General features: G+C 39.4%; 1 protein-coding gene and 1 long non-coding RNA gene across 2 annotated transcripts; one reads left to right on the plus strand and one right to left on the minus strand.

Annotated features, from left to right (window-relative positions):
- Nucleotides 1–8,764: 8,764 nt before the first annotated feature.
- SLC25A36 (solute carrier family 25 member 36) lies at nucleotides 8,765–45,174 on the minus strand. The gene is made up of 7 exons (XM_055569527.1): nucleotides 44,929–45,174; nucleotides 31,949–32,113; nucleotides 26,848–26,925; nucleotides 24,241–24,341; nucleotides 16,572–16,638; nucleotides 13,878–14,167; nucleotides 8,765–12,661 (listed from the first exon to the last, which is right to left on the minus strand). Exons 1-7 carry the CDS (start codon nucleotides 44,967–44,969, stop codon nucleotides 12,468–12,470), a joined length of 936 nt encoding a protein of 311 aa, XP_055425502.1. The 5' UTR covers nucleotides 44,970–45,174; the 3' UTR covers nucleotides 8,765–12,467.
- Nucleotides 45,175–45,226: 52 nt separating this feature from the next.
- Nucleotides 45,227–46,498, plus strand: LOC129644114 (uncharacterized). The gene is made up of 2 exons (XR_008710747.1): nucleotides 45,227–45,497; nucleotides 45,594–46,498. It is a non-coding gene; the product is annotated as an uncharacterized LOC129644114 (long non-coding RNA).
- Nucleotides 46,499–72,089: the final 25,591 nt, after the last annotated feature.

The raw sequence follows: 72,089 nt of genomic DNA on the forward strand, positions 1-72,089 counted from the left end.
AAAGCTGAAACTCCAGTACTTTGGCCCCCTCATACAAAGAGTTGACTCATTGGAAAAGACTCTGATGCTGGGAGGGATTGGGGGCAGGAGGAGAAGGGGATGACATTGGATGAGATGGCTGGGTGGCATCACTGACTCGATGGGTGTGAGTCTGAGTGAACTCCGGGAGTTGGTGACGGACACGGAGCCCTGGCATGCTGCGATTCATGGGGTCGCAAAGAGTCAGACACGACTGAGCGACTGAACTGAACTGACATAGGAAGGGGCCTATAGATCTTGAGAAATGTAAGCCGGACCAAGGAACTATCTGAAAATTAAATGACCCCACACTGCCCACACCACCAGAGAAAGTCCTAGATATATTTTTACTATTTTTACGATCATTCTTTTTTTTTGTTTTAATTAAAAAAATTTTTTTAAAGTCCTCTATTACTCCTTTAATTTTCATTTTTATAACCTATTACTTTGCAAAAAAAGACCCTATTTTTTAAAGCAAACTTCATATATATATATTTAATATAATTTTTGTGACTTTGGTTTTTCTTTCCTTTTTTTTCCCTTTTCTTCCCCCCCCCCTTTTTTTTCCTTTTCTTTAATATTGTATTTTTGAAAATCCAACCTCTACTCTAGATTTTTAATCTTTGCTTTTTGGTATTTGTTATCAATTTTGTACCTTTAAGAACCCGATCTTCAGTACCCATTTTTACTTGGGAGCGAGATTACTGGCTTGACTGCTCTCTCCCCCTTTGGACTCTCCTTTTTCTCCACCAGGTCGCCTCTGTCTCCTCCCTCCCACTTCTCTTCTCTACCCAACTCTGTGAATCTCTGTGTGTTCCAGACGGTGGAGAACACTTAGAGAACTGATTACTGGCTGGATCTGTCTCTCTCCTTTTGATTCCCCCCTTTTATCCTCCTGGCCACTTCTGTCTCCTTCCTCCCTCTCCTCTGTATAACTCTGCGAACATCTCTGAGCGGTCCAGACTGTGGAGTGCACATAAGGAAGTGATTACTGGCTAGCTTGCTCTCTCCTCTTTTGATTCCACCTCATCTCATTCGAGTCACCTCTAACTCCCACCTCCCTCTTCACCATGTAACTCTGTGAACCTCTCTGTGTGTCCCTCACTGTGGAGAAACTTTTCATCTTTAACCTAGATGTTTTATCAACAGTGTTGTATAGAAGGAGAAGTCTTGAGACTACTGTAAAAATAAGACTGAAAACCAGAAGCAAGAGGCTTAAGTCCAAATCCTGAGAACACCAGAGAACTCCTGACTCCAGGGAACATTAATCGACAGGAGCTCATCAAACGCCTCCATACCGACACTGAAACCAAGCACCACCCAAGGGCCAACAAGTTCCAGAGCAAGACATACCATGCAAATTCTCCAGCAACACAGGAACACAGCCCTAAGTTTCAATATACAGGCTGCCCAAAGTTACTCCAAACCCATTGACATCTCACAACTCATTACTGGACACTTCATTGCACTCCAGAGAGAAGAAATCCAGCTCCACCCACCAGAACACCGAAACAAGCTTCCCTAACCAGGAAACCTTGACAAGCCACCTGTCCAACCCCACCCACAGTGGGGAAATTCCACAATAAAGAGAACTCCACAAACTGCCAGAATACAGAAAGGCCACTCCAAACTCAGCAATATAAACAAGATGAAGAGACAGAGGAATACCCAGCAGATAAAGGAACAGGATAAATGCCCACCAAAACAAACAAAAGAGGAAGAGATAGGGAATCTACCTGAAAAGAATTCCAAATGATAGTGAAAATGATCCAAAATCTTGGAAACAAAATGGAATCACAGATAAATAGCCTGGAGACAAGGATTGAGATGATGCAAAAAAGGTTTAACAAGGACCTAGAAGAAATTAAAAAGAGTCAATATATAATGAATAATGCAATAAATGAGATCAAAAACCCTCTGGAGGCAACAAATAGTAGAATAACAGAGGCAGAAGATAGGATTAGTGAAGTAGAAGACAGAATGGTAGAAATAAATGAATCAGAGAGGAAAAAAGAAAAATGAATTGAAAGAAATGAGGACAATCTCAGAGACCTCCAGGACAGTGTTAAACGCGCCAACATTCGAATCATAGGAGTCCAAGAAGACAAAAAGAAAGACCATGAGAAAATACTTGAGGAGATAATAGTTGAAAACTTCCCTAAAATGGTGAAGGAAGTAATCACCCAAGTCCAAGAAACCCAGAGAGTCCCAAACAGGATAAACCCACGGCAAAACACCCCAAGACACATATTAATCAAATTAACAAAGATCAAACACAAAGAACAAATATTAAAAGCAGCAAGGGAAAAACAACAACTAACACACAAGGGGATTCCCATAAGGATAACAGCTGATCTTTCAATAGACTCTTCAGGCCAGGAGGGAATGGCAAGACATACTTAAAGTGATGAAAGAAAATAACCTACAGCCCAGATTACTGCACCCAGCAAGGATCTCATTCAAATATGAAGGAGAAATCAAAAGCTTTACAGACAAGCAAAAGCTTAGAGAATTCAGCACCACCAAACCAGCTCTCCAACAAATGCTAAAGATCTTCTCTAGACAGGAAACACAAAAAGGGTGTATAAACTCAAACCCAAAACAATAAAGTAAATGGCAACGGGATCATACTTATCAATAATTATCTTAAAAATAAATGGGTTGAATGCCCCAACCAAAAGACAAAGACTGGCTGAATGGATACAAAAACAAGACCCCTATATATATTGTCTACAAGAGACCCATCTCAAAACAGGGGACACATACAGACTGAAAGTGAAGGGCTGGAAAAAGATATTCCACACAAATAGAGACCAAAAGAAAGCAGGAGTAGCAATACTCATATCAGATAAAATAGATTTTAAAACAAAGGCTGTGAAAAGAGACAAAGAAGGACACTACATAATTCTCAAAGGATCAATCCAAGAAGAAGATATAACAATTATAAATATATATGCACCCAACATAGGAGCACCGCAATATGTAAGACAAATGATAACAAGTATGAAAGGGGAAATTAACAATAACAGTAATAGTGGGAGACTTTAATACCCCACTCACACCTATGGATAGATCAACTAAATGGAAAATTAACAAGGAAACACAAACTTTAAATGATACAATGGACCAGTTAGACCTAATTGATATCTATAGGACATTTCACCCCAAAACAATGAATTTCACCTTTTTCTCAAGCGCACACGGAACCTTCTCCAGGATAGATCACATCCTGGGCCATAAATCTAGCCTTGGTAAATTTAAAAAAACGGAAATAATTCTAAGCATCTTTTCTGACCACAATGCAGTAAAATTAGATCTCAATTACAGGAGAAAAACTATTAAAAATTCCAACATATGGAGGCTGAACAACACGCTGCTGAATAACCAACAAATCACAGAAAAAATAAAAAAAGAAATCAAAATATGCATAGAAATGAATGAAAATGAAAACAAAACAACCCCAAACCTGTGGGACACTGTAAAAGCAGTGCTAAGGGGAAAGTTCATAGCAATACAGGCATACCTCAAGAAACAAGAAAAAAGTCAAATAAATAACCTAACTCTACACCTAAAGCCACTATAAAAGGAAGAAATGAACCCCAGGGTTAGTAGAGGGAAAGGAATCTTAAAAATTAGGGCAGAAATAAATGCAAAAGAAACAAGAGACCATAGTAAAAATCAACAAAGCCAAAAGCTGGTTCTTTGAAAGGATAAATAAAATTGACAAACCATTAGCCAGACTCATCAAGAAACAAAGGGAGAAAAATCAAATCAATAAAATTAGAAATGAAAATGGAGAGATCACAACAGACAACACAGAAATACAAAGGATCATAAGAGACTTCAGTTCAGTTCAGTTCAGTTCAGTCGCTCAGTCGTGTCCGACTCTTTGCGACCCCATGAATCACAGCACACCAGGCCTCCCTGTCCATCACAAACTCCTGGAGTTCACCCAGACTCACGTCCATCGAGTCAGTGATGCCATCCAGCCATCTCATCCTCTGTTGTCCTCTTCTCCTCCTGCCCCCAATCCCTTCCAGCATCAGAGTCTTTTCCAATGAGTCAACTCTTCGCATGAGGTGGCCAAAGTACTGGAGTTTCAGCTTTAGCATCATTCCTTCCAAAGAAATCCCAAGGCTGATCTCCTTCAGAATGGACTGGTTGGATCTCCTTGCAGTCCAAGGAACTCCCAAGAGTCTTCTCCAACACCACAGTTCAAAGGCATCAATTCTTCGGCGCTCAGCCTTCTTCACAGTCCAACTCTCACATCCATACATGACCACTGGGAAAACCATAGTCTTGACTAGACGAACCTTTGTTGGCAAAGTAATGTCTCTGCTTTTGAATATGCTATCTAGGTTGGTCATAACTTTCCTTCCAAGGAGTAAGCGTCTTTTAATTTCATGGTTGCAGTCACCATCTGTAGTGATTTTGGAGCCCCCCAAAATAAAGTCTGACACTGTTTCCACTGTTTCCCCATCTATTTCCCATGAAGTGATGGGGCCAGATGCCATGATCTTCGTTTTCTGAATGTTGAGCTTTAAGCCAACTTTTTTACTCTCCACTTTCACTTTCATTAAGAGGCTTTTGAGTTCCTCTTCACTTTCTGCCATAAGGGTGGTGTCATCTGCATATCTGAGGTGATTAATATTTCTCCCAGCAATCTTGATTCCAGCTTGTGTTTCTTCCAGTCAGCGTTTCTCATGATGTACTCTGCATATAAGTTAAATAAGCAGGGTGACAATATACAGGCTTCACGTACTCCTTTTCCTATTTGGAACCAGTCTGTTGTTCCATGTCCAGTTCTGTTGCTTCCTGACCTGCATACAAATTTCTCAAGAGGCAGATCAGGTGGTCTGGTAGTCCCATCTCTTGAAGAATTTTCCACAGTTGATTGTGATCCACACAGTCAAAGGCTTTGGCATAGTCAATAAAGCAGAAATAGATGTTTTTCTGGAACTCTCTGGCTTTTTCCATGATCCAGCAGATGTTGGCAATTTGATCCCTGGTTCCTCTGCCTTTTCTAAAACCAGCTTGAACATCAGGAAGTTCATGGTTCACATATTGCTGAAGCCTAGCTTGGAGAATTTTGAGCATTACTTTACTAGCATGTGAGATGAGTGCAATTGTGCAGTAGTTTGAGCATTCTTTGGCATTGCCTTTCTTTGGGATTGGAGACTATCAGCAATTACATGCCAATAAAATGGACAACGTGGAAGAAATGGACAAATTCTTAGAAAAGTACAACTTTCCAAAACTGAACCAAGAAGCAATAAAAAATCTTAACAGACCCATCACAAGCACGGAAATTGAAACTGTAATAAAAAATCTTCCAGCAAACAAAAGCCCAGGTCCAGACGGCTTCACAGCTGAATTCTACCAAAAATTTAGAGAAGAGCTAACACCTATCCTGCCCAAACTCTTCCAGAAAATTGTAGAGGAAGGTAAACTTCCAAACTCATTCTATGAGGCCACCATCACCCTAATACCAAAACCTGACAAAGATGCCACAAAAAAAGAAAACTACAGGCCAGTATCACTGATAAACATAGATGCAAAAATCCTTAACCAAATTCTAGCAATCAGAATCCAACAACACATTAAAAAGATCTTTCACCATGACCAAGTGGGCTTTATCCCAGGGATGCAAGGATTCTTCAATATCCGCAAATCAATCAATGTAATACACCACATTAACAAATTGAAAAATAAAAGCCATATGATCATATCAATAGATGCAAAGAAAGCCTTTGACAAAATTCAGCATCCATTTATGATAAAAACTCTCCAGAAAGCAGGAATAGAAGGAACATACCTCAACATAATAAAAGATATATATGACAAACCCACAGCAAACATTATCTTCAATGGTGAAAAATTGAAAGCATTTCCCCTAAAGTCAGGATCAAGACAAGGGTGCCCACTTTCACCACTACTATTCAATATAGTTTTGGAAGTTTTGGCCACAGCAATCAGAGCAGAAAAAGAAATAAAAGGAATCCAAATTGGAAAAGAAGTAAAACTCTCATTGTTTGCAGATGCCATGATCCTCAACATAGAAAACCCTCAAGACTCCACCAGAAAATTACTAATCAATGAATACAGTAAAGTTGCAGGATATAAAATTAATACACAGAAATCCCTTGCATTCCTATACACTAATAATGAGAAAACAGAAAGAGAAATTAAGGAAAAATTCCATTCACCATTGCAATGAAAAGAATAAAATACTTGGGAATATATCTACCTAAAGAAACTAAAGACCTATATATAGAAAACTATAAAACACTGGTGAAAGAAATCAAAGAGGACACTAATAGATGGAGAAATATACCATGTTCATGGATTGGAAGAAACAATATAGTGAAAATGAGTATACTACCCAAAGCAATCTATAGATTCAATGCAATCCCTATCAAGCTACCAACGGTCTTTTTCACAGAGCTAGAACAAATAATTTCACAATTTATATGGAAATACAAAAAACCTCAAATAGCCAAAGCAATCTTGAGAAAGAATGGAACTGGAGGAATCAACCTGCCTGACTTCAGGCTCTACTACAAAGCCACAGTCATCAAGACAGTATGGTACTGCCACAAAGACAGAAATATCGATCAATGAAACAAAATAGAAAGCCCCGAGATAAACCCACGCACCTATGGACACCTTATCTTTGACAAAAGAGGTAAGAATATACAATGGATTAAAGACAATCTCTTTAACAAGTGGTGCTGGGAAAACTGGTCAACCACTTGTAAAAGAATGAAACTAGAACACTTTCTAACACATACACAAAAATATACCTAAAATGGATTAAAGATCTAAATTTAAGACCAGAAACTATAAAACTCCTAGAGGAGAACATAGGCAAAACACTCTCTGACATACATCACAGCAGGATCCTCTATGACCCACCTCCCAGAATATTAGAAATAAAAGCAAAAATAAACACATGGGACTTAAACTTAAAAGCTTCTGCACAACAAAAGAAACTATAAGCAAGGTGACAAGACAGCCTTCAGAATGGGAGAAAATAATAGCAAATGAAGCAACTGACAACTAATCCTAAAAATATACAAGCAACTCCTGCAGCTCAATTCCAGAAAAATAAACCCAACCAAAAAATAGGCCTAAGAACTAAATAGACATTTCTCCAAAGAAGACATACAGATGGCTAACAAACACATGAAAAGATGCCCAACATCACTCATTATAAGAGAAATGCAAATCAAAACCACTATGAGGTACCATTTCACGCCAGTCAGAATGGCTGCGATCCAAAAGTCTACAAGCAATAAATGCTGGAGAGGGTGTGGAGAAAAGGGAACCCTTACACTGTTGGTGGGAATGCAAACTAGTATAGCCACTATGGAGAACAGCATGGAGATTGCTTAAAAACTGGAAATAGAACAGCCTTATGATACAGCAATCCCACTGCTGGGCATACACACTGAAGAAATGAGAACTGAAAGAGACACATGTACCCCAATGTTCATTGCAGTACTGCTTATAATAGCCAGGACATGGAAGCAACCTAGATGTCCATCAGCAAATGAATGGATAAGAAAGCTGTGGTACATATACACAATGGAGTATTACTCGGCCATTAAAAAGAATACATTTGAATCAGTTCTAATGAGGTAGATGAAATCGGAGCCTATTATACCGAGTGAAGTAAGCCAGAAAGAAAAACACCAATACAGTATACTAATGCATATATATGGAATTTAGAAAGATGGCAATAATAACCAAGTAAATGAAACAGCAAAAGAGCCACGGATGTATAGAACAGTCTTTTGGACTTGGTGGGAGAGGGAGAGGGTGGGATGATTTGGGAGAATGGCATTGAAACGTGTATAATATCATATATGAAATGAATCACCAGTCCAGGTTCGATGCATGATACTGATGCTTGGGGCTGGTGCACTGGGACGACCCAGAGGGATGGTACAGGGAGGGAGGAGGGAGGGGGGTTAGGGATGGGGAACGTGTGTATACCTGTGGCGGATTCATGTTGATGTATGGCAAAACCAATACTGTAAAGTAATTAACCTCCAATTAAAATAAATATATATTAAAAAATCATAAATTCAGATTCCTTCCTCTATCACAGCTCCTGGTAACTGGTAGTGAACACACATTCACAACATTTAAACTTGAGACATTTGAGCTAAGTCATACCAACTTCAACCATTATTTTGCCAGTATCTTCACTCTATATACTATTTCAGTTTCCACAAAGAATACTGTAAGGAGGCCAAACAATGCCAGCTTTAGGCAACTTGAGAAAAGGAACATGGCAAATTTTTCCTGGTTTCCTTACCAAAAGAATTAGGTGAAGTTTGATGGTTGCTACAATTTGGGAAAATCTAAAAAAACCAAAACAGACAAAACATAAAGTGGCTAGGCACTACAAACACTTACAAATGTATTTCAATCTACCACATGTGGATTCACTCAGCTATTCTAAGAAGTTTCCAGCTCTTTTCGAGTTTAATTTTTAATATTCTTAGTTTTCTCAAAGGATGAAACTAGAAATTTCTTCCTGAACTAAGAGTGGAATCACTTGACCTTTTAATTGCCAGAGACATCTATCACTAAGTCTAGCAGGTAGGACACTAACAATTGAAAAAAAAAAAGGCAATGCACTTTTGCTCTACACATAATCATAAGAAAGTATGATTATATTCTTACCATACCAAATATTAGGATACATTATATGAAACTAAAAAAATGAGACATTGGATTTTCATAAGTATATTTTAATTTTTTGAATTTTAACAACTCAAATAAAATTCAGCTAGTTAACATAAATACAGAGTAAATGCACATAATTTACAGCCACATAACAGGAATGCAAGAATAGCAAACCTCACATAAATGGTCAAAGAATATCAACTCTTTGAAGTTGTTTAGCTACAACTGACAGGTCATAATTTAAATGTTCACATATGCAGGGGTACACATTCAAAATGTTTATTAACACAAAAACCGAGTAAAAGGAATCTTCAGTTTCTAAAAGGAGCAGCATAAAAAGCAGAGTATAGATTGAGAAATATAAGGGCACAATGGAGAAGAGATTTGTGTAAGCTGAAAGTCTGTACACTGTATTAAATACTTTTAATTAAAATCCCTTTCCAATTTAAATCATTTAGAAATATCTGTATTCTTAGGAATGTTGTAGTCATGATCAATACTAGAGAAAAAGGCTGAACTATTACATCCACCAGCCCCAAAGGGGTCCTGATAGTTCTAACAGTCTGGGCAGAAGAGCATGTAAACAACAAAAGACAGCACAGACAATGCCGGAAGATTAAAGGATAAACTGATTCCTAGCACTTAATTCTTTCAAGGTCAAATCAATATTTTCAGTGATCTAAAACAAATCTAAAAAATGCTGACATATTTATACTCCAGTAAAAGAGTAAACACTCATTATTCTTAATAACCCAAACTCAGCTAGTCCTAATATAACCATGCTATTCCATAATGGGCATTTGGTTTTAGGAGATAGAGACATAGTTAAATAATGTAAATGATATTCTCTCTTGGTGTCAGTTTAAAAAAATCAATTACTTGTGGGTCCCATCTAGTAAGATTGGTTCTGCAAAGTAACACACATAAAGAAAACCAAGCTTTGGTGACAGTTTTTTTCCCTGGATTTAAAAGCACTGTGTGGTACCCCACAATTACAGGTTGGTGATTCTCAGATATGCACTTTGAAATCTAGTAAACTGTTTCTGTGAGCCAGAAGTACCGGAGTTTTACCTGCTGCTCTGTGAATATGCTATTCAGTATGTACCGCTTTAAACTGAAAGGATCAATTCCATTTTCTGAGAAGATTCTCAAATAAAAGTACATATCAATTTGAAGAGTGCTGACTACCTCTATACAGTAATAAAGTTATCTGATAGATGAAAATAAAACACAGAATAAAAAAAAGTTTCAATGCTTTTTCTTTTTAAATGTCTACACCAAAAAAAAAAAAAAAACCCTCCCAAGAAATGTTTCAGACAGACTTTATATACAATTTATATATATACATATTTTGTTAAATTATCTCTGTCATAAACTGCAGCAGATTATACTTTTGGGGGGACAAAACAATTAAACATCATCGCTCCTTTCCAGTTGTTGCACAAAGAAACAAAGTCTGAGACTCTAAGATCCTTTTCTTCCAACACAGAAATGTACTCACTTTTAAAAGCTGAACACAATGCACTAAAAGGTCAAGGTCAATACAAACACAAACAGAACAGAATATGAGTTCATCCTTGAAGGACACTTGTTATGAATTTGCTACAACTAAATAAGATGTTCCTTAGTTGCTGGTTTTCATATCATTCTTAACCATTTGTGGGTATTCAGATCACTAAATTATTGAGTGTCTTGTACATTCGATACATCTAATGTTTACAGATCTTCACAAGGCAAATGGCACTGTATTAGGCAGTATAAGCGGCACCTGAAAATCAACAACACTATAGGCTGACACTTTCACTACAGATTTAAGTTATAAACCCTATTACTGCTTTCTTTTTTTGGCATGTTTCTCACAATAAATGTCAAAGCTGAAATTCACCATAAAAGATATGAATAATCCCAAAGGTAATGAAACTGAATTTGCCTTTGGTCTCCAAATAGACTGGAATACTAATTCCAATCGAAGCACCTCAAAAACATCCAGTTACTGTTGATTACAAGGAAGTTAAGAAGGTGGAGGAATTTAACAGGGCACTGCGTTTCACTGGTGACAGCAGAGAAAGCTTGCAATGACATGCTACGTTTTTTTAATGTTAGGGGCACTGCAGTACACATAAGAATACTTAAAACATTTATTATATTAAAGATCCCCCAAACAATATACCTAAATCCCAGAAAAAAATGTTATGAATACTGTTTCTGCCTAATACATTAACCAATGTTTAAAAAAAATAATCTAACATGGGAATCCTCTCCTACTCACACCCCCCACCCCCCAACCTCCCAAAAGGCCACAAAGTGCGTTCACAAAGAGTCATTCTTAAGATAAAGCCATTGCACACAATGTACAGTTCATGTATACCGAAATGAGTACCACACTGGAGTTTAATGGTATAAGCTTCATACACCAGTATAGCAACAACCATAAGCAAAAGTCTTTAATATTATAGACTTACAGCAAGTATCTTCACAAGGGCCATACATATAATACAGTATTAAAAGGTGCAGTTGATCTCAACAGCAAAATGTAAAAGTTATCTCTTGTTAATACACTTAATCTGAATTAACTTGCATTTTTATTTTATGATTTACCATTCAAGAAATTAGGATGGAATAAATTTCTTATGCAAAGTAGTTTGTTCATTTATAAAACTATAAGTCAATTAGGATCACTATCCACTCAATCAGATAACAGAGGCCCTTCTTCTATGTTTATGCTGCCCTGGATACTTATAATGTTGCCTTAAGAAGAAAAACACCTTTTAAAGGCAAAGCTGAAAACTACCATTTTCTCTACTAAATAACGCAATGTATGAAGATCTTCCAGAAATAATCCAAAGGTTCAAATTCTTAATGTGAAACCAGAGAAAGATCTAGAAGCAGTACATTTTTTTTCACTTTAAGAAAATGATACCTAGGTATGATGGGTGATAATTCAACTTCATAATTAGTAAGTCACTGAAGAGACACTGCATTCATTCATGTATCATTAGGTTAGACAAGATAAGAGAACATGCTCAAGTTGTCAAAATGGCCAAGAATCAACATTTTGCTGGCTTATTTTGTCCTCATCTATTACCATTTGAGTTGATACACTGGGCAATTTTAGTGTTCACATTGGGCTAGACATAACACACCTGTGAGCATTAGAAACCAACACATTTTAAAACTAAAAGCAAGCACAATATTTAGATACTACTTCTTTTGTCAAAAACAGTGACTACTAATACCAAACAATTAACTTTAAAATACAGTGCCAAATCCTCTTAAGTAAATGTAAATACTAGTATTGTTACTTTCCAATTTCATAGGAACTATACAGAAGCCGGATGTTAGAAATTAATGACTGTTAATACTTTCTTTGGATAGTTCTAGTATATAGTTACAGATGGCTTTGTCTAGAAGACTGGAAAAGTGCTCATGGAATAAACACTGTACTCTGGTTGCCATAAATCAACAAAATGCCAATAGTATCCTGTGGCTGTGACAGAGAAAATGGCAATTTTGAGGAAGGAGTGCTTCTAAAGGCTTTTTCTTGGAGGCAGCCACGGTTTTTTCCCCCCACATTACTAAAAAGACTAAGTAATGTGGTTACAATTACTTTAATTCCTACAAGCAAACTTCCACTTAGGCATAGTTCCATGTTCCCACGCTATTTTCCTTCTGTCCACCATGCTGGCTTTGGTGCTCCATGGTCCAATTTCTCTTTTGGTCTTCCCTCTTTACAGCATAGCAGTTTGGCGGTGCTATCCATTGAGCAGGTAGACCACCAACTCATAGGTGGCCATCATAATGGCTGTGTTTGGAATCTGTCTCACCAGATGAGTTGTCAGACCACGGTAAAGAGACCCATAGCCTTCTTCTTGAACAAGCAAAGATAATGTCTGAAAAAAGGATCTATACTTTGTTCCCTCTTCACGCAGTCTTGTTCTTACAACTTCTGTATAGGGGGGAAAAAAAAGTCATTTTATTTAAATGTTAATAATATCTTTATACCCTCCTAATATTGAGCACATTCCATTTATCAGACTGTAAGCGTGAGCTCAGAATAAGCGAGGAGTGATTTTTTTAAATGTAACTTACTGACACTAGTCATTTTAACAACACCAAACTCCTAAGTTAGCTAGCTAAAATCACGCATATTAATTATAAAATTTCATAGGTTCCTGAATGGAACCTATGAAAGAAGACAGAATAAATAAAAGTATCTGCTGCATACTAGATATAGATAAAAGGGAGAAAAGATGTGATTAAAAAAAAAAGGTAGAACAGGAGAGAGAATACAGGTGGTATCAAAGATGAATAGAGGACTTGCCTGGTGGTATACTGAATAGGAATGTGCCTGCCAATGCAGGGGACATGGGTTTGATCCCTGGTCAGGGCAGATTCCACATGCCAAGGAACAACTAAGCCTACATGCTGCAACTACTGAGCCATGTGCACCTAGAGCCTGCACTCCACAACAAGGAAGACAGCGCAATGAAAAGCCCCTGAGCTCACCAAAACGGTGAGTAGCCTCTGCTCGCCACAACTAGGAAAGCTCTCATGCAGCAACAAATATAAACAAATCTTAGGGGGAAAAAAAGCCTTATGCTACTCATACATATTAAACCCCATTATGATGAACTGTATTGTTATACTATAATTCAGTAAAATGGTAAAATGTTCTAATAAATGGGCCACTGGCTGAAGTAGGAAAATATTTCAGAGTTAATGGATTTACTCATACACATTCAGGGTTTCCCTGGTGGCTCAGTGTGAAGAATTCTCCTGCCAATGCAGGAGATGTGGGTTCAATCCCTGGGTTGGGAAGATCACCTAGAGAAGGAAACTGCAACCCACTACAGGCTGGATGGCATCACTGACTCGATGGACATGAGTCTGGGTGAACTCTGGGAATTGGTGATGGACAGGGAGGCCTGGTGTGCTGCGATTCATGGGGTCACAAAGAGTCGGACACGACTGAGTGACTGAACTGAACTGAACTGAACAGTATTCTTGCCTGGGAAACCCCATGGAAAGCAGTGCCTGGCAGGCTACAAAGAGTTGGAAATGACTGAGAGTCATGCGAAGAGCTGGACATGACTGAGAGTCATGGGAAGAGTTGGACATGACTGAGCAACTGAGTAACAACATACACCGTCCCGTCCTCCTACCGTGTGGATATGCTATACTCGTGGCACACGTTTTTGAGGTGGCGGCAGCTAGCATCATTCCCACAAAATCGGACACTTCTTTTACAGACTCTTCTTCATTTTCCATTGTAGAAGCAATCTTATATTCCAGTAGTTTTTGCTTAATACTTTCATATATAACAAAATGGATAACAGTCTCTGATATGCCAGCATATGAAGCAGACATGCCCCTATAAAATCCTCTAAGTCCATCTGTCTGATACACTTTACGGACACACTCGAAAGCACCCATTCGCTTTTCCCCACGGTTCCTGAAAAGCAAAAAGGAAAAAAATCTTATTAACATAAATAAAGTAGTACAGGTTTTTAAATAAAGTAAATACAATATACAGGAAGAGGCCACTCTAGTCAAGAGTAACCCTCTTTAATTCATGAGGAAGTACAAATGAGAATTTAAAAAAATTTAGAGTTCCTACTCTTTTGTCTCAAATCTGTCACATCAGACAGATAACTTATATGGTAGTTTATTTTACTGAATGCAAAACACACATTGAATCTCCAGTTTCATTGAAGTTTGTATTGTAGGAATAAGCAACAAAATCCACCATGACTGCAGCTCAAGAGAAAAACAAAATAAAAACCCCTCACATTATATTAAATGCAGTTCTAAGTTGAGAAGATTTCTTTAGCATTTAATAACACACAAAAAGAATGACTGAGACACCATTGACAACAGAATATTAAGAAGTACAATTAAGGTAATTTCAGTGCACCTGAGGGATTCTTCCAAGCCCACCCAATTTCTCCCCAAAAGTCACTGGGTGAATTTAAGTCAAATTTTCTATGATCCTTTGAAGGTAATGGCTGTCTCTTTAACCTCAGTAAATAGTGAATGAGGACTTCTACAGTTATCAAGTATTTATTGAGCACTGTGCCCAAGACAACTTTCTTAGTGCTGCTTAAGGGTGCAGCATCTACTCTTGGATATAATTTTGAGTTCATAAAAATATTTATTACCTTCACTATGATTCCCTCAATAGAACTTTATCTGTAAGAAATGGGTTTAAACTCTACCCACAGGGAAAGAAATAGAAAAGTTAACTGTTTATAAATTATATACAACCTGCTTATGATGTAACAAAATAAAATCACAACTAAGACACCTACCTGATAACCTACAGATTCCTCCAACTTTATAAACTAGTAACTGTCTTGAATAACTATCCTCAACTAATGGTACTGAATAAATACCTTCTTAGCTGAGTGATCCACGCAACCAACTGTAATTAGTTTCGGCTGTCAGACTCTTTCTTACAAGAAAGTTAAGAGAGCTCTAAGTCCTAAAGGATAACATGCAAACATATCCGCCCTATTCTCGGTCTCAGTGTTGTAAGGCAGCACACCTTCAAATCAACCTTTCACTAACCCTACTCCTAAGCCTAAAAAATTGTGCTGGCTTTACTATTACTTTTCACCTAAATCCACCCTCTAAATACTGAAGCATACATTTCCCTGGTAGTTTATAATAGTACAATACAGACTGGCATCTCATACTTTTTAACCTTTGGGTTATCTTATCTACCACTACCTTTCAGTTCTCTGACTTCGAAATAAACTTTGAGTCTTGCCATAACACTGTACTTAAGGTTTCACTAAAAATTATTCCAGATGAAACAAGGACTAGACATTTCAAGTCTCCAAGTGACATACAATTCCACATGACAAAATGCAGAAAACATAACTTTAGGCAGGCATAATTGTTAAAAGATTTCTTAGATCAGTTTTATTTATAATCTACAAGATATAACACTAGGCTTCCCAAACCCTAAAATATAAGAAACAGTGAAAATCTTTTATATATAGCCTACTCCAGACTGAAGAGTTAAATTAGTTTCAAAACTATTAATGTGATTATTATTATTACAACACACCAGACAGGATCATCTCTCTACTTAAAAAAGTGCTACCCTCTCCCCATCCTTCATTCTGAAGGCCAATGGGAGCTGAGATGGCAGGACTCTAAGCTATACCGCTTCTGGCCTTTCTCTCAGTTCCCAGAACCTGCCACAGGCACTAAACTTAAAGATATGTGAGGTGTGCACTGACTAGTGCCTCTGCTTAAAATGGGTTCAAAAACCATTCATTGACTATTCCACTAAAATTGGTCCCCACTGTTTTCAGAGATATCTCTAGAACCTACCAGTACCTGTTCATTGCAGATACACTGAATGAATGAATCTTGCTGCCATAAAGTGACTGGGGTAACAGATGAAGTTCATGAATACATGAGAGCTAAATTCCATGCTAGAACACTCTGCTGTACTAGGTTCTTGAGTTTGAGCAATGATCCTCAAAGACTCAGTCTAGATTCACTGATCATGTAGTTAGTTAATTTAGGTATTTAGAAGGGTTGATTATAATCAAACATGGGGTGAATGAAAGTATCACTGCTCGAGCTAGATCAACAGAGGTCCTTTTTCTTCTTTTACTGAAAAACACAATGCATAATATACTTTCTTTCCTAGAAATTCTCATACCTGCAAATTATTAACATCACTTTTGCATCTGATGGTACACCTAAGTTTCAAAACCAAATAAAACAAATTCAGCAGCAAATGAGGGCAAAAACATGGTTAGATACCTGACACTGAAATCTCACTGATATAAATTTATAGAAAAAATTTTACTGAAGCCAACTTCAATCAATTAACATACCTTGCATCGAGCTGTAATCGAGTCTTTATAAGCCAAATGGGGTTGGTTGCTGTGATTGCGGTAAAACCTAAACAAACATGTTTAAAATGAACTCTGGTAAAAATGAAGAACACACTATTAACCTCAAGGTTTTTTAAAACTTTATGTTAAGTCTATATTTTAAAAAATGCATATAAATATTTACCTATAAACTGATGTATGCTTTACACTTTTGTTTTACAAATCCATTCACAACCATGAACATTTGTACTTTATTTTCAATTTAGTCTCAAATTCTGACTCATAACTAAAAAATTTTTAAGAACAAAATCTGATTATATATAATTCATCTTCCAATACATTCAGAATACCCTCTGGGCACCCTCTACTCTCTAAATTTAGAAACCCATTTTTGCAGACACATAGAAATTTTGTGTATTCTAGGGCTTTTTAGCATGCAAACTCTACAACAGCTACTTGGGGTCCAACTAACATCACAAATCACTATGTTCAAAATGGAGTCTACATAAACGTCAGCATTTACCAATATTTGATCTTAAGTTGACTATATGACAGAAAGAATTATTGTTTGGCCTTATGAATACTTTATGTAACCATACATTTATTAATACTGTTAAAATAATGGTATCACAGAGATATGGTTTCTGTTAAAGAATTAAAAAGGGCAGATCTATTTTTTCATCCACTTAAAAACATACAAAAACTTAAACGTACAAAAAGTTACAAATCAGAACTTCCCTTTCACTTTGAGACACTGAAGAGAGGAACTGAAGGTAGAAGGTAGCTTTATTATACTTTAAAACTAAATTACTATGTATTAACTATCAGTGTGGAAGGGTGGTTCCCTAAGGTGGTTCATTTCAGGTAGTAAATTAAGATCTCTTGTATGTTTCTAGGCTAGTGCGTATCTTTTACTTGCTATCTTCCTAGAGCTATGGAAAAATAGCAAATGAAATGCAATCTTGATGATGGAAATTTATGAAGATTGCTTCATCTATACAAAACAGGGTTTTCATAATATAATGCTTGTGAAATATTTAAGATTAGCTGCTACACAAATTTTATAGAATTACCTTTCATCAACCTACATTTATTCAATTGGCCTTTAAATTCAGGGAAAACTTACATGCAAAAATGTCTAAGGATCTTAACTGTTAATACTTTCTATCAAATACTAGCAGGTCAAGTACATTATTTCAGAAAGGCTTTGAAATACAATCAGCACACTAATATTAGTAAAATACTTTCAGGAACAAAAATGCTGTGGTACCACATTGTTTACTAATTGGAATTTAGTCTCATAGGTTCTTTCCCCTTCTATAATGTCAGATCATTAGCTAACTCAAATTTTACTCCTTTAAACCACTATATTAATACTGCAGAAATAGCCAGATGTTTCACAAAGAGATGCTCAAATTGAATCTATTATCAACTAAGATAAATGAAGCAAAAGTTTGGTTTAATAACTCCTTTAATAATTTTTTAATGATTATATAGTCTCCATTTCTCTTAAGTGCTTTTAATGCTACATACATACATATAAAACTAGAAAGGGATCAACAATTTTCTAAGAATCAGCCAATACCAAAACAATAAAAATTGAATGTGCTGAACAGGGTGTCAGGAAGATGTTTTAAAAGGTTCTTTTCATGCATATATTCTTGATAAAAGGAAAGAGAAGAAAACTATGAAACCAGATCAGTTTAAATATTTTATTTGGAATAGATTTGTGCATGGACTGGCTTAATTAAGAATAAAGTCTCTTGAATCTCATTTTTCTAAGTGAAAAAGTCAAACTAAAGATATTTAAATTACATTGTATATTTAAGTTACATTCTAAAGCAAACGTGAACCTGACATCAGAATTCTGATCATATCCCTAATTTAATAATTCTTTATTTTAAACCTAAATATCTGTATTAGCTAAATGTCTGTACAGTAATATTAGGAGTTTATCAACAAAAGGCCGCTAAGCAGCACAAGCCAACAAAATACTCTGCATTACTCAAAATAGTTTTTATTAATTACTCTGTGGAAATTTTAAGAAAAAAAATTTGCTTTTTATTAAACTTTGAAAGCCTAAAACTGGGTATCAAACTTAAGCATCAAAGCTTTCTAAAAAAATAAAGTTCTATGTCAAAAAATATAAACTGAGTACCTAAATTTATGAACACTCTTCCAAGTCTCAAATTCCTCAATTAGAGGCTGAAAAAACCCCATATATAAAAACTTAAAAATATTATAATACATATTTGTAATTATTACTAGGGATAAATTTTTAATTACCCATAATTAAGTTTTAATTATGCTTTGTACATGTTAATAAACAATGATAGGAAGCAAACAACAGGTATTTCTCACTTAACCAAAATTCATTTCCAGATACAGACTGACCTATGGAACGTGACACACTAAAATTTAAGTGAAAGAATGACATCATCTTGTCCCTGAAGAGTCTGAGCTTACTACAGCTGGGACTCCCTCTCCCAGTAAAAAGCTAGCTCAATGAACACACTGCCTCACTGTCAGCAAACCATTAAGGTAAAGAAAAGAATAAATTACAGAGACAGTATTAGGCTAACGAAATCTAGAAAACATAATCTATTAGTTAAAAAAAATCAAACAAGCAGGAAGAAACAAATTTATTACTACCTTTGAATTATATATGATAAGGTGAATTGAAGCTGACAAATAGCTTAAGTTAAACACCTTCCTACTTCTTTTAAGATAAACATACACAAAGCTACTGGGAATGGTTCCCCTGAAATTTAGACATTTCCTATTACTTTTATTTTGGCATTTAAATTTTGTGACATTTTGATAATATGCTATTTTATATTAATATTCTGAGTACCCTGTTAAATATTAAAACTGACTTATCTATTTGTAGGTTAAAAAGAATCAATATTGCTCCAGTCAATAAAAGCAAAATGGCAATATACTGGCCATACTATTAGTAATATGGTTAATATTTTATTAGAAAGTTTAAAAAACTTTTTAAATGTAATTTTTAAAGTTTTGTTTCATTTAAGATTCTATTTGATAATGTAAACCAATTAAAAACCCGAACAACAGAAATCCACATAATAAACTTGCTGAAAATGTCTATTTCATTAAGTGAGTGATACCTGTAGTATTGCATTTTCAGTACTTTTTATTAACTTCTGTAGGAACAAAGCCCACCTAACCTTTGAAGAGAAATATATTAAAAACAAAACAAAACAAAAAAACCACAAAAAACTAATTAAAACTAAAATAAGATCTCATATATTCTTATCCCGTATTTAGAAAGTAATGGTAGGTATTAAGATCAATGTTTTTGCAAGAAAGTAGAAAGCCAAGTATCAACAGACAAGAACGGAAAGCACTGTATTAGGCTTTTAAAACATGTTATACTAAACAAAGAGAACTACTATTTTCTAAAAGTTGTCAGATGGTATGATACCATTTACAGCTATGTAAATCTTAAATACTATTAAGGAATTCTTTGGAGGTCAAGGCTATTATGGCCAAGCTAAAGACCCCAGGCTTTTATTAACAATAACTGAAAAGTTACTCCATTCTTCCTTCTAGAAGGAGTATTATCAAGGAATCAGAATTAAAGTTTTATGAAATACTCAGATAATGCACACACAAATTCAGGAAATAAAAATTCATTTCCCGCCTTCTATTCAACAGCTATTATAAATTCCCAGGGTGTGTTTCTTATAACTAGAGGCTGCAAGAGATGCTCAGATCAGTACTCACGAGGTTTAAGTTAGTCCATATTTCTACAGGAAGTGACCTGCGGATGGGGAGCATGAGATGACACGATCTCACTCTTTTCTCGGGAGAAATGTACAGTAAATGCCTAAAATAGACACAGGCTTTTCTGTATCATAACAACAAGCAGTGACCTCATCAGAAACACGTGTACAAAATGAATCCCATTGGAAGGATTTGAGAAATATTTACTGTGAGATCTAACTTTTGAAAATTTTAAGTTAAAAAAGAAAAAGGAATATCAGAATGGGCCATAATTTTTTTGTTTTTAAAGTACCGAGTACTGAAAATTCTGCCATCTGTAGCAGTTTTGAGAGTCTAAATACTTACCCAAAAGAAGATCAATTCTGCCTTAATGAAAAAATGCTAACCTTGTCAAAGTGGAAATCTAAGAAAATATTCAGAGCAGACTGTCATATCCCATTTTCCTACCATTATTATTTATCATGCTCAGAGCTGAAATCACAAAATTTTCTGTTTTTTAACAATCAGCTTATTTGGTAAATCTAAAAAACAACAACAAAAAACCCAGAGGAGTTCCTGGCAGTCCAGTGGTTAGGACTTGGCACTTTCACTGCCATGGGCCCAGCTCTGATCCCTGGTCAGGGAATCAAGATTCTGTAAGCCACACAGCATGGCCAAAAAATATTTAAATTAAATTAAAAAAAAAAAAGTAAAAATTAAAAAAATAGAAAATTCAAGGAACTTCATTTTATAACTATAATTTTTTAAAAATGCAACATATAGGTGGCTACAATAGTACCTTTCACTTTCTGTACTATGATCAGTAATATTGCACATCCATTTTTATGAAATATTTTGTATTCAGTTTCTTGTGCTCTACGAAACAAAAAACAGGAAGAATGTTTACATGAAAACACACAGAACATCTAACCATCCATCTAGCTGAATAAACTGCCAGGGATAAATTATTTTAAAAAATATTTTATAATGTAAAACAAAATTTCTATTTAATGAGTAAAAATTTAACATTAAGCTTTAAGTCAAATAGAAAATGTACCTTGAACACTATTAACACAAACAAATAAAACCCACTAGTATCTAGGAAATGTTAAATGATTACATTATTGGTATTAAAAAAATTAAGCAATCACTGTGTAAATATATTATCCAATAAAAACCAGAATTCATTTCTGTTAAATCTATACTGTTGTATATAAAAGTATATATAACCCAGATAAAAACTTTGGAAGATTGGGAGTTACTATAGAAGAAAAAAATTTAATACTATTCTTTCTGTATACACATCTTTGTGTAGGTGTATACAGAGGGATATGCAAACTCATTTAAACAAAAACATACAAAGACCCTAAAGAAAATAAATACCCTGGATGATTAAGATATATTTAGTCTGCCAAAGGTCATATGTGGGGTGAGGGGGGAAGGTAGTAAAACAAAGTTACTATTACTTAACCTGATTAAGTAGCCTCACAACTAGAAAAAAATTTTTAATACATGAAAATTTATAGCTCAAGTTGAGAGTTTACCAATTCTTACATTATTTCCTTGAAACACTAAAACAAATGAAAATAGGACAGCCTTTAAATAAACTGTCCTTTAAATTAAATAGGCTTAGTATTCAATTTCATATGAATAGAATGCAAAAGGCAACTTAACCAAGAGGTTACTTGGAATAAACATTATGTACATGATTACTAAACCCTTAATGCATGTGCTATGTGATGTGGCAAAATCTTGCAGGCATTATCAACAGTGGTACATTTTTGATACTAAAGTGACAAGGTTAGCATTTTTTTGAATAGTAAGAAAAAAAATTTTCAAATGGCTGCCTCTAAGCACTTTGCACCCCAAGTTCATATTTTGAAGACCTCTAAAAATGATCCTGAAGAAATACCAGTCTAGATTATTAACAAGAGTGAAGGGGGCCAAAGGCTACCTTAACAAGTCTGCATGGGACCATTCAGTTTCACCAACCATGTAGCTATGTATAAAAACTGCAAAGCTAAATATTATTGCTCATGAACAGTTGCAAAGAAGCTCTTGAGGTGTAATTCTCAGAAAAAATCTAACTGCAAACAAATGGAAGAAGTACTTTCAAATTACACAAGTGTACAGTACAATATTCTCTGAACAATGTAAGTCTTTCAATTTACCAAAATTCAAGAAATTCAAGTTGGGAAATAGTATCAACGCATAGATAAAAACAGAACTACAAGTTAACATTTGTACACATTTGAGAAAAAAGTACAAAATGGCAATTCCACTGAAAATCTTTGCAATATGATACAAATACAGTAATAAATTTTGATGAGATAGCCTAATGAAAGATGTTCCAGTGGGAATTGGTTTTCTGAAACCCTAAATTTGCAATACTCAATATATTAACAACTATCCTCAACTTAAAATAATTGCTTACCTACTTTCTTGGCATCAAGTCTTTCAAAAAAGAAAGATTAACATTTCTTTACAATTTTCTGGGGTTAAAGAAACAAAAACATGAACACTGATAATCCAGAAATATATTCTTAAAGACCCTAACATAGTGGTTATATAGTTTGAAATTAGCCACTAACTTTATAGACTCAAATTTGGAGGGAAAAATCATATATATCCATATCCAACATTTATCAAAATACATTAAAAAAATCTAACTGTAACTAGATGATCTCTGTGGTATTAAAGAACTGATTCTCAAAATATAACCTATGTAGAGCAACCCACTCATTCTAAGAATAAGGTAATGGAGAGTCACATAAACTACCTAACTTGCCTAAGATCTCTTTTCTTTGGTAAAAAGTATTTCACCACCTTGACCTTTAAAGCTTTACTTTCCAGTTTTAAAACTCTGTGAGTCAGTCAACGATAAACTAAATATAAAAAGCCATAAAAATAATTTGTAAGGTATGTACTAGATTGTATGGCTATTGACCTCTCAGAAATTAGTATTTCAAACTTACACTTAGTTCATTAATTATGTGGTTGAAATTGATCCAATTTATTTCTAAACAGAAAATAGTTCACTCATTATCAAACACCTGACATTCAATTTCTCAATCAACAGTTGATAAAGGTAGTTATAATTTGCTTTATAAAGTCACAGCATAATTTAGAAATGTGAGGCATGATTAAATATGTGACAAATCTCAGAACTATAGAGAATTTTCTGATGAGAAATAAAGGTCATGGCTTTGTCTAACATGCATGGCAGCAAATGATTTCAGAACCACATTGGTCAAACCAATCTCCCAGCTTATCTTTAAAGGCAGTGCAGAGGTCCAGGACTAGCTATTTTAATTCACAATCATATATTCTCATGAATGATGATGAAAGAGTTCCTGGAAACATTTACTGTACATATATCTGGTGCACAGCTACATTTTCAGTGCTATCTTAGTGTGATTTATGTGGAATGCTAAACATATTTTTTAATACATATAACAACAGAGTTATCAGTAATACACCACTCGCAAAAATTTCAGCATTTGAGCACAGGACAAAATGAATACTTTACCAAGAACTGCCGGCACATTTCAGACAGAAGCCAAAACATGCAGCAAAAAAGGAAAAGGCACTAACAGAAATTGAGGAGAAAAGAGTAAATTACAGCTCTGTAATTTTAAGTATAATTATGGTTGGATTCTTAAAACAGTTAATAAGTGATCACAAACTACACAAGACAATGTAAATATTATATTACCTGCATGTATCACAAACTTCTAAATACATAAATGCCAACTGACAACAGATTTTACATATACTATTTAATCAAATTTATGGTATACTAAAAAATGTAAAAATCATGCTTGCAGATGTGAATCAATGAAAAGCACATTGCCTTAACTTTACAAGGTTAAATTCATCAAAAAGCAAATATTAAGTCTCTAGGTATCAGAAAATTTTGTTTTTTAATATCATGTATTCATACCTGCCATTGCAGCTGAAATCATGTGTACCTGGGTAGAATCAGGATCAAATAAACCATTCAACTTTTCCTTGCAGTTTGAATAAGCAGCAAAGTATATGGCTCTAAAATAAAGATTTAAGTTTTGTCAATAAGCATGTTGCTTAATTCATAAGATTTAAATGGCATATAAATTGATCTTTATTATTTCAGAATCCAGAAATCTAAAAACATAATCTTAAGTTATTATTTACATTTTCATGTAATATCTACATATTTTTAAAGAAGACCATAAAGTATTTTTTGTATTGACTCGTTAAAGATAAACTTAAATGTAAAGCATTCTCAAACAGATGCTCATATCCCAATATTTTAACAGCAACTGACTGAAACAAAGTGTTTGTATAAGACTTTGATGATCAGAAAACACATGAATAAAGCTGAAAGGCCTATACAGCACTAAGGGTAAGTTAAATACACCTAAGTAGATGGGATATGGGTATTTTATGTTGTTTTTGAAGAGAGGAAGGCAGAACTGAAAAATAATCAAAGTGAATGTTCAACAATTTTGACACATTGAGCTACATATCAATCTATGCTACACAGAGAGTAGTTCACAGCATCCCTAAACAGAACAACTGCAAAAGAAATCAGTCACACTGGGTCATATCAGGTATTCTAACATTTGTAAACACTGCATTAAATTTGTAAATATTTTCCCTGCTAACTTATTAATTGTGACTTTACGCATTCAACTACGTCCTCACTGTTAATAGTTTTCCGGGTACTGAGTTACTTGCTGCTGTATCAAATATCTTGTTATTTTCCAACAATCCTGATTCTCTAAGAAGGGAAAGAGTAAACAAGTAAAAATGGGGCAAATGTCACTGTTGTGTGTTTTTTTAATGTGCTTAAGAAAATACGGAAGTCAATAAAACTGAAAATGAAATACTCTATTTCATAAAAAAAAAAAGGATACACTGAATGATATCAAAGTAGGAAGAGGAATAAACACTGCATTACTAGATATGAATAAGAAAAAAAGCACCCTCATGAGAAAATGGGCAAGGAATATGCATATGTAATTCACAGAAAAGATACAAATGAAAAACAGTTATGAGGAGGAGGACATGAAAGCACCAAAATAAAACATATATTAAAACAGTGAAAATCATGGTTAGTCTATTTGGCAAGTATTAAAATACATGGAGAGTTGCCAACATTTGTAATATGTGGATAAAGAGCAACTAATTCCCTACTTGAGAATAAAAGGATGGCATGCCTTTTCAGAGGAATTTGAGCAATATTCACTAACTTTAAATGTTCATATGCCCTTCTGTCCAGAAATTCTACTTTTAGGTAACTATCCTAAAGAAAAACATTTGCTTAAGTACTCACAGATAAAGGCACAGCTATGTTTCCAAAACCATTGTTTTTAACAGCAAGAATCTGGAAATAAATCTAAAGGTTTACAAATAAGGGGGGGTCAATCACACTATACAAGTTTTAAAAAACTCAGCTATTTTCATGGAAAAAGCTTCAAGACAAATTTGGTGAAATAGTTCAATACGATTCAATTTATATAAATGATAATAAACATATATACTGTGCTTTTCTTTTTTTTTTTTTTCCAGTAAGTGATAAAATAAGTTCTTTATTTGGGCCACACATTTCTTTCATGTTATAGATGTAAAACTGTCAGTGAGTGACCAACATCATAGTTAATTAATGGATTTAGTAATGACAATTTTGTTGTATCAACCCTTATTGCATTTTTTGGCTTTAAGACTTCCAAATGCTACTGAAATATATAACACTTTGGCAACAACTTTCAACCTATTTATAGCTTCTTTATTTATTTTTTTAATTTTATTTTATTTTTAAACTTTACATAATTGTATTAGTTTTGCCAAATATCAAAATGAATCCGCCACAGGTATACATGTGTTCCCCATCCTGAACCCTCCTCCCTCCTCCCTCCCCATTCCATATACTGTGCTTTTCATGTACACCATTAGCCAGAAAAAAATAAAGGAAGACTTTAAACCAGACTTTTAATCATAGCTATCTATCTATGGGCAGTGCAGAGTAACTGTGTGTAGAAAGGTACGCTGGGTGAGAGGGGATGTGTTTAAGGTGACGTGTCAAGCTTTATGCTACACATTTTTTTAGACCTCACAATAAGAATGAATTTTGGATCAGGTTTTAAAAAGAAAGAGCCCACAAAAAGTTGAAATCCCATAAATAATGGGATCTGGTTCTGCTACACTGTTTGGATACAGAGACCTGGGTACACATTTTCTGAATGTGAACTCTGCTGTGTTCTATCATGGAAAAAGTCAACCTAAGATAAAAAGATATCAGAGAAAAAAAGACAAAATATTAAGGCCTTTTTGGTTTTTTTGACTTGGTGCAAAGACTGCTTCATGACAATCTCATACATGACAATGACCACTGAGGTCCTCACACCTCCACGTGATACAATCTGCCCATCCTTTTGGATGGTTACTGACATCCATCTGTCACAGTGCTCCATCCTTATCATCTTGACTTCTCGTCAGCATCTCCTCTCATTAAACTTGAAACAACAAAGACTGCCGCAACTGAATTAACTTAAATGTATTTTTTTACCTGGAAGGGGCCACCCCCACCAAATTGGGGCCTAATCCTCTAAATAGGGAACGAGGCCCTTCTTTTTCCAAGATCACCCTGAAAGAGAAAAATATTATTTAGAAAGGAATGTCCTTCAAAGTGTGGTACTTTATTTATACAGAACATATAAAAATCTAAATCTTCTATGTTTGTACTATGTTATAAATGCTCTTGTCCGTATTCCTCACCTCACTTATGAAAACCTGCTTTCCTTGACAAAGCATATAATAAAGACTGATAACAGATTTACTAGTGAAACTCCATTCAGATTCTTTCCTGAAAGTTTCAGAGACATAATCATCGATATAGATTTCTACATTTTCATATGATCATGCTACTCTTTTCTTTAATCTCCTCCATTTTACTATCTTTACCAGCAACTTCAATTCCCAATTAGAAATGCAGTTGCTTCCTAGTACTGGAGATCCCTTCCTTGATACTGAACACTATCCCACTGCAGCAGTATGTTATCCAACCATTTTAGTGAAATGGCAAATACCTACTAACATAGTACTAATCTACTAGTAATTTACTAATTAATCTACTAATGTTAGTACCCTTACATTCTTCAGGGTACTAAAATGGTTAGTCTGCTACTCTTTCTCCCTCTAATCAGTTAACATTTACTGAATAGTTATTGTGTAAAAACTAAACACAGTAAAGAGATAGAAAAGATGGTAAGGACCCTGCCACTGAGAAATCTGCTGTCCATTTGTGGAAAAAAGAATTAGGCTGAAGTAGGTAATTTAACAGAGCATATTAATAAGTAAATACTAAACACAGGCTCAGCAGGGAGAGGAACAGAGAGGCATGTCCAAGTCATAGAAGGCTTCCTGAAGGTGAGTTATTAAATGAGATGTGGGGGTAAGAAACATAGATTGATGAAGTGTAGGTATTTTAACTCAGAGTTAACAGACTAGGCCAGTGGTTCTGAAGCATCTATATGCTTAAGAATGATTGCTTGAAAGGCAGTTGAGCATAATGCTTAATTAAGGGCCTGAATTGTGGGGCCTTAATATAAGGCCCAATTCTGGTAACTGACTAGTTGTGAAACATAAAGTAATGACCTTTCTCTTATTCCTGCTTTTCATCAACAGTAAACAGAAAAACAATATTTTCAGGGGGGAGGTAGGGTGGTGGTTACTATGAGGAATGTGTGCTATGTGCTAAGTCGCTTCAGTTGTGTCCGACTCTGTGCGACGCTGTGAACTGTAGCCTGCCAGGCTCGTCTGTTCACGGGATTCTCCAGGCAAGAATACTGGAGTGGGTTGCCATGCCCTTCTCCAGGGGACCTTCCCACCCCAAGGATCAAACCCAGATCTCTTATGTCTCCTGCATTGGCAGGCGGGTTCTTTACCACTAGCACCACCTGGGAAACCCAAGTTAATTAAAAAAAAAAAAGAGCTTAAAAGAGTACCAGGCTTAAACACTTGATAAACCTTAATATTATCATTATTATTGGAGCATTTGTTCAAAATTAAAATTTCTTAGATTACACCCACAAAGTATTCTGATTCAATAGGTACAGGACAGTGTTTAGCAACTTGCATTTTTACCATGCTGCCAGATGACTGATATAGATGATACAGAACACTTTAGATAAAACTAGGTTAGACAGAAGCAGAATTAAGAATGACAAATTGTAGAACACATTTAATAAATTTCAGTGTTTGCTACTCCCTTCTGTGATAAATTCTTTTGAGAAGTTAAGAAAGATAACTGTCCTTTAAAATAAACAAACATTTGCAAACACTCACAATATTGCACACAATTTCAACCTAATTTATAGATCTCTGGAAGTTCATCCATGAGTCCCTAAGAAACTAACAGAACCTAAGGGGGAATTCTCAAAATACCTGGTTTAGAAGCCATGAAACACTTCATACCCACTAGGATGGTTACATAAAAACAGATGGAGTAAAACAAAGGCTGGTGAGAATTTTTATTTTATATTTTGGCAAGGAATTAGAAACCTCATTCATTGGTGGTGGGAATGTAAAATGATGCATCCATTCTGGAAAATGGTTTGGCAGTTCCCCAAAGTGTTAAAATGACCCAGCAATTCTACTCCTAATACAATATTCAGTTCAGTTCAGTCGCTCGGTCGTGTCTGACTCTTTGCGACCCCATGAATTACAGCACGTATATATCCCCCCAAAAAAGAAAACATGAACAAGAAAACAGGTTTCTATAATGGCATTATACACAATACTCCAAAAGGGGAGACAATGCAAATGTTCGTCAACCGATGGGTGGATAAATACATGTAGTACATACCTACACAATGCAACATTTGGCAATAAAGAGATGCTTGCTACAGCATAGATGAACTTTGACAACAGGCTGAGTGAAAGAAATCAGGCACACAAGACCACGTATTACATAATCTCATTTACATAAAATTCCTTGAATATGCAAGTCCTTAATGACAGAAAATAGATTAGTAGTTGTTGCCTAGGGTGGGGGGTGGAGGTGGGGGGGCGGCGACGAAAAAGAGAAAATAGGAGTAACTGCTAACAGGAAAGGGTTTCTTTTTGTGGTGATGATGAGTATATTCTAAATTTAGAATGTGGTGATGTGAATATACAACTCTGTGAATGCAAACTCTGTGAATATAATATACTAAGAACAACTAAACTATACACCTTAAATGGGTGAATTTTATAATATGTTAATTATCTCTGAATAGAGATGATGGGAAAAAAGGAAGAAGCCACAAAACAGATTGATTAGAGAAAAAAATGGGAATATGAAGAGAGGTTAAGGCAAGAAAATGCAGACTTGGAGGTCATCTGGGTACTGATGATAGGTGAAACATTAAACTGACTTTGTACATGGGGGAGTCCTAGGCGGCACTAATCGTAAAGAATCCACCTGCCAATGCAGATGATGCAAGAGACTTGGCCTTGATCCCTGGGTTGGAAAAGATCCTCTGGAGAAGGAAATGGCAACCCACTCTAGTATTCTTGCCTGGGAAATGCCATGGATGGAGGAGCGTGGTGGGTTACAGTTCCTGAAAAACTGAGAAATTAAAACAGAAACCAGAGGGATTCCTATTAGTTCCTCTGAGGAAAGTCAGAGAAGGCAAAACCACTGAAAAATGAAATAAAAAAATATAGTACTGTCAAAAAGGTCAAAGGAAGAATTTTAAGAAGAGGAAGTCAGCGGTAATGTCAAAATCATGGTATTAAAGGATAATCATTAACCACATAGAAGTATTTATCTGTAACTATGGCAATGTTAACCTGAAATTGTTAACAATTTTATTCTGCCTACTCAAGTACTTAGGTAAGTTTGAAAAGTGATGAAACCTTTTCGTAGTGAAAGTAAACACAAAGTATGAGTTTACTTGCTACCACAAAATAAACACTACTGAACTAAGGTCAAACAGATTATGTCCCAAGTGAGCCGATAAGACAGACACACAGGCCTTGAGTTACCCTTGAGTTACCCATGCTTGCGCTTGGTCGTTAAGCTGGGTCCAATTCTTTGCAACCCCATGGACTATAGCCCACCACACTCCTCTGTCCATGGGATTTCCCAGGCAAGAATATGGGAGTGGGTTGCTATTTCCTTCTCCAGGGAATCTTCCCAACCCAGGGATCAAACCCACGTCTCCTGCACTGGCAGATAGATTCTTTACCACTGAACCACCCTGGAAGCCCATTCAGTTAAACACTTAAGTTCAAACATGTAAAATCCAATTTCAATAGTTTAAAAAAAAATTTTTTTTTACTTATTTATTTGGCTGTACTGGGTCTTAGTTGTGGCATGTGAAATCTAGTTCCTTGACCAGGGATCAAACCCGGGGCCTGTGCTTTGGGTGCATGGAGTCTTGTGGCACTGGACCACCAGGCAACTCCCCCATTTTCAACAGTTTTGAAATTTCAAATCTAATTTGTAATATAATGAAGTATGACAGAATGTAAAACACATCTTTTTCAAACCATCAAGAAATGCCAAACACTAAATTACATTTTAAAATCGGCTTTAAATCTTGGTTATATTTAGGCTGTTTAAAAATCAGACTGTCATTAATGGGAAATAGATGGGGAAACAGTGGAAACAATGTCAGACTTTATTTTTCTGGGCTCCAAAATCACTACAGATGGTGACTGCAGCCATGAAATTAAAAGACGCTTACTCCTTGGAAGGAAAGTTATGACCAACCTAGATAGCATATTCAAAAGCAGAGACATTACTTTGCCAACAAAGGTTCATCTAGTCAAGGCTATGGTTTTTCCTGTGGTCACGTACAGAAGTGAGAGTTGGACTGTGAAGAAGGCTGAGCGCCGAAGAATTGATGCTTTTGAACTGTGGTGTTGGAGAAGACTCTTGAGAGTCCCTTGGGCTGCAAGGAGATCCAACCAGTCCATTCCAAAGGAGATCAGCCCTGGGATTTCTTTGGAAGGACTGATGCTAAAGCTGAAACTCCAGTACTTTGGCCACCTCATGCGAAGAGTTGACTCATTGGAAAAGACTCTGATGCTGGGAGGGATTGGGGGCAGGGGGAGAAGGGGACGACAGAGGATGAGTTGGCTGGATGGCATCACCGACTCGATGTACGTGAGTCTGAGTGAACTCTGGGAGTTGGTGATGGACAGGGAGGCCTGGCATGCTGTGATTCATGGGGTCGCAAAGAGTCGGATACGACTGAGAGACTGATCTGATCTGATGTGTGAGTACTTTGAAAATTAAAAACACACACACAAAAATTAGTATTTAACATTATCACATTTCAAAACCTAAACTGTTTTAGAATTCATAATCCAAAACAAAATAAATGCAAAGTATGAGTTTATTTTGATATTTTTCTGAAATATATCTTTAGAAAATAAATCGAATGGATAAATGTAGAAAAATACTTTAAATGTACATGATTTGGAAATAATATTACATTTTATATTATCCAATTTGCTTTTTCTCTCCATTAGGGATTACTGTTTCTACTGAACAGATGAGAGTAATTGTCATTAAGTCTGTAAAACCTTTTTAAATATGGCAGAATATAAGTAAGTCAACAAGGCTATCATTAAGGTAAATCAACAACAACAAAAATTAATGAATATTGTGCTCTCACTTTAGACAATGGAGTGGTCCAGGAGACACTACTCGATTGACACTGGCTCCAGCCATGGTGCTCAGCTGAACTTCAGAGATATAAAGTGTCACAGAAGATGACTGCAGCCGTGTTTTCACAACTTCCAGTGGACATGTCAGAATAGCTCCCACTGTACCACCACATCTACAAGAAAGTACAAAGAACAAAACTCTACTTAATTCATAAATTAGTACACATGCACAGAGCTGTGAAATAAAATGAGCAACTGGGGCTTTGAGAAGGTACTAAAATCTACAATTTCTGTATTTAGGAGACTAAATAATTTTTTACATGTTTCATGTATTTGATTGCACAGAAACATTTAGAAGCTAAAAGTAACAGTTTATTATCTACCTAGCAAGAAAAATTAGCTGAAGAGTCCAAACAGCGGGTGCTATTGTTAAAATGTATTGGTACATCACATCACAGCTTTAAATACTGTCATAAGGGTTTATTTAGTATTCCTTGCCCAGATAGTACTTGTGTTTAAACTGAGACAATTATGTGAGATATATCCTATTTCTCAAACTCCTACCCTATCTTTCAATACTCAAGAAATAGTCTTGACAACCTGAGGATATACTGGGCCGCACCAAGTGCAAGATCTTGGCTTAATTCTTACGATTTTAATAATACTGCTAGCTATTTTACAAGATTATTGTTTCTTGCATTACCAAATGTGTGACTGAGTATCTGACAAAAATATAATTTTATGAGTTATGATCCTAACTCTAGATATATGAAGATAAATAAGAGGACATTTCCCCCTGGATCATAACAGATTAGTAAGACAGGTGGTACAGAGTCCTTTGGTTACTGCTGAAAAGACCCAGTCAAGTAACAGCACACCGAGTGGCCTATGAGTGAAATCTCTGCCAGATCTAGGAATGCCTTCCTAGCACCACGGGACAAAATGGTCATAAAATACCTCCCAAAGTGTGGTTGAATTTATTACCACGAGGGGACCCTGTCAACTACAAACTGACCCTTGCCATCTACCTCTACAAGGATTAAATAATGTGCTGCTGCAGCTGCTGATTTTCAACACCCCCTGAAAGGAGTTCAGGGTGGAGAGCAGAAATGAGGCACTCTGTGCTTGGAGAAAAACTGGCAGAACAGGTCTTCAGATAGATATTTCTAGGAGCTGATTTTATGAACCCAATTCTTGTATGTCCTTATATCTGCTGCTGCTGCAAAGTCGCTTCAGTCGTGTCCGACTCTGTGCGACCCCACAGACAGCAGCCCACCAGGCTCTGCCGTCCCTGGGATTCTCCAGGCAAGAACACTGGAGTGGGTTGCCATTTCCTTCTCCATTGCGTGAAAGTGAAAAGTGAAAATGAAGTCGCTCAGTCGCAACCGACTCGTGGCGACCCCATGGACTGCAGCCTACCAGGCTCCTCCATCCATGGGATTTTCTAGGCAAGAGTACTGGAGTGGCTTGCCATTGCCTTCTCCATCCTTATATCCAGAAAAGTACTAAAATCCTTCATGATCATGACTGCTCCTCATGACCAGCAGAAACCTTCTGCAGCATTATCTTATAGGATTTGAAATAGCTCAATTGGAATTTCATCACTTCCACTAGCTTTGTTTGTAGTGATTGTTCCTAAAGCCCACCTGACTTCACATTCCAGGATGTCTGGCTCTAGGTGAGTGATCACACCATCGTGATTATCTGAGTCATGAAGATCTTTTTTGTATAGTTCTTCTGCGTATTCTTGCCACCTCTTCTTAATACCTTCTGCTTCTGCTAGGTCCATACCATTTCTGTCCTTTATCGAGCCCATCTTTGCATGAAATGTTCCCTTGGTATCTCTAATTTTCTTGAAGAGATCTCTAGTCTTTCCCATTCTATTGATTTCCTCTATTTCTTTGCACTGATTACTGAGGAAGGCCTTCTTATCTCTCCTTGAGATGGATGCTGAGTTGTCAAATCAAAGGAAGCAGCATTATTCTAAGAACATCCATTCTTATTTAAGCCTTCCATGGCCAAAAAGATTTGAGGTTACATAATATACTTTATGTTCATAACTGATGTGGCTGGAAAACTACTATTGAATTTATAGCATCAGTAGAACTGAAAATGTGATATTATTTTATGCATGTCAACAAAGGAGTGACCTGTTCTACAGAGAATGGAAACTGGAAGTCAAACAGCCTTTTGTGCTCCAAAGAAAAGTGAAGTGAAAGTGCTGGTTGCTCAGTCATGTCTGACTCTTCCAAAATAGGGTCTCAAACATTTTGTAACCTTCATTTAAGTTGATAGGAGGCTTGGAGATATTAGTAGATTAATCTATCTTCCAATACAGTTTAATAAAGCACTGAATAAATGATGCAATGGATCAATGGATGAGTGATCAACTAATAGTTCTGCTAGTATCTGATTTTTTCCCCAATAAAGTTACATAAATCAAAAAAAAAGTTGTCAGTGTCAATTACAGATAACAGCAACTGAATTTTTTTTTAATGGAACTATTACTAATGGGCCAGATCACAAACTAGACATATACAGTATGATCCCTTAAAAAAAACCCTCAATAAATAAAATACATGAGGATCTAAACTGTACAGAGCTTGGTTGGGGTGAAGTGTAAGTGGGTATACACACAAACACTTACACTGTCCTGAAGGAGTTTTACATTATAAAATGCAATAGGTATGCAGTACAAGAGTAATACTCCAGTGTTTCTCTCGCTGCTTTAAGTTATTTTAAAGTAATTATTTTGTACACTGAAATCATCATTAATTGATGTAGAGAACAAAACTATTGCTGTTGACAAACATTTAAAATCCCTATTCTGTGAAAACAGGAATAACTACATTAGATTTAGCTCCTCTCCACTGTCTAACAGAGAAGGCAATGGCATCCCACTCCAGTACTCTTGCCTGGAAAATCCCATGGACGGAGGAGCCTGGTAGGCTGCAGTCCATAAGGTCGCTAAGAGTCGGACACAACTGAGCGACTTCACTTTCACTTTTCACTTTCATGCATTGGAGAAGGAAATGGCAACCCACTCCAGTGTTCTTGCCTGGAGAATCCCAGGGACGGGAGCCTGGTGGGCTGGTGTCTATGGGGTCGCACAGAGTCGGACACGACTGAAGTGACTTAGCAGCCACTGTCTAAAGGAAAATGCCACAAAGACAGAGGAGGAGGAAGGTTTCAAGCAATGAAGCAAATGGGAAGGATTAACTGTCTTGGCAAAGAGGAAGAAAGGCCTGCAGAAGGAAATACCAAAGAGTAGTAACAGTTTTGCCCTGCTGTGACCCCTTAGAGGTCTAAAGACCAAGAGCACCAAGTACTCAAGATGGAGATAAGGCAAAGAATTGAACATTGACAGGTAATGAAGCAAAGTGGGATACCCAGTTTGTATTCTCTCCCTCCCCCACCTACAGTGGGTAAAACTGTTTCCAGGAGCAGAAGCCTAATTCTCTGAAGAACATGAACTCAAACTCTGAGTTCAGGTTTAACAGGTACAATGCATCCAAAAGACTTATGTCAAGTTACAATACTGTCAATTTCTCAAAATACTGAGTATACACTGGAGGGAGTGGGGCAAGGGTAGAAGCAGAGACTTCTAGAAAGAACAAAAGATCACATACATAAAGAAGCCATAATCCATCAGATTTTGCAACAACTGCAGAAGGTAAATTATTCTAGAATTCTAAACCTAAGGATTAAACAGATAAAATAAGAAGTTCCTACTGGGAGGGAGACATGGGGTAAGGCAGCAGGGAAATGTTGGTTTTCATGATCTTTCAGCAGCTTTTTTAAAAACCTCATGTATACATCTTTATTTTCAAATAATTTTTTAATCAAAATTTCAGCAGTAAGTGTCCTTTAAAAACAGTAAGGGTTTTTAACTGGAGAATGTGGTTGACATTTCTGGGGCTCAATGGACTCCATGAAAAATGGTGTGTTTGTGCAAATGTCTATGACTCAGAACTCAACAATAAATTTGCAATCGTGACCTACCTCTCACCATTTCCACCCTGGTCTAAGCCACAATATTGTACTGAGGTTACTGGAGCAACCTTTTAATTAGTGTCTCTCTGCTTCTACCCTTGCCCCACTCCCTCCGATGTATACTCTAAAGTGACTGCATTGAAATCTTGAGTCAGATCAAGTCTTTTCAAAGACTTCCTAAGTCATTCAGACAAAAAGCCAAAGTCCTCACAATGGTCTATAAGACCTTACACAATCTCATCTATTTCCCTTCTCACTCTGCTCCGACCACACTGACCTCTGCTCTAATTCTTAGAATTTAACACATCAAGCATGCTCCTGTGGTTTTGGAGGACAAGCATCAGTTCAAAGGGAGTTAAAGGGACACAGAGGCTTTCTGATAACTGACTATCTTCATGTCTCACATGCTCTACATTCTAAACTTCCTTTCATATTTCCCCTGACCATCTCCACTGCAGTGCCTTAAAGCAGAGCCTCATTTCATGTCTAATATTCTAACTGGTCCTGAGTCCCTGTGATTCAGTGATGTGGCCATTGAGTTAAGATTGCAAGGTGTCACCAATGTAATTGGCTACTAATGAAAGTACTAAGTTGGATGCTTTACTGTTACAATTCAAAGTGTCTCAAACATTTGCTTTAAAAGGTTTAATTAGTAAATAATTCCAAAGACAGAATAGCCAACTTTGACAGCAAAAGAGCATATAGTTATTCTGCAACATCAAAAATCTAGCAAGGGTAGTTTCTAAGCAAGTAAAACTTAAATGTAACTAAACCTTTGTTATATCCAGGTTAAAAAACTTCAACTACATTCTCTTAGAACTATGAATACTTGGATCAAGGCACATTTTAAAGTTTCAAAGGCAAATGTTACACCTTTAAAAGATATGAGGGCAAGGCTGCTTGGTGAGAGCTTACCATGTAACTATGAATTGATTTTAGAGAATATTTTTTTTAATTTAATTTTATTTTTTAACTTTACAATATTGTATTGGTTTTGCCATATATCAACATGAATCCGCCACAGGTATATACGTGTTCCCTATCCTGAACCCTCCTCCCCCTTCCCTTCCTGTACCATCCCTCTGGGTCGTCCCAGTGCACCAGCCCCAAGCATCCAGTATTGTGCATTGAACCTGGACTGGCGACTTGTTTCATATATGATATTATACTGGTTATCAATAAACATCTTTACAAGACGTTTAAAACTATTCTATTTTCATGATGTTTGAGAAATTATACAATAAGTAAATCAAGTCACCCCAGGAATTTACTGGATTATAGACACATTTTTAGCCTATGGTAATTTGGGAGTGTAAATGTCTCAGAACTTTCCAATGTTGCTTCTACTTGTTTATAGTATATAATGAAGATAAAAATTTTGACATGTCAGACGTTCTAACTACTCAAGGGCCTACAGATCCCTTGAGAGTAAAGCAAAGGCTAAAAGCTGCTTAGAATGGAATTTTTTTCCCCCTTGAAGCTAGGCACAATGTAACCAAGAAATTGGTTAAAAAACAAAACACAAAAAAATCTGGGAAAATGGGTCTTTAAGAAAGAGAAAGGCCTCTGAGGGCCTTAAAGTACTACACCCAAGTTACAGCAACACAGGAATCAGAAACTTGAGAGGCTGGGGGAAGACAGGGAAAGGGAAAAAGAAATTATTCACTAACATGAGTAACAAGCACATCAGTTTCAACCAAGATGCCAAGAGTCATAAATCCCTAGGGTCAGTGCATACGCAGAACGCCATCATCAGGATAGCCTCAAGGGCCTGAACCACTAGACTCAGTTTCTCTGGGTTTAGAGACTTTTACTAGACATATCTGTGGAGGAATCTAATTGGTGCCCCAGGTTTCTGCTTAGGAAAGGATGAAAAGTGAAAGTGTTAGTTGCTCAATCCTGTCTGACTCTTGCATGGACTGTAGCCCACCAGGCTTCTCTGTCCATGGAATTCTCCAGGCAAGAATACTGTAGTGGGTTGCCATTCCCTTCTCTAGGGGATCTTTCCAACCCAGGGATCAAACCCAGGTCTCCTGTACTACAGGAAGATTCTTTACTGTCTGAGCCACCAGGGAAGCCCCAAGGAAAGGATGGGTCATGAAAAAGCAATGGGATTTAAGACTGTGGTTGTTACACATACATGTTTGATTTTGACCTTTTGAGCATGTATGGATCAGGACACTTGCTTTTACTAGGCAAGGTAATTCATAAATGGACAAAGTCTATTCTGCTTGGGTCCACAATATTGATGTGTAGGCACACACATATATTTATATGTATGTACATATATACAATAGGTACTTTAGAAATATATTTGTTAACACTAAGCAAACCTATTTTGTTAAACAACTGCAGTGTTTAGCTTTGAAAGCAAATAGGTTAAAATATTTTGTTATCTCTGCTGCAGGTAACACTCCCTTGTAATTTCCTAATTAGGACATTAGTCAAATTAAGAAATACGTCTAAGAAAAAGACTCATTAAAATGTCAGAATTTTGCAATCACAAAAATGTAGCCTGTCTTTGAAATTCTAGGAAGTCTTACTGAAAATTGTTTTCTCTGATAATATATTTGTAGAGGTACTTACTCTGAAGCTTTAATGTTTGAGCAAGATACAAATTCTTGAAGAATGAAAGACGTATTCTATATACGTGACAGAATAACTTATGAAAAGTCAGACAGATGTGAGATGTGGTTGAGAATAATGGTAATTGGTGGGGGTGGGTATCTGTATTGTTTCTCATGCAGGAAAAAAGTTAACAAGCTAGGCTTTTTCAAAATGCTAAAGCAAAATCAAAGCACTAATAATATTAAAAAAAAAGATGTTAACCAACAACTTAGATAAACATGGAAAAACAATGATATCAGGATTAAAATTCACTATAGAAGCAACATATACTGAGGGTATGAGATAGGTCTAGTAAAAATAACAACTCCCTCCCCCCCATTATTGCTTTGTTTCTTTGCTCCCCCAGCAACAAATCTCAAAATTCCATTTACTGTCTAATTTCTCTCCCACTTCCATCAGATTTCCACTCCCAGCTCTGCCTTGAAAACTGCTAATCACAGTAACCAAAGGTCTCCACAACTGTTAAATTCAATAATTAAGAACTCTCAGATCTCATCGTAACGGACAATGACATAGGACAACTAATCAGCCACTCTTTCCTAATACTGTATATATTTGTTTCTTCATTTGACTTTCAGAGCACATTTTTGTGGTCATTTTTGTGGTCTACTTTGCTGGTTCCTCTTGTTCTGATCCGTTTTGCTGAAATTTCCAGAGGTCCTCTCTTTCGCCCTATGTCTCTTAGTGACATCACGTAAGCTCATGTCACCATCTATATACCGTTAATTACTAAATGTGTGTTTCTAGTCCAGACCTCCTTTCTGGGCTCGCCTAATACACGCATCCTGTTCAAACTTATGTCTTAAACGGAACTATATACTTATCTTCCTCCACTCCAGCCCTATTCCATCTGCAATCTCGCCCATTTCAATTAACAATAATTTCTTACCCTTCAGGTACCCAAACTAAAAATCTTGCAGTTACTAATTTTTATTCACATGTCACATAGACTACAACCTTCTTTGAAGAACTGCTGCCCCTCATTTTGATTATTTCAACAGCCACATCACTTCCTCACCTCTGGCCTTGCCCTATGTATAGTCTACCCTGTGCATGGCGACCAGAGTCAGCCTTGAAAACTCCTGCAGTAACTCTTCCCATGTCAGGAAAAAAAGCCAAATGGCCTAATACGGCTCTATTACTTTGGCTATACTTACCCAAGGGCCTTTTCACTGCCTGGTCTACTTAAATAGTTAACTCTCTCCCCTCCAGGTCTTTGTTCAAAAGTCACCTTCTCAGTTAGGACTCCACCAAGACTCCCTACTTGGAGCTACAGTGTTCCCCCACCCTCATTATTCCCTTTTATCCTGCTCCATTTTTTCCTCAACCATGGCACCGAAACCTTTTAATTAATGATATAATTCACTTAGCATAACAATTCAATCCCCTCTTTTAGATAATTGTGGGCATTTTTCATATTACATTAAAACTGGACATGTGGTAGGCTCTTGAAATTAGCTGCAATATGGAATTGGGACTACACCAATGAACTTTCATTTTGTTACATTAAAATCCATTGCTTTATTTTATGTTCTGACTCCTTTACCTATGTATTACTCTATAACATCATGCACTGGTCATTTGAAAAACACTGGTTCACTAGATTATACAGGTCTTTCAAATGTTGATACATTTTATTATACAATATCTTAAAAATTACATTCCCTATCTATTCAAGATTTCAAAAGTTCCAATTAGTGTTTGAAATCTCAGATTTTATCACATGGCAACAAATGCTACCAGTGGTTTTCCTCGAAGCAACAGGCCCACTTCTTCCATTTTTTTTTGAGTATTTGCCAAATATTCAAGACTGAATAGTCACAGTTGAGTGGTTCTCATGAAAAAAGAGGCTAGTTCAGTTTGAGGCTGCAAAAATGGCAAAGTACTTTATTCATGTTTCCCATTTTCTCACGCAGAATATAAAATGAAGTTGTATACACAAGTGTCAAGATTTAAAACTAATTTTTACTGTTTCAAAAACATTCTTAAGTGAACCTGTGTTTTTAAAGTGCAAGTTGTAGTGACCACCAGCACAGTCTGGGGATGCTGCCTTGACGCATGCTAAGGCATCACTGCTTTTGCACCAGAGGTCCAAACATCAACCGTGAAAAGGCAATAATGTCTTAATATTTTTATGAGAAGAGCTTTAACATCTCAGACCACTAAAAGTTCTTGGGAACTCCCAGGGGTTCCTGACCTACAATGCTATACCACAATAATCTCCTTACAGGAATATAAGTTTCTTCAAGAATAGTCTACATCAGGATAAGCAACTTACCTTAGTCTTACGATCTATTAGGCAGAATTAAAGAATGTTATTTTTAAGGAGAAAAAGTTGTAAAAATCATGAAAATTAAGGCTAAGCAAAAATGTAGACAAACTGTATATAAACCACATTAATTATACTTTTAAGTATTCTACTTCTGCCCAGATCGTACAAGGAAACAGGTGAAGTCATTTAACAAATATTATGACAAAATTTCTGCAGAAATAAGATATCTGACACCCACTGGAGATTCTTACTGAATAAATGAAAAAATAAATGGTTTAATAAATGGTTTAATAAATGACTGGGTTAATTCCAGGATATAAAAACAAACAATCTTAGATAGCCTGAGATTGCCCACTGTATGTTTTAGGGTCTCACTGTCACAGGAGCTACACAGGAAAAAAATTCATCCACCTAAGTTGGGAGATTTATTCCTCCCATTTGAGGCACTCGCTCTCTCAAATAGAAAAAACCCCCGAACTGCCACACAAGTAAACAATATAGATCTACCAAAGAATGTAAAAACATACTGCTTAAATCTTCATACACAAACACTGTTATTAAAAGTATAGCTAAAATAAAATTGTATTTACATCCTTTTTGCAGGCTGTCATGAGCGGCCTCCGTTAATACAATCAACCTAACCGATGACCTAACTCTGAATATTAACCCTGACAAAAACTTAATGGGACCAAAGGGTGTGTTAAAGAAAGCACGAGTTACACATGTGAGGCTGTCACTCAGACCCAAGGTCCAGTGTTGCTGCTGCTGCTAAGTCACGTCAGTCGTGTCCGACTCTGTGCGACCCCATAGACGGCAGCCCACCAGGCTCCCATCCCTGGGATTCTCCAGGCAAGAACACTGGAGTGCGTTGCCACTGCCTTCTCTAGTGCTAGAATGTTTCAAAATTTTCTGATTTAATAATATCACTACAAGGCTCCTAAAAATCTGAGATGTAAACACATATTAGAATAAATATTATAATCATCAAGAAAACAATTCAAAGGCTCTATCTTAAAATGATTTTTGTCTAATGATTAAATGTGACTGTGAAAGGTTTTTGGTTCTTGCACAACAGCTAATAAAAAGAATTCCTTTTCTCTATCTGGTTATTATTAAAGTAAAAAATAAATTTCCCTAACTCTTAATTTACATAATTCTATCATGATAAAAAAAATGAAATCTAGTTTTCTATAAAGAACGTCCAAGAAATGATTGCCTAAATACACAACTTGAGATATACTGTGTGTGTGTGCATGCTCAGGTGTGTCCAACTCTTTGCCACCCTAGGGACCACTAGGCTCCTCTGTTCACGGGATTCTCCAGCTAAGAATCCTGGAGAAGGCTGCCATTTCCTTCTCCAGGGGATCATCCCGACCCAGGGATGGAACATGTTTCCTGCAATGGCAGGCAGATTATTTACCAGGTGAACCATCCAGACATCTTCAACCAAGAACAATGTTACCCACAAGTCAATTTGCATTTCTACAATGCTTAGCATACAGATTTTCAGAACATTCCACAGCACTGATTTCATTTAAGACAGAGCTGGAAGGTTCCTTAGAGATTATTTTCCTTTCACTCAACATGTATGAAAAGTTGTTTGATGTTGGATAAGCACATTTTTTATACCTTGGTATTTCCCCACTGGAGAAGGCAATGGTACCCCACTCCAGTCCTCTTCCTGGAAAATTCCATGGACGGAGGAGCCTGGTAGGCTACAGTCCATGGGGTCGCTAAGAGTCAGACACGGCTGAGCGACTTCACTTTCCCTTTTCACTTTCATGCATTGGAGAAGGAAATGGCAACCCACTCCAGTGTTCTTGCCTGGAGAATCCCAGGGACGGGGGAGCCTGGTAGGCTACCGTCTATGGGGTCACACAGAGTCGGACATGACTGAAGTGACTTTGCATAGCATTTCCCCATATTTTGAAGGAGCTAAGTCAGATGATCTTTGCCATCCTTCCTAGTTCTAATGTTTCTCTAAGAAAGATAAGCCAAATTTTACTGAAATAACTTATGCAACTACATATAAACATATAATGGAGACAGGATGCAAAGGAAGAATTTATATCTATCTTATGTCAGGTACTATAAACAAATACTTCATTTAAAACTCTAAATAACCGCACATGCTAAGTTCTTTTTTGGGGGCTATTGAAAAGTCAAAGTTGCTTAGTCGTGTCCGACTCTTTGTGACCCCCATGGACTATACAGATCATGGAATTCTCCAGGCCAAAATACTGGAGTATGGACAGGTAGAGGGGCTCCCAAACTGGGAAGTTAGTGCAATCAAGCTAACATTGCAAATAAATATGCCCTATTTTTAACAAGGCTTCCCAGGTGACTCGGTGGTTAAGACTCTGCCTGACAAGGCAGGAGATAGGGGTCAATCCCTGGGTGGGGAAAATCCCCTTGAGGAAGAAATGGCAACCCACTCCGGTATTCTTGCCTGGAAAATCCCATGAACAGAGGAGCCTGGAGGGCTACAGTCCATAGGTTCACAAAGAGTCGGATGTGACTGAGCACATTTTAAACAAAACTTGACAATATGTAGAGCAATAAAAATTTTAGGACCTAGAACAGGGCCTTAGAAACCATCTCAACGTCCTCATTTTAGAGATGAAGCAACTGAGATCAAAGAGTTTGTCCATTTCTCACTCAGATTAAAATAGTGGCCAGAAGTAGATGTGTCTAACTTTCATGAATTACCTTATGATCTAATTACAGAAGGGAACCCGATTATTTGCACAACAAGACATCTTTACAAGAATACCTACATGGCTAATGGGTTTAAAAATGATTTAATTTGCCAAGATTATTGGTAAACATATAATATAGAAAGCAAACCCTGCCAAAACTTAGTCTCACAAACTAAATGAAAACTACTTTAATCTCACAACAGTGCCTGGTCCACAAGTGGTGTACACTGTTGAGTTAATGTGCTAAGCTAAGGAAAGCATGGTCATCACTGTCCATACAGTCCACACGTCTAACTCCAACGAAGCCACTGTGAACAGAACCGCGTATGTATTAGTTCCATATTCTTAAAGTAGCTGATTTAGAAACAAACTGCATGCTTTGAGGGGATGCGACTTTATATGGTCACAAAGGCAGAAAAGAACCTCAGCATAATTCGTCGTATCCATTTTTGATAAGACTATGACCCTGCAAAAAAGAAGTAACTCCTAAATTTAAAATTGCTATGCCTCTCCAAATTTGGAAAAAACAACCTAAAAAAGGAGACTAAATTGGCTGTACAAAAAATCTGTAGCACTCAGGCTGGCAAACAAGGAACTAAGACTTTTAATCTTAACCTTGTACAAACAGTAACTATTGTCAAAGCTTCTGACCTCTCCCCTACCCCCACTTTTCTTCTTTAAGCGGCCGAAAAGCAGTGGATGTGCAAGAGGGTTGATTTTCATGAAAAGAATCTGACCCCGGACGCACTGTCGCTTTGAGACAGCACCTCGCAACCTGGAAAAGCTCAGGAAGGAAATTTTCTGAGCTAGAAACATACAGCTACTGCGAGCAACCGAACCCCAAAGCTTTCCCGCTAGAGCCGGAAGCCCCAGGACGACTCACCGGGACTGACTAGGGCCCGGAAATCAGCCGCGCGAGGTCCGAGGAGGGGCGTGAGCTACGTGAGGCCCCGCCGCAGCCCGCGCGCCAGGGAGGGAAGAAGGAGGAGATGCGGCGCCCATTTTGTCCTCGGCCTCCGCACTTTCCGCCCCCGACCAGGCCGGGCAACCTACGTGAGGCCTGCAGCTGCTGTCCTCCCGCGGCCGCGCATCCCCGACGCCCGCTAGGCCGCGGCGCGTGGACTGGGCCTACGTGGACCCCAGCGCCGCAAGCCACTCCCCAGGCCTCGCTCTGGCTCCACGGGCCCAAAGCCTGACGTCCAGCCGGCTTCGCCCTCCCACCCTCCCCGCCTGGGCCTCAGCCCTCTGGGCTTCTTCGGCTCCCAGCTCCAGTTCCCTCACCCCTGCGCTTCCGGGCCGCATCCCCCTCACCCTTTTAGCCTGCGTCTCAGGCCACGGCCCTCGGCCTCAGCCCGGAGCCCTCAGCCACAGTCCGCAAGCCCCGGCTGCAACGTACCCTCCAGCAAACAGATGCACCAGCGTGTCCCTCTGGCTCATTCTCTCTCCCGCATGTCCTCCGGGCGCTGAGGCGGGACGCGAATCCGGCCGCCCGCGAAGGCCGCAGCTTCCGCCCCGGCCTGGAGCAGCACGGCGCCCCAGTGACGGCGAGGGGGGCTGACGGAGACGCGGCTGCAGAAGGAGCCGGCGCGGCCCTCCCCGTAGCACTGCAGCCGGGCCGCCTCCCGCTCCCGCTCAACGCTCACCACCTGCGCTAGAGGGCAGCGCGGCGGCAGCGAAGTGGGAATGAATATTCCGACCACCGCCCCCTCGACATAAACAGAAGCTACCATTGGTCCGTGCTGCATAACGTCACGCAGCCGGCATGCCTATTTCACGTGATCGCTAAGGCGTTTCTCAATGAAAGGGGCCGGGAGGCGGGGCCAGAGCGCGTGCACAGAGGGTAGTAGGTCACGGTGTCCTCGCACCTCGAGCGTTTGTCAGGAGGGCTGCGCCCGGCGCGGTGTCGACCCGAGCAGCCTAGCGGATCCGAGCTCCTCGATCCCCGGCTCCCGGTCTGGGTTCCTGGTATGCAAGCGGAGTGGGGGTGCGAGCCGGCCCAATCTCTGATTTGATTTAAGGACTGCTTGTTGTTGTTGTTGGTTTTTTTTTTTTTTTTTTTAGAGCTGTTTTACATTCACAACAAAATTGAAACGAAGGTACAGAAAATTTCCATTTGCCTCCTGCTTGATTTGCGTTTTAATAATTGGATCTATGACCCAGCATTTCCGCTTCCTGTTATCTGTTGATATCTCAGTTGTGGCATCATGCGTGGAATCAGTCGTGTCCGACTCTTTACAGCCTCAGGGACTGTAGCCTGCCAGGCTCCTCTGTCCTTGGAGTCTTTTTTCAAGTCAGGAATACTGAAGACGGTTGCCTTTTCCTACTCCAACTGATACCTCAGAGTAGCACTCAAAAGAATCCAAGAATGAAAGAACAAACAAAAACAAAAGGAAACAATCCAAGAAAAGGCTCGAACAAAGATACTACTACAGGATCACAAACAACAGTACTGTATTTACAAATAGTGCTTCTAATAGTGGAAAACTGATCAGTAGGAGAATGGAGAAATGAGTCACAGAATATTCCTACTGCAGAGTATTATGCAGTTGTAACAAAGGGTGCGGTAGATCAATGTGGAAAAAAATCTCCAAGGTGTAGTAACTAAAACAGGCAAATAGAATTAAAACACTAAGGTTTATTTTAGAAAGAAGAAAGAAAACCATTATTTACTAATTTTTCTAACTAGGCAACTGTTTCTTATATGTATACGTAAGAAGGTCAAAGACTGAGGGAAAGAAAATGTTTTATCCCTATAGAATATGATGATTAAATATTTAAAAATTTTCCTAATTAGTAGTTATTTCTGAGGTGCAGAATATAACATAACACTGAAACTATTTGTCGCTCACAGTAAATAAATGTTGATCTTTTCCACCTCTTGGCAGCTTCCATTTCACCTTCAAGGCCCTCACCACACGTTCCCACCCTTTCAAGGTCACTTCATGAAGTCCTCCCTGATTCCCTCAGCTCTCTATGCTCTTTACCTGCTCCTAAATTTCCACAAAATGTATGTACAGATTGCACGTCACTGTCAAGAGTTCATGCACTTCACAGTAAATGCTCATCTGTAAAATGGGCATAGGAGTACCTATCTCACAAGGCAGTAATGAGGACTGAACACCTTAAGATTCTGTAAAACGCTGTAACAGTCTGTGTAAGTGCTACCTGTAATAATAAGTAGTAGTATTTTACTGTGTTGTATTCGTAATAACAAAAATGATGGCAGCTGATATTTCTTGAATACTTACTAATATGCCAGGCTCTGATCTAAATCCTTTACAGCATTCTCTTGCTAAACTCACAAGTACCCTGCGAGGTCAGTGATCTTAACCCCCACTTTTTCCATGAGGAGACTGAGATATAGAATAATTGACTTGCCCAAGATTCTCTCTTTCACCCAAAAAGAGTTTGGGTTTGAATCATCCAGCAGAGTCTCTCTGATCTCAGTGCTTCAGTTGGTAAAGTAATAGCTGCACATCAGAGAGGGAAATTTTGAAACAAAACAAAACTCCTAGAGAAGTAGAAATAAAAATTGACACCCTGGCCATACTTCCCTGAAACCTTTGTGTTAACTTTTGGTGGTGGTGTTGTGGGTAGGTGGGTAGATCTTTTTTTTTTTTAATATACCAGTTTTATTGAGGTATCATAAACATGAGATAAAATTCACCTGTTTAAAGTATGGTGAGTAGTTTTTAGTATATTCTGATGATTGCACAACCATCAGTTCAGTTCAGTCCAGTTGCTCAGTCGTGTCTGACTCTTTGTGACCCCATGAACTGCAGCACGCCAGGCCTCCCTGTCCATCACCAACTCCTGGAGTCCACCCAAACCCATGTCCATTGAGTCGGTGATGCCATCCAACCATCTCATCCTCTGTCGTCCCCTTCTCCTGCCCTCAATCATTCCCAGCATCATTCCCAGCATCCATCACCACTACCTAATTCTAGAACATTTTCCTTATCCTGAAAGAACATTTCCTCACTCTCATACTTGTTATCAATTACTCCCATTCTCTTCTCTTTCTATCTTCTGCCAACCACTAATCTACTTTCTATCTCTCTGGATTTGTCTAATCTGGACGTTTCACATAAATAGAGTTATACAGTATGTGTCCTTTTGTGTCTAGGTTCTTTCACTAAGCATAATGTTTTCAAGGTTTATTCACGTTTTAGCACTTATCAGTACTTCATTCAGAGAAGGCAATGACAACCCACTCCAGTATTCTTGCCTGGAAAATCCCATGGATTTAGGAGCCTGGTAGGCTGTAGTCCATGGGGTTGCTGAGAGTCGGATACAACTGAGTGACTTCACTTTCACTTTTCACTTTCATGCATTGGAGAAGGAAATGGCAACCCACTCCAGTGTTCTTGCCTGGAGAATCCTGGGCATGGGGGAGCCTGATGGGCGGCCGTCTATGGGGTCGCACAGAGTCGGACACGACTGAAGCGGCTTAGCAGCAGCAGCAACAGTACTTCATTCCCTTTTATGATAGGATAGCAGTCCATCGTATGACTGTACTACATTTTGTTTATTCTCAATTGACGCCATTTGGATTGTTTCCACTTTTTGGCTATCATGGATAATCCTGCTATGAATATTTGTGTACAAGTTTTGGCATGCATGTATGTTTTCAGTTCTCCTGGGAATATACTTGGGAGTGGCATTGCTGGGTCATATGATAGCTTGATGTTTAATGCTTTCAATAACTGCCAGACTGTTTTCCAAAGTGACTGCATCAATTTATGATGCATTTTCTTTAAGACAATAACTGTGGCTCCATGTTTTTCGCATAGTGAGTACTGTGGCGATTACATTTAATGAAGGTTCTGAAGCTGGGAAGGAGGGAGCCTGAGTTCTTAGGTGCAGTAAATTATTCCGACAAGAGCTATAGCAGTTCATAATGTGACTGTTTCCTTTGGATCCTCCTTCAGATGCCATCATGGAAGGAGACTCTGTCCCCTGCACATTCTGACTAGTGGCCCTGGGGGCCAGCCACTGGGGTGTGGTTGCTGAGGCTGTCATTCCTGCAGGGATTCTGGGGTTGCATTGGCTGTCCTGTTTCTTGAGTTTCTACTGCCCTGTGTCATCTGCCCACTCTTTTATAACTTTCCTTCCTCGTTCCTATTTTCTAATGTCTTCAAGTGCTTCACACAGGACCAGCACAAAGAAGAGGTTACTTGAGCCCTTGCCCCTTAAACAAACAAGTTTCCAGGTACTTTTCCAAAATATTAAAGTAGGGTGGGTGGGGCAGAGACCTTGCTTTGTTGTCAGGTATACCTGTACCTCTTTCAGATCCCCATTCTTACCGAGGGATTTTCTGGGAGCTGTAGTTTTAAACTGAATGTAGAAAGAGAAGCTGATGGGGAAAGCATGGCCACATCTGGTTGCTTGGCTCAAAACAAAGAAGCTCATTGTGAAGTGGAGGAGACTGCTTCTCTGTTTTCTGATTGGTACTGAGCTCAAATTTTCATTGCTAAAGGCTGAGAAGTTCTGAGTACCTATTTGTTGGGAAGTGGAGCACAGATGGGCCAGTGATACCATTTCCCTCCCCCACTTTGCCTCAATTGGTCTTGTAGATACAGAAAATTCATACAGGTTCCAAACCTTAGATTGGTAACATTAGTTTTAAATATTTGAGTGGATTTAAAAAAAAAAAAAAGGTTTGTGTCTTCTTAGCTTTTAATGGGAGGTTTGGAGAGATTGTTTTATATTCTTTTAGCCAGATGCCATTAAAATTGTTTTCCTTATGTTGCTTCTAATAAAAAGTAATAAATTCAAACAATACAGAGGTGCATGAGTTAGAAATTAAAACCCTCACCTCAACAACCTCCCTTCCTAAATCCTGCTCCTCAGAGGACATCATTGGCAAGTGTTGGTTAAGCACCCTTCTGGGTACTTAATGCCATGATAGTAATCATCTCAAAGAGCTTCAAGTGTGTGCAGTGCTCACCAAGTACCAGGCACTGTTGGAAGCACTTTTCATGTATTTAACTTCAGAACCTAATGAAGGACATACTACAGATGAGCAGACCGATTTACAGAGGGGTTAGAGGATTTGTCAAGGTGGCTCAGCTAACACATAGCCGAGCTTGGATGGAAACCTAAGGACTCTGGCTTCAGAGTATATATGTGCGTGCATGCTTAGAGTTGTGTCCGACTCTTTGTGACCCCACAGACTGTAACCCGCCAGGCGGCTCTGTCCATGGGATTCTCCAGGCAAGAATACTGGAGTGGATAGCCATTCCCTTCTCCATGGGATCGTCCCAACCCAGGGATTGAACCTGGGTCTCCCACATTGCAGGCAGATTCTTTACTGTCTGAGCCATCAACGAAGCCCCTTACAGTCTGTACTCTCATCCTCTATTCCACACCATCTCAGTTGTTCAGTGGTTGATTGAGAATACTAGCAATAATTTCAAAAAGAAGTGGAGGGGGATAACCTTTGAAGGAACTTAAGGAGATGTGATGTCAAGAGGATGAAATGTACACTTATACTGAACCCTAGATGGGGTCATGAGGGCAGCTGCTCATGCAGGTTTCAGGTCCCATTGAGCCACCTCTCCCATCAGCAACATCACTTACTCTGTGTCACATTTCTATTCGGTCATGGTTAAAGGCTCTCCTTAGTTACACAGGTGATAAGCAGAGCTAGCACTGAAAATAGATAAGGAGGTGGTAGAAATGGACTTCCCCAGAAGGATTCAGTTAGCTTGTTGGAAACACTGTCGTCCAGAGAGTATTTTAGGAATGTGTCCCAGGAGGATTGGAGAAAAATCCCACAAAACAGAAAATGACTTTTTCTATCCTGCAAGACAGGAGTTTTAAGAGGGTAGTGAGACCTTGCAGAGAAATCCAGAGATTTTCTTAAGATAAGGGTGTATAATACACTTCATATGGACAATGCCTGGAACCTGTGGTAATACAGAAGTTGTGCCCTGCCTGATGAGTGATCAACTAATAGCTCTGCTAGTAATTGATTTATTTTTCTTCAATAAAGTTGCATAAACCAAAAAAAAAAAAAAAAGAAACCATCTAGGGAATTTCCATTGGATGGGAATTCCATTTGGAAATTTTTCATTTCCATTGGGAAATTCCATTGGAATTTCCACTGGATGGATCAGCATCCAGTGGTTAAGGTTCTGTGCTCTCACTGCTGAGGGCCCAGAGTTGACCCTTGGTCAGGAACTAAGATTCACAAGACAAAAACAAGAAACCATCTAAGCATCCTTGCTTTGAAACCCCACTTGCTTGTTGGCATTTGAATATTGCTTTTAACATTTTCTTGTTGTTTAGTTGCTAAGTCGTGTCCAACTCTTCCCAAACCCATGGACTGCAGCATACAAGGCTCCTCTGTTCTTCATTATCTCTGTGCTGTGCAAATCACTTCCATTGTGTTTGACTCTGTGACACTATGGACTGTAGCCCACCAGCCTCCTCTGTCCATGGGATTCTCCAGGCAAGAATACTAGAGTGGGTTGCCATGCCCTCCTCCAGAGGATCTTCCAGACCCAGGGATCGAATCTGCATTTCTTATGACTCCTGCATTGGCAGAAGAGTCTTTGCCACTAGCCCCACCTGGGAAGGCCTCTTACCCTCTGCCACCCTGTTCTCCTCCTGCCTTCAATCTTGCTCAGAATCAGGGCCTTTTCTAATGAGTCAGCTCTCCACATCAGGCAGCCAAAATATTGGAGCTTCGACTTCAGCATCAGTACTTCCAATGAATATTCAGGTTTGATTTCCTTTAGGATAGACTGGGTAGACCTCCTTACTGTCCAAAGGACGCTCAAGAGTCTTCTCCAGGGCTTCTGTTATGGCTCAGATGGTAAAGATCTTCTCCAGCACCACAATTCGTTGCTTTGTTTTTGTCTCAAAGGAAAGATCAGCATGTAGTTTTACAATGTCTCGATTCTAATAAAAGTCAAAACATAGGAACATTCTCATAAATAAGTAATCTTTGGTTGAGCCTGTTAGCCATTGAAAGGACATCTTACATCTTTGCCTTATTTTCAAGCTTTAAGTAAATTTTCTTTACCATTGTTTGAGAAATACATCACAATTGTGGAGAATAATCTTGGGTTGTAAGGGAAAAACTGTGTCCCGAATCTGTGTGCTTGAGAATTTCTTAGGTAGAGCACACCTGGTGATGCTCCTGCAGGTACAGTTGATCGTTGTAAATAAACCACATGTTTTGTGCACCGTGTGGCCTCAACTGTTCTACCCAGGGCCAGGGACGAATGGGCAGACACCCAACAACAAAGAAGGCATCACTTACTCTCCCAATGTGGTGGCTTTTGTGGATTGTCCTGGAATGTGGCAGTCCACAGCTCTGCTGTGCTTCTTGACCTTGGGGCTGCCAAGGTAAATGGGTTGGGATGGGTGGTCAAAGAGTTTATGGCCTCATTATGTCTTGTGAGGTGTCACCAAGCAAATACTGTGACACCCTAAAACCTTCGCAAAGATCCATATAATCACAAAGTTTTTTTGTTTCTAATATTACAATATCATTTTTGTTTCTATCCTTTCCTATGAGCATAGCATCCCTTGGAGGGGAACAATGGGCACAAGCCAACTAGGAGCCTCCCTCAGGCTGTCATATGTAGGTAAAGTCACACACACTTAGATTTACTTTGGTATATGGCTACCATCACTCATATCTCACATATCCAGAACAGACACTTTAAAGGATGCTAGACACCTTCTTGCCTGGAGAATCCCTGGGATGGGGGAGCCTGGTGGGCTGCCATCTATTGGGTCGCACAGAGTCAGACACGACTGAAGTGACTTAGCAGCAGCAGCAGACACCTTCAGGAAGCCTTCTGAATCTCTCCAGGCTTTGCTGGAAGCCTCATTTCCTCTCCTCAACAGAGTGAAGACCAGGGATTGAGACACTTTCTGATGCAAAAGGTCATATAGTAAATACTTTGGAATCTGTGTGTCATGTGATCTCTGTTACAACTACCTGACTTTGGCGTGAAAGTAGCGACAGAATATGTAAACAAACACCTGTGACCGTGGTCCAGTCAGTTACAAGAGCTGAATTGGGCCCATGATCAATGTTTCCTCAACCCTTGCTCTGGATCATAGCAGGCTTCCTATTAGGAAAATCCCTCTTATGTTTGCACGGCCCTGACACACCACTTCTACACACTGTACCTACAACCTCAAAGTGAAATAAACCATTGATTTGCTTTTCCCACCATTTGTGTGAGCGTCATCGTTTACATACAATGAGTACAACCATCCCCTCCCGCAGGCAGCAGCTAGGGGACTGCACAGAAAAATAGCTCCTTAAAAGTGAGCAAGGGGAATGTGAAGGCTGGGAGACAGTGTGTTGCTGCAGGAGATAGAGCCTTAGAGCTTCTAGTTTTAGGTCAACTCATCAGAAAGAGTCAGATACCACAGCTGGGTTTTTTTTAATTATTATTATTATTTTATTTTATTTTTTAACTTTACAATATTGTATTGGTTTTGCCATATATCAACATGAATATACCATAGCTGTTGACCAGTCGCCCAGTTGTGTCTGACTCTGCGACCCCATGGACTGCAGCATGCCAGGCTTTCCTGTCCTTCACTACCTCCCAGAGTTTCAAACTCATGTCCATTGAGTTGATGATGCCATCTAGCCATCTTATGCTCTATTGCCCCCTTCTCCTTGTGCCCTCTATCTTGCCCAGCATCAGGATCTTTTCCAGTGAGTCCCCTATTCACATCAGATGGCCAAAGTTTTGGAGCTTTAGTGTCAGCATCAGCCCTTCCAATGAATATTCAGAGCTGTTTCCTTTAGGATTGTCTGGTTTAATCTCCTTGCAGTCCAAGGGACTCTCAAGAGTCTTCTCCAGCACCACAATTCAATGCTTTGTTTCTATCTCAAAGGAATAAAGGCAAACAAAAAACCCAATTCAAAAAAATGGGCAAAGAACTTGAATAGACATTTCTCCAGGGAAAATATACAAATGGCAAATAACACAGGAAAAGATGCCTAACATCACTAATTATTAGAGAAATACAAGTCAAAATTACAGTGAGATCCTACTTCACGCCAATTAGGATGGCTAAAATAAAAGCAAAACAAAACAGACAAATAAAAATCAGAAAATACCAAGTGTTGGCCAGGAAGTCGAGAAATTGGAACCCTAGTTTGTTTAAAGTGGTGGTGGTGCTGCTGCTGCTGCTAAGTCGCTTCAGTCGTGTCCGACTCTGTGCGACCCCATAGACGGCAGCCCACCAGGCTCCCCCGTCCCTGGGATTCTGCAGGCAAGAACACTGGAGTGGGTTGCCATTTCCTTCTCCAATGCATGAAAGTGAAAAGTGAAAGTGAAGTCGCTCAGTCATGTCTGACTCTTAGCGACCTCATGGACTGCAGCCTACCAGGCTTCTCCGCCCATGGGATTTTCCATGCAAGAGTACTGGAGTGGGGTGCCATTGCCTTCTCCAAAAGAGGAACTAGAGAGCCTAGAGAGCCTTTTGATGAAGGTGAAAGAAGAGATTGAAAAAGCTGGGTTAAAATTCAACATTCAAAAAACTAAGATCATGGCATCTGGTCCCATCACTTCATGGCAAATAGTTGGGGAAACAATGGAAACAATGGCAGATTTTATTTCCTTGGGCTCTAAAATCAATATGGACAGTGACTGCAGCAATGAAATTAAAAGACTCTTGATCCTTGAAACGAAAGCTATGACAAACCTAGACAGCATATTAAAAAGCAGAGACATCCCTTTGTTGACAAAAATTACTATAGTCAAAGCTACGGTTCTTCCAGTAGTCAAGTATGAATGTGAGAGTTGTACCATAAAGAAAGTTGAGTGCCGAAGAATTGATGCTTTCAAATTGATGCTGGAGAAGACTCTTGAGAGTCCCAATGAGATCAAACCAGTCAATCCTAAAGGAAACCAACCCTGAATATTCATTGGAAGAATTGATACTGAAGCTGAAGCTCCAATATTTTGGTCACCTGATGGGAAAAGTGGGATTCTGGATTGAAAATAATTTTTCCTTTTTTTTGGCTGCATCAGATTTTCGTTGTGGACAAGGACTCTCTAGTTGTAGTGCACAAGCTTATTTGCTCTGTGGTATGTGGGCTCTTAGTTCCCTGATCAGGGACCAAAACTCTCATCCCCTGCATTCCAAGGCATATTCTTTTTCTTTTTTTAATATATATATATAATTTTATTTACTTTTGGCTGTGCTGGGTCTTCATTGCTGCTCAAGCTTTTCTCTAGTTTCAGGGAGCAGGGGGTTGGGAGGCTTCTCTTCATTGTGGTTCTGAGGCTTCTCATTGCAGTGGCTTCTCTTGTCACCGTGCTCTAGGGAAAGCGTGCTTCAGTAGTTGTGGCATGTGGGCTCAATAGTTTGTGTTTCCATGCTCTAGAGCACAGACTAATAGTTTTGTTGCTTGGGGTTATTTGCTCTTTGGCATGTGGGGTCTTCCCAAGTCAGGGATTGGACCAGTGTCCCCTGCATTGGCAGATGGATTCTTATCCACTGGACCACCAGGGAAGTCCCTCTCTCTGACTTTTGAAGTCACTAACCCATTGATTTATAGCATTCAGGCCCACTATGGAGAAGCTTGACTCTATCTGTAGCTCTCATCTTTCTATGGAACATGTGTTTTCTTTTCTTTTTTTTTTTCTCTTTTAACCTTTTAGGGTCTTCTATGGTTTTGGGAAATTTCACAGAGTACCATGTTGATGGTGGAGTCTCTTCATTCATTGTGCTGAGTACCCTATGGGCCTCTTATTCTTGGAAATGAATAACTAGAATTCACCCTTGGAGTGTTATTTAATGGTTTCACAAGTGCTCATTTGGGTCTTTCAGCTCTGAAACCAAAAAGTATAGCTGATCTTTTTTTTTTTTTTTGCTGGTATCTGGCAATAAATTCGCACTGCATCAGTACTCAGAGTCAAGGGCCACATGTTAAAAGGATAGACTTCTGGTTTGGCAACAATGCTGTGGGAAAGCAGCACTTTGCAAATATTTGGTGGGGAAGAGAGTGATAACAGTTTTATTTCGTAAGTGGCCGATTCCCTTGAGTCTGGATGCCCCCTCCACCCTCTCCCCAACCCAGAACCGATTTAGCAGCTTTCCACCTTCTCCCCAGCCTTGACCTCAGGCCATGCCCTCTTACCCTGCTGGGGAGTTGGGTGAACAGAAGAGAAACAGAACAGGACCCGGGAGTCTCACTAACCTTTGGGTTAGGGTCAAAGATCAGTGCTGGAAGGGAAAGCTCCACACTCCATAGTCAGAATTGCCTTGGGAAAAACCTTTCTGTCTCCCAGAAGTATGAGATATTAAGAACTTTTTGTACTTAATGTTTCTCTCTGCTCCTCAGTTAATCCTTTAGTGTCTTCTTTCAAGATGTCGATGAAACCGTCACCATCCAATTTTTTGGCCACAGCTAAATACTTTGTTTTCCCTCTTTATTGATTGGGAAATACTTAAAGTTGTTTTCCCAACTTTTCCATAAGTTTGGCTATGTAAGTCTTTCACTTTCAAACAAGGTGAAATAATGAGGGATCAGAAATATCATGAAAATCCAGGCAAAATATATAGAACTGTAAACAAAAAGAATAAAGAGCATTGCTCAATGTCCACTTACACAAAGAATTGAGTGCCACATTTGGCACATTCCACATTGCCAGTGTCGGAGAAGGCAATGGCACCCCACTCCAGTACTCTTGCCTGGAAAATCCCATGGACGGAGGAGCCTGGTAGGCTGCAGTCCATGGGGTCGCTAGGAGTCAGACACGACTGAGCTACTTCACTTTCACTTTTCAGTTTCATGCATTGGAGAAGGAAATGGCAACCCACTCCAGTGTTCTTGCCTGGAGAATCCCAGGGACGGGGGAGCCTGGTGGGCTGGTGTCTATGGGGTCGCACAGAGTCAGACATGACTGAAGCGACTTAGCAGCAGCAGCAGTGATGCCCTGGTAAAGAATCCAGCTGCCAATGCAGAAGATACGGTTTTGATCTCTAGGATCTCTAGGTTAGGAGGATCCCCTGGATCAGGAAATGGCAACCAGTTCCAGTATTCTTGTCTGGAAAATCCAATGGACGGAGGAACCATGCGGGCTACAGTCAGTCCACCGGGTCGCGAAGAGTCAGACATGACTAAGCACACACACACACGTGCACAGTTATTACAGTTTCTGCAGTTGTTTATTTAATTTAAGGTTTCCCTGGTGCAGTTGTTTATTAGAGTTATGCAACTAACTTTTATTCAACACATTTTTATCAGTTAGGAATCTGACATTTAGTGGATGCTTCCACGGGTATTATATAATTCTGTTCTTATAACACACCTGTGAAGTTGGATTTCTTTGTTTTTTTTTTTTTCCTGCTTATAAGAAAAGGAGGGACTCCCTTTGTGGTCCAGTGATTAAGACTCCACACTCCCAAAGCTGGGGGACCAGTTTTGATCCCTAGTCAGGGAACTAGATCCTGCATGCTGTAACTAAAGACTCTGCATGCCTTAATTAAGACCCAGTGCAACTAAATTTAAACAAAGGGGATGGGAAGGCAGGGAGGAAGTGGTGGGGAGAGAGAAGAGATGCAGATGATGAAGGGAGGGCAGAAAAATGAGAGAGAGAGACAGAGAGAGAAGGAGAAAGAGAGACAGAAGAAAGTTCAACTCCCCCAGATTGGCACTTCATGGTGAAATATCTGTCTACCCCTCCCTGCAACTCTCTCAGCCCTTCCTAGAAGCACAGGTCCCTCTAGGCCAACTGAATTCCTGGCGTTGCACACATTCACACAGTTGCTTCACTCCTCTGGGCTTTCAGAAATGTCCAGGTCTGTGCTGGCCTCTCTAGACCATGCCCTGTCCACTCTAAAGGCCCGTGTACTCCCTGGGAGCCAGGATTCCTGGCCAATGATGGGTACCATGCTTCCCCATGCTGGGAACCATTCCATATTTGTCTCTGTAGTCTCTTGGGCACTTGGCACTGTGGACATTAACTAAATATTTTCCATGTGCCTACCCTGTGCCAGGTACTATCCTAGCAGGGCAGCGTGACACTCAAGGGGCGAGTTCTCATAGAGTTTATATTCTACTTTACAATAGACAATGTGCTGATGAACAAATAAAATAACTTCACACTGTGGAAGTATTTTAATATGAAGAAAAACAGGTGATGAGAAGCTGTGGTTTAGATTGAGTAGTTACAGACATTCTCTCTGAGGACATGGCATTTGTGTTGAGTGCTGAGAAGGCTAAAAAAGAACCAGCCATGTAAAGATGGGGCTTATCTTAATTCCCTAGGGCTACCATAAGGAAATACTACAGGCTGCATGGCTTAAACAACAGAAATTTATTCTCTCACAGTTCTGGAGGCTCGAAGTTCAAGGTCAAGGTGTTAGCAGGTTTGGTTTCTTCTGAGGCTTCTCCTTGGCTTGCAAGTGGTTGCCTTCTCACCACGTCCTCATATGACCGTCTTGCAGTCTGTGTGCCTGCTCTAATCTCCTCTTATAAGGACTCCAGTCCTGTTGGATTAGGGCCCACCCATATGACCCCATTTTACTTTAATTTCCTCCTCAAAGGCCCTATCTCCAAATCTAGTCATATTCCGGGATACTGGAGGGTAGAACTTCAACATATGCATTTTGTGAGGGCACAATGCAGTCTGCAACAAAAGTGAAGTGCATTTCTAGGTATAGCAAGTGAAAAGGCTTTGAGTGAGTTTAAGGAAAAGTGAAGACAGAGGGGTAAGGGTAGAGTGAGCAGGAAAAGGCAGGTTGGAGATGAAGTTGGATAGGTGGACAAGGGCCAGCTTATGTAGGCGCCTGTTGATCATGGCAAGGATTTTACCTGAAAACAAACAACCTAAAACTAGAGAATTATGTTTCATTCAGCAGTCTGACTGAGGACTTAAGCCGGGGACACAGCCTCTCAGATAGCTCTGGAGGACTGTTCCAAAGAGGTAAGAGAGGAACCAGGGTGTACAGGAGTTCAAACAAACAAAAAACAGGTAGCTGAACTTCAAAAGATTACTGCTAATTAAAGAAAACCAGGCATTTCAAGTTAATGAATTGAGTGCTTTTCTCTGTATGGGAAGATGCACGAGTCTGGGCTCATTGAAATCGTTCCTCAAAGATTAAAATTGTCCTTTTTTTCTCCATCCTAAATCCCCCTGGGGTTCACAGTTAGGGACTGCAGTGGCTGATGGCTTGATGGCTGCAGCATTCTCTGTTTACTGATATGGCAGATAACATTTTTAGTCTGCATATTCTAAGTGAGATGAAAACCCAGTGGAGGGTTTTAAGCACAATGATGTGAAGACCTAGTTTTCTTTAAATTTCTTTCTTTTTATTTTTTTGGCTCAGAATAAAATACTGCATTTTATTTGAATAGTCAGTTTACTATCTTTTATTTAACTTTTCCCTGTCCCATTGCCTGACTCTGCAAACATACAAAGAGAGCACTCAGAGAAATAATAAAGACCTAGATTTTGGAATTGGAAAGCTCTGGGTTTGAATTCTCCTTCTTTGTGATATTAAGCAACTTAATCAACAGTCTTTTTCATTCAACTGTAGAACTGAAATAGCAATGTTCACCTTATATCGTAATGATAATTTAAATTATGCCTCCTAAAGTAATGGTCATATATACAACTGGTAGGGATGGAGTGAAGGGACAAAGTAGGTGACTAAACAGTTAATACCATGCTGCTGCTGCTGCTGCTAAGTCGCTTCAGTCGTGTCCGACTCTGTGTGATCCCATAGACGGCAGCACCAGGCTCCCCCGTCCCTGGGATTCTCCAGGCAAGAACACTGGAGTGGGTTGGCATTTCCTTCTCCAATGCATGAAAGTGAAAGGTGAAAGTGAAGTCGCTCAGTCGTGTCTGACTCTGTGCGACCCCATAGAAGGCAGCCCACCAGGCTCCGCCATCCCTGGGGTTCTCCAGGCAAGAACACTGGAGTGGGTTGCTATTTCCTTCTCCAATGCATGAAAGTGAAAAGTCAAAGTGAAATCGCTCAGTCGTGTTAATACCATGAGGGGACTGCAAATAGAAAAAATATGGGAGACCCCTATAAGTTAATGATTACTCAAGAAAGGAGGTTTACTTAACCACCAAACCAAGCAGTCTTGCTTAGCAACAAAACCAAGCAACGAAAGCATGAGACATGCCCCCAAACAATAAAACAATGGTGGAATGAGACCCACATCCTGCCCAGTGAATTCAGTAAGTTAATGATCCCTAGGATATACTTTCTACACACATAAAAAAACAGTAATTTGTGGACCTAGCTTGACCATATAGGGACAGGAAAACTCCCCTCCCTTATCTGGAGGAGGAGCTGATGATGGAAGCATGATGTCTTCTTGAGAAGACAAAGAAATTTTCCTCAACCTACCCACTTTTCCTTTTATTATGAAACTGTAGCCCAGTAAGTTTCTGGGCATGAAATTTCCTGCTCACCCACTTGTAAACCTCACAAGTGTCCTTTACTAATAAATAACTTCTTATCTGTCACTTTGTCTCTCACTGAATTCTTTTCTGCACTGAGACATAAAGGACTGTGGTACCAGTGGTCTTTGTAGCCCCCAAAATGATGCCAGTGGGTTTCATAATCAATATATATCAAATAATTTTGAAAACTATAGATTTTTAAAAACATCAATTGTATTTTATTTCTTTTTTTCTCTTAACCATTTTTTAATTGAAGTATAGCTAATTTACGATGTTGTGTTAGTTTCAGGTATACAACAAAGTGATTCAGATACCACACACACACACACATGCACACACAGACAGATACATATATATGCATGCATGCTAAGTCACTTCTGTTTTGTCTGACTCTTTGCGACCTTGTGAAATATAGCCTGCCAGACTCCTCTGTCCTTGGGATTCTCCAAGCAAGAATACTGGAGTGGGTTGCCATACATTCTTCCAGGCTATCCTGACCCAGGGGTTGAACCTGCATCTCCTGCGGCTCCTGCATTGCAGGTGGATTCTTTACCACTGAGCTACCAGGGAAGCCTATATATATGTATATATATTCAATGCCTATATATATACACACACATATACATATATAAGACTTCCCTGGTGGCTCAGACAGTAAAGAGTCTGCCTGCAATGTGGGAGACCAGGGTTTGATCCCTGGGTTGGGAAGATTCCCTGGAAGAGGAAATGGCAACCCACTCCAGTATTCTTGCCTGGAGAATCCCTTGGACAGAGGAGCCTGGTGGGCTACAGTCCATGGGGTTGCAAAGAGTTGGACACGATTGAGCAACTAAGCATAGCACAACATATATATATATATATATATATATACACACACACACATACACACACACACACTCACATATATACGTATTCTTTTCCATTATAGGTTATTACAAGATATTGAATATAGTTCCCTGTGCTATACAGTAGGTCCTTGTTTATTTTATATATAAAAATATATATATAAGAAAGATCACTCTGGCAACGTGTGGAGGCTAGATGGAAGGCGGGTAAGAAAGGAAACAGATGCATTGTGGGAATTGCAAATGGTGGCTTGGACTGACTACTCTCAGGGGAATAATGAGTTGCCTGGAGTGTGGGGGGATAAAAAGGTGAATGGGGAGGAATAAGAAAGTCTATGATATGTTTCATTAAAATGTAATTTCCAAACAAGATTCATCATCACAGTGAGTAAAAGGTGCTAATTTAAGAATTCCATGAATAAAGTCATTTCAAAGAGTCTTGGATAATTCGATTGGAATAGTGCCATTCACTGAGCCTCAGTTGTGTGATAGATAACTTGCTTTACATGTAGTTTCATGTGTAAAGTTTCTCATCTTCATTAGAGATGTGTGGGGCTCAGTAGTGTCTGACTCTTTGTGACCCCATGGACTGTAGCCTATTATGCTCCTCCGTCCATGGGATTTTCCAGGCAACCCCTCGAGAGGGAATTGCCACCATCATTTAGAGATGAGGGAGCACAGGCTCTAGTGAAACCATGGGAGATCAGGAAATATCCTCTCCAACCCCCAGCACCCTGCTTTTCCCTCTGCCCTGGGCCCTCCCGAGATGCTTTGCTCACTGTTCACTGTGGGGCTCAGAGGAGGGCTGCTGGCTCCTGTACCTTCTCTGAGCAGCTGAGCCCAGCTCAGACCTGACAGCAGAGTGAGCCTTGTAGACCTGTGGCTATGGGCCTTTAATGAGATAGAGTTGATAAAAACACTTAATGGCACAATTTATTAATTTATTTCCTATGAAATGTTAATTATGAGCTCCTGCTAACACAAAGTTTGGGGAGCAGTGTGTAACTTTGACTTAGGGCAGTGTTCAGAGTCCTGAGCCCTCTCCCATCACCACTCTATGAGTTTTGGTTTCTGAGCTGAATTCCAGTTCATGATCCTCTTTTCTGTCCCATTTATTCTATGAAAAGGAAGATGAAATATTTACAGAGAAAGAAAGAGAGGGAGAAGCCCGTGGTGGGAAGGGAAGCAGCTGCCACTGCTGGGAAAGCAGAATCATTCCAGTCGGAGATGGGGTATAGGGTGTGGAAAGGTCAAGGTGAACCACCTCTTCCTGTGTGGACCACTGACAGGGTCGGGGGTGCAGGGGTAGCGAGCCTGAGCCAAGGCCACCGTCCGCCCCTAAGTGGTTTTCTGCTGGCCATGAGGAATGTTAGCAATGGACACCAAACAGAAAAGGTCTTTATTTGTACTCAGCTCACAGCACACAATGCCACCTTCTCTTCCGGGGGCCCCAGGGCTAGGAGCTGTTTTAAGCAACAGTCAACAAGAAGGCAGAGACTAGTATGTAGGGTGGGTAACCAGTGATTTTCAGAGATGTTTCAGCCTCTGCCCTGGGGCATTCTCATCTTTATGAAGTGAAGTGAAGTCGCTCAGTAGTGTCTGACTCTTTGTGACCCCATGGACTGTAGCCTATTATGCTCCTCCGTCCACGGAATTTTCCAGGCAAGAGTACTGGAGTGGGTTGCCATATCCTTCTTCAGAGGATCTTCCTGACCCAGGGATTGAACCCAGGTCTCCCGCACTGTAGGCAGATGCTTTACCGTAGTAAAAGGGTAGTAGCAAAAGGGTCTTTTCCCCCCATGGAGGAGAAAGTATCTTATTCTGTGATGGCCTGCTGATAAAGGAGGTAACTGAATCACCACCCTTAGGGAATGGACAGCCTGAGAGAGTAGACAGGAGAGTAGACAGGAGGTCCCACCCAGGTTTATGATCTCTGTTCTCAGGGAGCTTCCTAATTCGTCCCTGGGCAAATTCCAATGTAGTTTACACAACCACTGTTTCCAGTAAAGTCCAGGAAATGGTGAACACATGCATGAAAATAACTTAGGTACTTTGTCACATTTGAAGAAGTTTTAGTTGACATATAGACACCTCTTGTTTTAAGTAACCATTCAGTTCAGTTCAGTAGCTCAGTCGTGTCCGACTCTTTTCGACCCCACCAACTCCCGGAGTTCACCCAAACCCATGACCATTGAGTCGGTGATGCTATCCAGCCATCTCATCCTCTGTCGTCCCCTTCTCCTCCTGCCCCCAATCCCTCCCAGCATCAGAGTCTTTTCCAATGAGTCAACTCTTCGCATGAGGTAGCCAAAGTACTGGAGTTTCAGCTTTAGCATCAGTCCTTCCAAAGAACACCCAGGACTGATCTCCTTTAGGATGGACTGGTTGGATCTCCTTGCAGTCCAAGGGACTCTCAAGAGTCTTTTCCAACACCACAGTTCAAAAGCATCAGTTCTTCGGTGCTCAGCTTTCTTCACAGTCCAACTTTCACATCCATACATGACCACTGGAAAAACCATAGCCTTGACTAGACGGACGTTTGTTGGCAAAGTAATGTTTCTGCTTTTGAATATGCTATCTAGGTTGGTCATAACCTTCCTTCCAAGGAGTAAGTGTCTTTTAATTTCATGGCTGCAATCACCATCTGCCGTAATTTTGGAGCCTCAAAAAATAAAGTCTGACACTGTTTCCACTGTTTCCCCATCTATTTCCCATGAAGTGATGGGACCAGATGCCATGATCTTAGTTTTCTGAATGTTGAGTTTTAAGCCAACTTTTTCACTCTCCTCTTTCACTTTCATCGAGAGGCTTTTTAGTTCCTCTTCACTTTTTGCCATAAGGGTGGTGTCATCTGCATATCTGAGGTGATTGATATTTCTCCTGGCAATCTTGATTCCAGCTTGTGCCTCTTCCAGCCCAGCATTTCTCATGATGTACTCTGCATATAAGTTAAATAAGCAGGGTGACAATATACATACAGCCTTGATGTACTCCTTTTCCTATTTGGAACCAGTCTGTTGTTCCATGTCCAGTTCTAACTGTTGCTTCCTGACCTGCATATAGGTTTCTCAAGAGGCAGGTCAGGTGGTCTGGTATTCCCATCTCTCAGAATTTTCCACAGTTTATTGTGATCCACACAGTCAAAGGCTTTGGCATAGTCAATAAAGCAGAACTAGATGTTTTTCTGGATCTCTCCTGCTTTTTCGATGATCCAGCAGATGTTGGCAATTTGATCTCTGGTTCCTCTGCCTTTTCTAAAACCAGCTTGAACATCTGGAAGTTCCCGGTTCACGTATTGCTAAAGCCGGCTTGGAGAATTTTGAGCATTTGACTTCCCTGGTGGCTCAGATGGTAAAGCGTCTGCTTACAAAGCCAGAGACCCGGGTTCAATTCCTGGGTCAGGGAGATCTCCTGGAGAAGGGAATGGCAACCCATTCCAGTATTATTGCCTCCCGCCACCCCAACCCAAAAGAGGGGCTCAAAGAAGTAACCATTAGACACAGACTTTAAAAGCTATCCTGTTTTTAGGAGATGTATGGAGAGAGTAGCATGGAAATTTACAATACCATGTGTAAAATAGATAGCCAAAGGGAATTTGCTGTATGACTCAGGGAACTCAAACAGGGGCTCTGTGACAGGCTGAAAGTTGGAATGGGGAGAAAGAAGGGAGGGAGGGAGGTTCCGGAGAGAGGGAGCGTGGGTGCATCTTTGGCTGATTCTTGTTGATGTATGACAGAAAACCAAAAAATTCTGTAAAGAAATTATTCTTCAATTAAAAAATTTTTTTTAAATGTTGAAAAAAAGTTGGATGGCTAAAGATGAATCGACCTAAACATTAAAAAAAAAAAAATTCTGTTTTTTCAATCCAAATGCATATGAGAATTTGGTACACAAGTGACATTTCAAATTAGTGGAGGAAAATGAATTATTTGATAAAACATATTGTGATTACTGGGTTATCCCATTTGCAACAAACAAAACTTGGACTTCTAAACTCACTCCTTAGATCAAGATAAATTCCAGATGGATCAGAGATTTAAATACAAAAATGTAAGCCAGGTCAAAAGAATGAGAAGACAAGCCACATACTGAGAGAAAGTATTTGCAAAACACATATATTATAACAATCAAGCCATGAAAAGACATGGAGGAGGAACCTGAAACAAATAATTACTAAGAGTAAAAAAAGCTAATCTAAAAAGGATCTGTACTATATTATTCCAAGTACATGACATTCTGGAATAGGCAAAACTATGGAGACAGTAAAAAAATCAGTGTTTGCCAGGGGTTGAAGGAAGGAAAGATGAATAAGCAAAGCACAGAGGGTTTTTAGGGCAGTGGAGCTATTCTGTATGATATAGTGGTGGATACAGGTCATTATACATTTGTCAAAACACAGGGAATGTACACCACAAGTGAAACCTAAGGTAAACTATGGACTTTGGGTGACAAAGATGCGTCAGTGTAGCTTCATCACAGTTAACAAATGTGTCCCTCTGCTTGGGATGTTGATATTAAGGAGGCTGTACATGTGTGGAGTCAGGGAGTGAATGGAAATTCTATACTTTCAACTCAATTTTATCGTGAACCTAAAACTGCTCTAAAAAATAAAGACTCTTAAAAACATGAAGCTAGCAGAAACAAAACAAAAAAGGGGAGTCAAGCATATTATGCATAATAACCAAAAACTGTAAAATATCCAGGGATTGAAATACTACTCCACAATAAAAAAGAAAGAAGGTACACACAATAACATGAGTAAATCACACAGACATTGTGAAGGAAGCCAGATACAATTCCAATATTACATTTTTGAATAGGCAAGACTAATCTAGAAGGAGAGAAAGCAGATGCCTGGTTGCTGGGGTGGGCGCTGGAGGTGGGATTGACTGTAAAGGGGTTGGAAACACAATGGAGGGGATTCAGTGACTGGAACTCAGTCAATGAGGTGATGGAAGTGCTCTTAACTGTATTGCTGGTTACTTGGCTGCATGTATGTGTCAAAACGCGATTGAACTGTATACTTGAAATGGGTGCATTTTATTGTATGTAAATTATACCTCAGTGTAAGTGATTTCCCTGGTGGCTCAGACGGTAAAGCGTCTGTCTACAATGCGGAAGACCTGGATTCAGTCCCTGGGTTGGGAAGATCCCCTGGAGAAGGAAATGGCAATCCACTCCAGTACTATTGCCTGGAAAATCCCATGGACAGAGGAGCCTGGTAGGCTACAGTCCGTGGGGTCGCAAAGAGTCGGACACGACTGAGCGACTTCACTTTCACTTTCATAAGTGATTTAAAAAATTAAACCCTAAAAATGTTAAAATATATGAGACTTCCAGAAAGAGAAAGACAAATACCATATGATTTCACTTATACGTGGAATCTAAAATATGGCACAAATAAACCTATCTACAAAACAGAAACAGACTTACATAGAGAACAGACTTGTTGTTGCCAAGGGGAGGTGGGGAGGCTGGAGTTTACAGATGTAAGCTATTATGTATAGATGAACAGCCAGGGCCCACTATATAGCACAGGGAACTATATCCAATCTCCTGGGATAAATCATGAGAATAGTTGGAAAAGCATATGCATATATAATGTATATTATATATGTATAACTGAGTTACTCTGCTGTATAGCAGAGATTGACACAAAATTATAAATCAATTACTGCTGTTGCTGTTGTTCAGTCCCAAGTTGTGTCCGACTCTGCAACCCCATGGATTGTAGCCTGCCAGGCTTCTCTGTCCATGGAGTTTTCCAGACAATAATACTGAAATAGGTTGCTATTTCCTACTCCAGGGCATATTCCCGATCCAGGGATCGAACCCACGTTTCTTGCTCTCTGCATTGGCAGGTGGATGCTCTATCACTGTGCCACCTGGGACAGCCAATATTGTTTCAAAACTGAGCCTGGTAAGGGATATAAGGGCATACATGTTTTGATAACCATGGGTGGTGATTGTGAAGGGCTTGGCTTCCTGGAGGAAATGACATATATATATATATATATATATATATATACACACACATATATATACATATATATATACACATACCTACATACATATTTTAAAATTTTATTGAAGTATACTCGGTTTACAATGTTGTGTTAGTTTCAGGTATACAGCAAAGTGAATCAGTTATACATATACATATATTCATTCTTTTTCAGATATTTTTTCCCCATGTAGGCTGAATCACTGATCCTGTATGTGACGCCAGTTGTCTTGCAGTATCTCACTGTGTACACGGTTCATTGAACCCATGGTAGACAAGGTGCAATCAGGGAAGGAGCCGTAGGAACTGCAGACTAGTTTATTCTCTCCTGGATGGTACAGCAGCCATAGCAGCAGACATGCTGTATTCTCTCCACTTGTGGTTGTTGACCCAACAGATACAGCCGTGACCCAACAGTAATTCTGCTGCTTTTTAGGTGGATCCCTGGGTTGGAAAGATCCCCTGGAGAAGGAAATGGCAACCCACTCTAGTACTCTTGCCTGAAAAATCCCATGGATGGAGGAGTCCATGGAGTCTCAGAGAGTCGGACACGGCTGAGCGACTGAAACTTTTACTTTGCACTTTTTCATATAACAAAGGGCTTCCCTGGTGGCTCAGAAGGTAAAGAACCTGCCTGCAATGTGGGAGACCTGGATTTTATCCCTGGATTGGGAAGATCCCCTGGAGGAGGGCATGGCAATCCACTCCAGTACTCTTGTCTGGAGAATCCCCATGGACTGAGGAGCCAGGCGGGCTACCGTCCACGGGGTTGCAAAGAGTCCGACAAGACTGAGTGACCAAGCACATATAACAAAAGTAGTCCGTATCCAAATGAGTACCTCATGATTTGCATGTGCAATGCTATAAATGATCTCAGCTGTTACACAGTCATTATTTACAAAACATGAACACCTGAACAGGCCATCTTGGCTAATTTGCTCTGCTCTCTCCACATAGGGCATTACAGAGTATTCAGTAGAGTTCCCTGTGGAAAATGATTTATAGTAACAGGGCTTATCCCATCTGGGAAGTTCCTACTTGAAACTGAGATACGACCATAACGTCACCATCAAACTGGTCTCAGACTACTAGTGGGCTGCTGATGTTGCAACTGCCGCTGCTGCTGGTGATAAATGATCTCACATGCCTGCGTTTAGCATATTTATGCGGATCAAGATTGGGTAGGGGGGCACTGGGATCTAGGAAGATTTTTATTCCCAGGGTAGTCTTTTCCCCTACTCCTGTGTCTTGATCAAGATGTAAGAAAAATCCCTTTCTTATGTGTTTGGACTAATTTCCCAAATGAAATCTTAAAAAGGAAACAAATGGAAAACTTCTGGGCATTGTTCCCCTCCTCTACTGCCTTGCATCTAAATTTTGTTGAGAAACCTGGTTTCTGATTAATCAGTCTGGTCCCAGATTAAGACTGGCTGGCCCTGCTGATCTCACACTTGGCCCCAGGCTCCTTTTCCTGATGGCAGCTTTGTCTGAAGCCTAAATAAAGATAGCCTGGCCTCTAGGCCAAGGTCAACGGGTTGGCATACAATCCAAGCCTGGCTGGATGCTGTGTCCTGCCCAGAGCTGGCTGCCTGGTCTCAGGCTTTGGGCCTCAAGTTACCCCCTCAGCCCACTCTGATATTTCCACTCTAAGGCATGCTGCATGGTGGCCTTCATCCCAGCACTGGCCCCTGGCTTCTCTAAGAGAAAGTCCCTTTTCTGTGTGTCCCAAAGATCCTCCCCTTGTTCTTTAAGCCATTCACCATTCGCTTTGAAGTTGCTTGTTTTTCTTCTCCAGGAGCTATGGATCTGAAACTGTGTAACTCATTGAAACCATGCAACTCAGATTGGGGCTTGAACCCACAGTCTTTTTATTGAGATCATATACCTGGTCTTAGAACTTAATGACGCTCAGGTTCTTGATGTCTCGATGCAGAAAGAATTAAGTGCGAGACAAGTGGTAAGTAAGAAGTGGATTTATTCAGAGAAGCACACTCCACAGGCAGAGTGTGGGACATTTCAGAAGGCAAGAGGCCCTAAAATATGGCATGGTTAGTATTTATGGGCTGGGTAATTTCATAGGCTAATGAGTGGCAGGATTATTTCAACTATTGCAGGGAACGGATAGGGACTTCCAGGAGTTGGGCCATCGCTCATGTTTTGGCCTTTTATGACTAGCTTGGAATTATCCTGGCACTGATGGGTGTGTCATTTAACACACTAATATATTACCAATGAGCATATAATGAGGTTCGTGGTCTACTGAAAGTTGAATCTTTTGCATCTTGGATCTACTTAGTTCTAACCAGTTTTTAGTTATGTCCTATGGCTATGTCATTCTTTTAAAGTTGTTCCCGGCCTTCTTCCCTCCTGTTTCAGATCGGAGCTCCCAGAAATCCTTCTCAACCTTTCTGGGTACCTGCTATGTACTTAGCTACCATACTGAGCTAGATGCTGAGGTCAGCCCTGCCCTAAGTTGCTCACAGTTTAGTGGGGTAGTCAGACAAGTAAACAGCCTATAACAAATCATGGCTGTGACAAAGGGAAGCACATGGTGGGGAGGAACAGTGAGATCCTAGAAGACAGCATGATTTACCCAGCTGAGGAGATCAGAGGAGATTCCCGCAGGAGGTGATGTTTGAGCCCAGATCTGAAAGGTGGACAGAAAGACTTGTCAGGAAGATGCCCCGGGCAGAAGGTGTAGCCTGTGTGGAGGCGTGAAACAGGGGAGTGAGCTTTGGAATGTGGAGGTGATGCTGAAAACTTGGCCTCTGTGCACTGGTGCCAAATTGAATTTTGGAGACAGAGTTCTGGGTGAAGCAGAAAAGAGCAGCTTTATTGCTATGCCTGGCAAAGGGGGATATAGCTGGCTCCTGCCCTTGAAAATTGTGTGTCCCAACCCAGGAGGATTTGGTGAGGAACTTTATAGCAATACTTCAAGGGTGCGGATGCTGATAAGATTAGGGTCGTGCAGGGCCTGCTCTCCTTTAATCTGGTCTCAGGTAGTCTTTTTTTTTGTCCTCACAGCTTGTGGGATCCCAGTTCCCTGACTAGGTATCGAACCCATTCCCCCTGCAGTGGAAGCACTGTGTCCTAATCATTGGACTATCAGGGAATTCCCTGGTCTCAGGTTTGTTTGTTTGCTTTTGGCTGCAAGGCTTTCAGGACCTTAGTTCCCTGACCAGGGATTGAACCCAGGCCCTTTGCAGTGAGAGCATGGAGGCCAAACTACTGGACCACCAGGGAATCCCCCTTAGGTAATCTTTGGATGAGCTTCTTTGGTTCCTTTAATCTGGCCTTAGGTGGTCTTTTCTGGAATTAAGAAGACTGACAGCTTCCATTTGTTGGGTGTTTTAATTCTATAGAGAGCTTAAAAATATTGTGTTATGTATTGCTTAAGGTGGAACCAGAACTCTGCCCCAAGGCTGCACTCTTGCTTCTTGGCTATTCTTTCCTTGTCTCTGCCCTCTCTCCCTTTCCTGATTAGCAATTGTTTGAATCTACCCTTTGGGACACAGCAAAGGTCCTGGAGACTGGAGTCTGTTCCCTACAAACAAGAAATGGGAGACATGGACAGGCTTCTGTGTCTAGGAGCCCCATAGGTTCCTGCTTGGTGTCAGAGGCAGGAGCTTGTTTTTTTCTCTGTTGGGCTATATTTGTCAGGAGCCACTCTTCCATCCATTTGCAAGGCCCATTTTATCCTGGATTAACTATCTAAGATGTAATATAAAATTTAGTTTGAAACAGCAAACGTTTATTATCGCATACAGTTTCTGAGGTCAGGAATTGGTAGCAGCTTGAGCTCAGTGGTTCTGACTCAGGATCTCTCATGCAGTGGCAGTGAAGCTATCCCAGACCAGAGTCATCTGAAGATTTGACTCAGGTTGGAGAATCTGCTTCCAAGATCATTCACATGCTTGTTGTCAAACTTTAGTTTCTCACCATGTGGTCTCTCCAGAGGGATGCTTATAACATGGATAATACAGTGGTGAGCTTCAGTGAGAAAGCAGTAGAGAAAAAAATCAGAGTCTTTGTAATCTAATCTCAAGACACATCCCATCACTTTTATCACATGCTTTTGATCACACAGAACAACCTTGGTATAATATGGGAGGGGACTACACAAGAGTGTGCATTTAGGAGGTGGGATAAATGGGGCCATCTTGGAGGCTGGGTATCATATACCCTATGGTTAAACTGGATTGCCTCACCTGTGATCTTAGGTGTAGTAGCATGTAAACTTAATTTCTCAGACATCCATGTGACTTCATCAAGGCCCCTCATTTTCACTTGGAGTCTCTTAGAAAACTAGACATTTCCTTGCCTCTTCCTACTTGGGGTGTGGAAGCTTTCCTTTTGGCCTCTCATTTTTGTTTCTAGTTGGTAGAAATTCCTACTTCTTGCTCCACTCTTTAGGGAGTTTAGGACACGCTGAGTCAGATGCATGACCAGATCTTCTCTGACTACTTTTTGAGATTCTAGGGGATGGCTAGCATCCAGAGGATGGCTCTTATTGATCTGATTGCTTTGATTTTACCATTTCAAAATATCAAAACACAAGTTTCCTCAAGAGAACAGGAAGGTGGCTGTTGCCCACATCTTGGAGAGGTGGTATATATAGTGTGGTGAAAAGAACAGAGGCTTAGATTGCAGACAAACCTGGTTCCCTCACTGATCAAGGTTCTTAAACTCTCTGGCCCTGAAATGGCTTACTCTGAAGATCAAATGAGATAATTCATACAAAACGTTTGTTGGCAGTAGGTTGTAAAACTTGGCACTATATTTTTTCTATTAATGGTACTGGTTTTAGTCCTATCACTACCATCTTCTCTTAAGGTCCAACTCAATTTTTTATCTCTACTTTAAATCTATCACCATAATCAAACCAGTGTTGCCTTCTCTGTTCTCTAAGCTCAGATAACATCTGAGTCAGCACTTCATCACGCTTAATTACCTATCATTTGACATTACTTTCTATTTATTTTGTGTCAGTCCTGTCTTCACAGTTAGATTCTGTCTTTTCTTAATTACTTGACATTTGTTCAAGATACTGAGTGTTCAAAGGAAGCTGGCTACAGAGTAAATTCCATGCTTTGAGCTCAGAAGACTTTAGATGGTGAAGAAAAGAGAAGGAGGAAGGAGTAGCTAAGTATAGATGCTATCAGAAATCTCTGCATGTGAAGTGTTGTATTTTATTTCACTTGCTTTGATTTTGTTGGGTTTCCAAAGTAACTGCTAAAACTCTCAGTACAGCTAGCCACTAGCAGGGTAGCTATCAAACCAGTTTGTATTCATTTCT

This window comes from Bubalus kerabau, chromosome 2, assembly GCF_029407905.1.
Source record: "Bubalus kerabau isolate K-KA32 ecotype Philippines breed swamp buffalo chromosome 2, PCC_UOA_SB_1v2, whole genome shotgun sequence".
Taxonomy (NCBI): Eukaryota; Metazoa; Chordata; class Mammalia; order Artiodactyla; family Bovidae; genus Bubalus; species Bubalus kerabau.

What these genes read in the sequence shown, in the direction of transcription:
- SLC25A36 (XM_055569527.1), bottom strand. Translation starts at nt 44,969, where the DNA reads ATGAGCCAGAGGGACACGCTGGTGCATCTGTTTGCTGGAGG. An exon ending in CGATTACAGCTCGATGCAAG is followed by an intron (nt 14,168 to 16,571) that starts GTATGTTAATTG and finishes TTTGCTTTTCAG; the next exon opens with GAACCGTGGGGAAAAGCGAA. An exon ending in GAGTATAGCATATCCACACG is followed by an intron (nt 12,662 to 13,877) that starts GTAGGAGGACGG and finishes CCCCCTATACAG; the next exon opens with AAGTTGTAAGAACAAGACTG.